This window comes from Pogoniulus pusillus, unplaced genomic scaffold (assembly GCF_015220805.1).
Source record: "Pogoniulus pusillus isolate bPogPus1 unplaced genomic scaffold, bPogPus1.pri scaffold_50_arrow_ctg1, whole genome shotgun sequence".
Taxonomy (NCBI): Eukaryota; Metazoa; Chordata; class Aves; order Piciformes; family Lybiidae; genus Pogoniulus; species Pogoniulus pusillus.
This window is the reverse complement of record NW_026974708.1, coordinates 974,620-1,044,719: the sequence shown is the minus strand read 5'-3', so window position 1 is coordinate 1,044,719 and position 70,100 is coordinate 974,620. Positions and strand designations below refer to the sequence as shown.

At 52.5% G+C, this 70,100-nt stretch overlaps 3 protein-coding genes and 1 non-coding gene across 4 annotated transcripts; 1 reads left to right on the top strand and 3 right to left on the bottom strand.

The window, feature by feature from the left end:
• Positions 1–1,694: 1,694 nt before the first annotated feature.
• Positions 1,695–2,447, bottom strand: LOC135174183 (olfactory receptor 14J1-like). Its single transcript, XM_064141411.1, has one exon. It carries the CDS (start codon positions 2,445–2,447, stop codon positions 1,695–1,697), a length of 753 nt encoding a protein of 250 aa, XP_063997481.1.
• Positions 2,448–35,423: 32,976 nt separating this feature from the next.
• On the bottom strand, positions 35,424–52,920 carry LOC135174191 (gastrula zinc finger protein XlCGF57.1-like). Its single transcript, XM_064141416.1, has 2 exons — positions 52,880–52,920; positions 35,424–37,514 (listed from the first exon to the last, which is right to left on the bottom strand). Exon 2 carries the CDS (start codon positions 37,511–37,513, stop codon positions 35,753–35,755), a length of 1,761 nt encoding a protein of 586 aa, XP_063997486.1. The 5' UTR covers position 37,514; positions 52,880–52,920; the 3' UTR covers positions 35,424–35,752.
• LOC135174182 (basic proline-rich protein-like) lies at positions 52,613–60,868 on the top strand. The gene is made up of 5 exons (XM_064141410.1): positions 52,613–53,069; positions 54,250–54,364; positions 56,947–57,385; positions 59,443–60,368; positions 60,616–60,868. The coding sequence occupies exons 1-5, from the start codon at positions 52,613–52,615 to the stop codon at positions 60,866–60,868; spliced, it is 2,190 nt and encodes a 729-aa protein (XP_063997480.1).
• Positions 60,763–60,953, bottom strand: LOC135174222 (U2 spliceosomal RNA). The gene has a single exon (XR_010301808.1). It is a non-coding gene; the product is annotated as a U2 spliceosomal RNA (small nuclear RNA).
• Positions 60,954–70,100: the final 9,147 nt, after the last annotated feature.

Sequence of the window (70,100 nt, the reverse complement as noted above, 5' to 3'; positions counted from 1 at the left end):
ACTACAATGGGGTCCAAGCTGAGCACGTTGTTTACCTGTGCACCCCTACTTATTGAATGTGGGCTGAGATTAAAGGTCCCTTTGGCTACTAGAATGACCAATCAGGTTGGCAGTCAGCCAAACCTTAGCATAATAGGCAGAAGGCTCTTGCCTGGACTCTCCCAAATATGGGGATCACATGGGCTTACCCCAGGGAGACACGAGGTGGGTGTGTGTGGGCTTACACAACCTGTTTACAACCAGGGGTCCTGGCAGAAAAACATGTCCAGGAAAGGCAAGGCATAAGCAAGCCTCTTTTGGGCCTACAGACCCTCCACAACAGTGATTACTTTGAAGTTAGCCATAAACCTGGAGTGAGCAGCCAGTACTTGGAAGGGTCACAAATTTCCTGAGCCACCATCTCATACTGTCCATGCCACCAAAGGCACAGACCAGTCTCCTCTCTCCTGCATCTCCCCGTCTTTGATCACTTCCATGAGCCCTGACTCTGCCCCACAGACCCCAATGTGAGTCCTCACCCCACGTGGCCATGCCACTGTACGAGGTAGTCATGGAGCTTTTCCTCTTCCATCACTTTCCATCCCAGCTCCCTCCAAGCTCTCCCACCATCTCTGCCCTCTATCCACTGCTAATGTCATCTCCCCAGCACAGCCCAATTTGGGCTGCCCCACAGCAGTGCCTACCACTGCAGAGTTCTCTGGGCACTCCCATCACAGCCACAGTCCTTCCAAAGTGCACAGGAGGTGCTGGGGATCAGACAGAGATAAGCTGCAAAGGTGAGAGGCATCCATGGCACAAGGGAAAATCATCCTGTGTCCCCTACTTTGCCTTCCAAGAGATTCTGAGAGGTATTCAGACCCTTTATGCCCATGTACCTAGGGCAGCACAAGAGGATCAGCCCTGGAGGTCTTCAGGCAGCTTCTGCTGCCACACCAACAGAACAGCCAGGCCAAGGCTTGTTGCAGGCCACACTGCCTGCTATCTCTGCCTGCTGCAGGACTGCAGTCAAGGCGTCACAGACCAATGTGGCCAAGCCCAGCTACGAGGGTCTCCAGACGATTCAATGTGAACTACGCAGAAGCCAGTTCTATTCATGTACCAGCCCAAATATACACACTCAGCCAGCAGAGCACAGGCCTACATTAGCAGAATTAGTCAGGGACAACCCAGCACACCTGCATGCATGCACACCTTGGTATTCTCGTTAGCAAAGTCCCCATTACCTATTCCTTCTGAGACAAGGTGGCCAGCTGCTTGTGAGAACCAAGGTCTGCTATTGCAAGGATCTGCCTGTTGTCATTTCTCTTTGCTCCATTCCCACAGCTCTCCTGCACCTGCACCCCACAACTCTTCTGCATTCTGCATTCCCACAAAAGCTGGAGCAGTTACAAAGATGTTTTCATTCCCCACTCCTTCCTGCCCTGCTGAGGGTGGATCTCAGACAAAATGCTGCAGGTTCACTGATTGTGGTTAGACACACAGAGAACGTGGCAGGTGGTGGACACAAAGTCTTTGGGTCACACAAGATGGGGGGACACTGAAGCAGGAGAGAAAGGGCAGTGGGATTTGTGCGCAGACCTGAGCATCCCAGATTGAAAAAGGTTAACAAAAGACAAAGAAGGAAAGACAGCAACAACCTCTCATGGCATCCATGGGCAGACATTTGAAGAGAAATGATGGAAGTCTCTCGCTGCTTAAAAATGTCCAAACAGTTTTCTCAGGGCATCCTTGAGCTCCTGGTTCCTCAGGCTGTAGATGAGAGGGTTCACTGCTGGAGGCACCACTGAGTACAGAACTGACACCACCAGATCCAGGGATGGGGAGGAGATGGAGGGGGGCTTCAGGTAGGCAAACATGCAAGTGCTGACAAACAGGGCAAGCACAGCCAGGTGAGGGAGGCAGGTGGCAAAGGCTTTGTGGCATCCCTGCTCAGAGGGCATCCTCAGCACTGCCCTGAAGATCTGCACATAGGACACCACAATGAACACAAAGCAGCCAAAGACTACACAGGCACTGGGCACCAGAAGCCAAACCTCCCTGAGGTAGGCTGTGGAGCAGGAGAGCTTGAGGATCTGAGGGATCTCACAGAAGAACTGGTGCACAGCATTGCCCTGGCAGAGGGGCAGGGAAAATGTATTGGCTGTGTGCAGCAGAGCATTGAGAAAGCCACTGGCCCAGGCAGCTGCTGCCATGTGGGCACAAGCTCTGCTGCCCAGGATGGTCTCATAGTGCAGGGGTCTGCAGATGGCAATGTAGCGGTCATAGGCCATGACTATGAGAAGACAAAACTCAGCATCAACAAGGAATATTAGGAAGAAGAGCTGGAGAACACATCCTGTGTAAGAGATGACCCTGGTGTCCCACATGGAATTGGCCATGGATTTGGGCACAGTGGTGGAGATGCAGCCCAGGTCAAGGAGGGCGAGGTTGAGGAGGAAGAAGTACATGGGGATGTGCAGGTGGTGGTGCCAGGCAATGGTGGCGATGATGAGGCTGTTGCCCAGGAGGGCAGCCAGGTAGATGTGATTCCCATACACAAGAAGGGTCGTAAGGAGGAGCCAGAAAACTACAGACCTGTCAGCCTGACCTCAGTGCCAGGCAAGGTCATGGAACAGGTAATCTTGGGTGCCATCACAAAGCACCTACAGGATGGCCAAGGGATCAGGCCCAGCCAGCATGGGTTTAGGAAGGGCAGGTCCTGCCTCACCAACCTGATCTCCTTTTATGATCAGGTTACCCGCCTGGTGAATGTGGGGAAGGCTGTGGATGGAGTCTACCTGGACTTCAGCAAAGCCTTTGACACTGTCTGCCACAAGAAGCTCCTGGCCAAGCTGGCAGCTCATGGTTTGGAGAGATTCACTCTGTGCTGGATCAAGAACTGGCTGGATGGCAGAGCTCAGAGAGTGGTGGTGAATGGTGCCACATCCAGTTGGCAGCTGGCACTGGTGGTGTTCTCCAGGGATCAGTGCTGGGCCCAGTCCTGTTCAATATCTTTATTGATGATCTGGACGAGGGGATTGAGTCCAGCATCAGTAAGTTTGCAGATGACACCAAGCTAGGAGCAGGTGTTGATCTGTTGGAAGGTAGGAGAGCCCTGCAGAGGGACCTGGCCAGGCTGGATGGGTGGGCAGAGGCCAATGGGATGAGATTTAACAAGGCCAAGTGCAGGGTTCTGCACTTTGGCCACAACAACCCCAAGCAGCGCTATAGGCTGGGGACTGAGTGGCTGGAGAGCAGCCAGGAGGAAAGGGACCTGGGGGTACTGATAGATAGTAAGCTGAAGATGAGCCAGCAGTGTGCCCAGGTGGCCAAGAGAGCCAATGGCACCCTGGCCTGCATCAGGAACAGTGTGGCCAGTAGGACAAGGGAGGTTATTCTTCCCCTGTACTCAGCACTGGTCAGGCCACACCTTGAGTACTGTGTCCAGTTCTGGGCCCCTCAATTCAAGAAAGATGTTGAGGTGCTGGAACATGTCCAGAGAAGGGCAACAAAGCTGGTGAGGGGCCTGGAGTACAAATCCTATGAGGAGAGGCTGAGGGAGCTGGGCCTGTTTAGCCTGGAGAAGAGGAGGCTCAGGGGGGACCTCATTACTGTCTACAACTACCTGAAGGGGCATTGTAGCCAGGTGGGGGGTGGCCTCTTCTCCCAGGCAACCAGCAATAGAACAAGGGGACACAGTCTCAAGTTGTACCAGGGTAGGTATAGGCTGGATATTAGGAAGAAGTTCTTCACAGAGAGAGTGATTGGCATTGGAATGGGCTGCCCAGGGAGGTGGTGGAGGCACCGTCCCTGGGGGTCTTCAAGAAAAGACTGGATGAGGCACTTAGTGCCATGGTCTGGTTGACTGGATAGGGCTGGGTGATAGGTTGGACTGGATGATCTTGGAGGTCTCTTCCAACCTGTTTGATTCTATGATTCTATGATTCTATGGCCAGGAAGAGGCAGAAGTGCAGCAGCTGCAGCTGCTGTGTGTCTGCAAATGGCAGCAGGAGGAAGTGGGTGATGGAGCTGCTGTTGGACATTGCCTGCCTCTGGGCATGGAGCACTGCTGGAAAAGGAGAAGACATCCACGAGTTAGGGCAGGCTGCTTTGTTCCTGTCCTCTGCTGGCTCCCAAGGAGTGCTGTTCAAAATCACTTCTCTCTCTCTGGGGGGGGTTCTTCACTCATCTTTTTGTGGGCTCAGGTTTGTATGCTGAGTGAGGCCACATTTGCTGAAGAGGTCACAGGTCCTCGTCTTTGCCACTGTTCTCAGCCTGCTTGAGAACCTTAAGAGATCAAATGTCTCTCTGTGTCCTAACACAGTCAGCAGAGCTGGGCTGCCCACGAGTGACCTGCTGCTCACCACACAGCTGCCCTGTGCCTGTTACACCTCCCTGTGCTGAAGGATGATCTCACTAACAATGTCCTTGAAGATGAACCTGGACTTTTGTGAGCCCAGAGGAGTCTGGGTTCAAAGTCTATTTCTCCAGCATCTCCTTTCTTTGCCTGCGCAGCAGAGCAGAGCGCTGCAGAGGGGTGGCCTGGCTCTCTGTTGCCTGGAGCAGGTTAATGCACTGTAACAGGTTCATCTGCTTGTTTCCTCCCAGCAAAGTGACACACACAAACCCTAGGTTGAGACAAAGAACTGAGATAAAGAATTTGATGCAGATGAGACACAATAATGCAGAATGGCCTGAGCCTATCTGCACACAAAGCACAGCAGGAAACAGAAGCAAGCAGCAGCCAGCAGCTAAGCCCCTACAGCCCTTCCCCTCATGCTGCCATCCACAAGGAAAAGTGAGCCAGCACCCAAACCCCAGAACACACAAGCAGCAACCTGGACAGGAAGCCTCTCACCCAGCTCAGCAGCAGAGGACCAACTCAAGGTATTTTAAGGACCCCTCTGGAGGCTTCGGTGCTGAGTTCATGAACCTCAGAGACTGAAAAGCTGAAGAAACATCTCCAGAATTCAAAGTCAGAGTCCAACTCTAAAGTTTCTTGGAGTGTTAATGGGTCCCATGGAGGGACACTGGAAAAGTGTCCCCAGTGCCTGCTTAGAGCAGCAGGAGGCAGTGGATGCAAGGGAAGCATCCCTGGAGGCACTGAAGCACCTGCAGGGGCTGGGCAGAGCAGAGAGCTGGAGGCAGAGCTGACAGGTCAGGACAGCAGCTAAAGGTGGCTCTGATGCTGAGCAAACCTGGAGGGGTTTCATGAATGCAAAGGGCCAAGCCCTGACCCCCAGCCCCTGGCAAAGGAGATCCTGTCCCTCACCTGTGCCTCTGGCCTCTGCTGGAGGCAGTGGGGAGTGAGGGTGAGCAGTGAGCAGGGCAGGACATTCTGTGACACTTTGTGGCCTCCCCAAGAAGGAGCAAGGAGGAAAACAACTGCAGAGCCTCAGCAGAAGCTTCTGCTGGCAGCATCTCTGTGTCAGACACAGCTTGTGCTGAGCAGATGCTGCAGAGTCTGTTCCTTGGCAGCAGCCTGGGGCAGGCTCTGCTGTGCTTTGCTTGCCCAGAGACAACTCCTGCTGGAGAGTGATTAAATGTTCCCCTGCAAAGCATTGTGAGCAGATGCTTCTCAGAACAAAAACCTCTCCAATGAGCTGCAGAGCTCTTGGCAAGCACCAGAGGCTAAGTTGTGGCTCAGCAGTGTTTTAATGAGCCCCATGGAGTGTTTGGGGCTCCTCAGGTGCTGCCAGCAGCCTGAACAAGCCTCTCCACAAGTGCCAATCAGAAGCAAACCCCAAAGTGCCTTGAAGCATTGATTGGCCCCACTGAGGGTCGTTACTGACAAAGCCTCCCAGGCACTCCTTAGAGCAGCTCATTGAGGCCATGAGTGCAGGAGACAAAGGCAGAGTGCAGGGCAGAAACCCTTGGGCTTGGTTTATGGAGCAGAAAGGCCAAGCCCTGACCACAGCCCTTGGAACAGCAGAGCCTGAAAGCCTCCAAAAAAAGTTTCTCCTCCCAGGCCTCGGTGGCAGAGACAACTGCCAGAGCCAAGGGGAGAGAGCTCTTGGTCCTGTTGGACTTTCAGCCTGGCCAGAGCCTTTGGCCATGCCTGCTGCAGCCTGTGCTGCACTGTCCCATGCCTGCAGCTCCTTCCCTTCAAACTGTTGACTCCCATCTTGCTTCCCCACCTGTAGATGGATTTCTTGCTGACAGAGGACATGATTTGATAAACATGAGCAACTCGTGCTGTGAAGAGTGTCCTTGAGCCCATCTCAGAGGCAGGAACTAAGGCGATGAAACAAACCCCCACATCCAGCTGCAAGGGGCCAGGATCTGCTGGCCACGGGAGGCTGACCCATAAATGTTTTCATTAAGCCTTACCCTATCTCTGCCTTACACATAGCCTTAAGCCTATCTGTGCCTTCTAAATGTAGCAATCTGTGCTAGTTTGAAGCAAGCTGGAATGTTTTGGTAACAGAACTACATAACGAGCAGTGAAATGAAAACAATTGATGTCAACTTCTCTCACAGTCTCGCTGAGAGCTCTGGGAAGAAGAAGTAAACATTCTCCATTTTGTCTCTCACTCTTGCTTTTGCCTTAGACCTGGTCACATCTCATTAACCCTGCTCCTACTAACCTTGCTCCCTAACCTCTTGGCTGCACCTCTCTTCTTCCTGAGAACTGGGGTAAGGTTGAGAGGGCCAGGGGAGGTGTTGGGGTGGTTTGAGAGCCCCTCCTGGGGACTCAGGTTTCTGGGAGGGGAGTTGTGCTTTTGTATTGTTTATCCTTTGTATATTTCTGTATATAATTGTATATAACTGTATATATTGTAAATAGCTGCTTGTAAATTCTGCTAGCTGTAAATAAATTGCTTCATCTATATTCCCAGGGTCCGTCTGAGTTAGCTGGGGCAAATTCAAAAGTGTGGGGGGGCGGGGTAACCCCCAAACCATCACACAATCTTAACTAAGCCAGCTGAATGTGCCTCTTCCAAGTTCGCAGGTAACTCACTGTATCACCGCCACAGAGCGCGACTGTAACCACACTGGTATGGCAGCGCGACTCTGGCCGCCTTCCCACCGACACCCACCCAACCCTCACCCTGACATTTCTACACCTTCACTGAGGTGTCTCTGCTCTCGGTGGCTATTCCTTGAGACCTCTGAGTGACCTTGTCCATATCAGGTCTGGCCTCTGAGTGACATTTCTTTGTCTTTGTTTCCAGTCTGAACTTTCCAAGCTGCACTTTATGAAGGTTTTGTTCTCCTCCCACTACCCAGAAGAGCTTCATCACCTCTGGCCCCACCCTTCAGCCATGTGCACACTACTGCTGCAGTGCCCTGAGCCTCCACTCCCCAGGCTGAAGCAGCTCAGGACCCTCAGCCTCTCCACAGAGATGTCAACCCTAAAATATTGCTCAGGATTGCTGTATGAAATGCAGACAGGCCTCAGGCCTGGGCTTGGAAATGGGAGCTTAGGGTAACACAACAGGCTTAAGGCCTGGGCTTTAATGTGACATTGGCCCCTTTTGAGGTCTGTTTATTTCATGCAGTAATCTCAACTCTTGCCACAGACATCTTTGGTGGGCCTTGTCCTAGTTCCTAAAGCAGAGCAGCACTCACCCCTGCACTCTGTTATAGCTGAACATAGAACTCAGGTGAATAAACTCATGGTTATTTGGTGTGGCAGTAGAGCCAAAGCTCCTCCCCAACCCTGCAGAGACAGGATGGAGTGAAATGAAGGTGGGATAGAGAGAGCCTTCCCTCAAGACATGTGCCCTGCCAGGCACAATAAGACACCGAGTCCATGCTGGGGCATGGCTCAGCAGAGGACAGGTCTTTGTGTGTTCCTGGTGCCCACTGCTATTGTCTGGGCTTTGGAAATGTTCTCCATGGTGATGCATGACAAAACAAGAACTGCTTGTGCATAGAAACAGGTCAGGTGTAGAGCAACGGAGCTCTTCCTCTCAGCTCTTCCCTCACCCCACACATGGACTAAGCAGCTGTAGCAGCTCAGGAGGATTCTCCAATAAAAAGGGATGAAAAGAGGAATTTTCACAATCAGCAAACAGTGCTGTGAGCATTTAATATGTTCCTGAAGTTCCCAGGAAGTTTCTTCCTTTTGTGAGGTCACATTGACTGCTTTTGCAGCTGTCCTTTGAAAATGCTGTTCTCAAGCTCCCTGTGACCATCCCTGTGGTGCAGATAATCCTCAAACTGAACTCCTGAACCTGTATAACCTTTGTGTCCTGCTATGTGGGAGGCAGAGTCTAAATAATAACAATAACAATAACAATAACAATAACAGTAACAGTAATAATAATGATGGCACAGGAGAACTTTAATATGTTTGAGAAAGATAAACAGCATCTGCAAAAGGAACTGGGAGAGGAAAGGGCACAAACACGGAACATGTGGGATCTGACAGCCATGCAGATTAGAGTCCACTGTGGCTTTAAGAGATCAAAGAGCAGCGACGACTCTCTGGCCCCACCCAGTGTCCAGCACAGGACAGCTACCCCCACACCGTGTTCCATAGGGAAATGTGTGAGCCTCACACGAAATCATCCCATTCAAAAACCGGGAGAAGCGCCTCAGGGGTGAGTGGAATGAGCTCCTCTGCAGCAAGCATAAAAGAAGCACAGGTAAGAGCCATCATTAAGAGAGAAACGTCCCCACACCAGAGCTCAGTTCAGTGAGCTGCTGGACAGATTTTCTCAGGACACTGAGGAACCTGAGGCTGAATGTTTGTGCCGAGTGTCTGCACATGGCAGAGGCAGAATTCTGCTGGGTTCTGAGGCAGCTGCAGGCTTTTGGGGTCCTGGGGTGCTCTTAAATGAAGGACCTGCCAGGAAGCAGACCATTATAGCTCAAGTAGCTTTTAGGGCAGGAGGTCTGCACCCCACAGAGAGAGGGAAACCCATCCTGATCTGGGTGAAAAATTGCCAGGCCCTTGCAGTGGGCTACAAAAAGCAGCATCCATACAAGCTGTGTGTGGTCAGGGGGAACACCCAGCACCTGGGAACGCTCCTGCAAGCCCTGACCATCTCAGACTGCTCACCAGGGCTCTGCTGGATGCTTGAAAGGTTCACACCCAATCCCTTCAGAAAAACTCCAAAAAGCAATTGCACCTAAGAATAAAACTCCACAGAATGTCCCCAACTGTCGGGGTACGGAGGCTGGCGAGAGGCGAGATCGGGGTACTGACGACTCGAGACAGCAGCTTCTAGGCATCTGTGCATCAGTACATCAGTACAGCTTTTTTAGGTTAGTGCAGTGTCTTATATAGTGCTCAGAGGAGGTGTTTCCAGCCAGCCTGGGGCTGGCAGAAGTGGACAGTACAGATTGGCCCCAAGTTATGTGTAAGGCAGAGATAGGTTACCTGTGGTAAACAACCTGTGAGTACCACCCGGGGGGCTGGCCAGGGTCAGCCCCCCTTGGGGCTGCGTCCGCCCCAGGGGCCGGCAGATTCCACCCCCTGACAGCTGTGCGTGGGTTGCTCATGGTTGCCAGCTTAGGCCCCTGGGAATCAGTAAGACCCAAGGACACTTCCCATCACAGGGCCTGATGTTTACATTTCATGCTCCGCTGCAGGAGAAAGCTTCCCACACCCAACCATGGAATGACCTGGACAGGAATGATCCGAGACAGAATTCCTCCTGGCAGAGACGTGGGTGCTCAGGTTTGGCAACTGCTCAGTCTCCAGGGGAGAGTAAAGGAAAACTCTGCATGGTCCTGGATCAGAACAAAGGCTCTCACCAGAGGCACCACAGCAGCTCCCACTCCACGTGGCCATAGGGAAGGTTTCCAGAGTGGCACCCAGAGGGAATCACAGGGTCACAGATGTTAGGGGTTGGAAGGGACCTCTGGAAATCAAGTTCAAGCCTCCTGCCAGAGCAAGACCAGAGAATCTAGCACAGGTCCCACAGGAACACATCCAGACAAGGCTGGAAAGTCTGCACAGAAGGAGACTCCACAACCTCTCTGGGCAGCCTATGCCAGGGCTCTGGGACCCTTACAGTCAAGTTCTTCCTCATGTTGAACTTCTTGTGCTGCAGTTTCCATCCATTGCCCTTGTCCTATCCCAGGGCACAAGTGAGCAGAGGCTGTCCCTGTCCCATCCTTCCTGAGCCCCAGCCCTGAGATATTTATAAACATTGATTAGATCCCTTCTCAGCCTTCTCTTCACCAGACCAAAACACCCCACGTCCCACAGCTTCTCCTCACAGGGCAGTGCTTCATCATCTTCATAGCCCTCCCTTGGACTCTCTCCAGCAGATCCCTGTCCCTCCTGAACTGAGGAGCCCAGAACTGGATACAGTATTCCAGGCGAGGTCTCACTAGGGCAGAGAATCATCATGGAGGGGTATTCTGCCGCCTACACCGATTTTGCCAGAGGGGAGAAATTATTTGGGGTGAGATAATATTCTATAAAAATATATATTTATTAAACTCAATATTCTGAACTCTGCCACCCCCAACCACTGTATATTAATGTTATAAAGATTCTACACGGTCATGAAAACATTCTAGGATAAATATCTATGGTAACTTATTAATAACCAGCAAACAGTTCAAACTATAAACAGAGAGAGGATTTTTCCCTGCAGCTTAATGCCACTTGGGGTCTATATGCTATTTGTCCAGCAGAGTGGGCTGGAAACTGATTCTGCCCTATGGCAGAGACAACAGATATTACAGAGGTATTAAAGCATTCACTTACAATTCTTATTCATTATCAGTCACCCTCCGGGGCTACGTCACAGCCTGTTACTGGTGTCCAAACTTCAGAGGAGTCTTTGCCTGTGGACTTTGAGGATGGAATCCTCATGGCTTGAGGGGAAAGGATGAATCTCCCCAGCTTGTGGGGAAATAGTCTCTGACCTTGTGCTGCTGTCTTCTTCTGGATGCTCTCTCCAGAGATGCGTAGACAGGATCTGAGGTGCAGGAGTTGGATGTCGTGCAGTCTCAGCATGGTTCTCACGTGGCTATCAGGCCAATCGCTTGCAGACAATTGGAGTCTGCTTCTTGGTAACTCGGCAGCAGTGGCGCTTACCAGGCAGTAACAGAGCAGCGGGCGTGCAAGATGTGCACGGCTGCTGGGAGTCTATGGGCTCCACATACATATAGGCAGGCTTAAGTGAGCTCTGCAACTAAGTGCACAGGCAGGGGAGCCTGAGCTATGCAGGTCTGAGTCCAAGTTGCAAGTGAGTCAGAGCTATGCAGGGAGTCTGAGCATGTTGTTTTCCTGTGTACCCCTATTTATTGAATGTGGGCCGAGGTTAATGGCCCCTTGGCCACAATATTTTCCAACAGGCTTTTGGCAGTCAGACAAAACACACCAAATTAGGAAGGATCCATAAGTCTAGTACCCCCAAACATGGGAAGAGCATAGGTGGGCCACACCATGAGCACAAGGGCTTACGCAACCTGTTTACAGACAGGGGTCCTGGCAGGGCAAGGCATAAATAAGCCTATTTTCAGACCTACAGGCCCTCCACGACAAGAAGAAGGGGAGGAAAACCTCCCTCAATCTGCTGCCCACACTCTCTGCCCCCTAGGATCCCATTGGCCTTCTTGGCCACCAGGGTACATTGCTGTGCCATGGATGCTGTCCACCAGCACTCCCAGGTCCTTCTCCACAGGGCTGCTCTCTAGCAGTCACCTCCCAGCCTGGACTGCTGCAGTTTATTGTTCCTCCCCATGTGCAAGACTCTGCACTGATCCCTGTTGAACCTCATCAGGTTCCTCTCTGCCCACCTCTCAGCTGTCCAAGTCTCAGTGAATGGCCTCACAGCCTCCAGATGTCTCAGCCAAGCCAAGTTTGGTATCCTCAGCAAACTTGCTGAGCAGCCTCTGTCTGTCTGTGCCCTCAGCAATGGCATTGATGAAGATGTTAAACAGAACCATCTGTTCAACCCACCCCCACTGATCCCTGGGGGACTCCTCTCGTGGCAGCTCTCCAGCTGCCCTTGGCACCACTGAGTACCACTCTGCACTCCATTGTGTAACCAGTTCCTAACCCATCTCACTGCCTGCTCTGCTGCTCGAGCCTGCTCTCAAGGATGTTGTAGGAGACAGTGTCAAAGCCTTGCTAAGGTCAAGGCAGACTACGTCCACTGCTCTGCCTGCAGCTTTCCATGCAGTTAGGGCATGCCACAGTGCTATCAGCTTAGCAAGGCCTGATTTCCTCATGCTAAATCCATTCTGACTACTCCTGATCACCTTCTTCTCTTCCAAGCATCTCGAAGTGACCTCCAGAATGAGCTGCTCCATCATTTTTCCAGGGATGGAGGTGAGGCTGACTGCTCTGGAGTTACCTGGAAGCTGTTTCCAGCTTTCTTGTCCAAGGAAAGGCTGTGGCTGTGCTGTTGGTGTTGTTGTGACATGGACTTGATGGCACCATTACTGAGATTCTCCTCCAAGTTGAGTTGTGTTATCCCAAATTGCTTTTCAAATTGTGGCAGGCCAAGAGCCTCCATCAGCTGCTTACGGTCACTGCCACTGTGACTGCATCCAGAGCTGAGGCTGAACACAGCTGAGAGCAAGACAGAGTCAGGTTGGGTCACAGGAAGGGTTCCCAAGGAGTTGGTGTCTTTGTCACTGATTCTTTCCCCTGAGGCAAACCTTCAGATATCAGCCACTGATTGCTTCCCAGTGCCCACAGAGAAGGCTGCCATGGGTGTCCTGGGCTGTGTCAAGGACTTCTTGTTAAGCAAATAAAAAACCTGGTTTGCTAAAATGTCAGCATCCATGGGACTGAATGCTCCTGCTGCTGCTCCTGGGATGCAGTCAGGGGTCTCCTTGAGCACTTTGGACAGGGGAGCTGTAGACCTGCAGCTCTGCCAACTGTCCTGGGCATGCCATCCCAGGCATGGGGAGCAGGTCAGTCTGGTTGCAAGGATGTAAACCTGTGCTGAGAGCTCTGCTGAGTGGAGCGAACATGATGGGCTCAGCAGCATTCTTAGGTGCCACACAGCCCTCCCTGTGATGTCACACACAGCCTACTCTATGACATCACACATCCCACTCTATGGCACACAGCTCTCTCCATGACATCACACCATCCTCTCCATGATCTCACACAACCTGCTCCATGGCCTCAAGCTAAGATGCCACACAACCCTGTCTATGACCTCACACAGCCCACTCCATATCACAGACCCTGCTCTATGTTGTCACAAAACTCTATCTATGACAGGCCAGAGGGACAGGAGAGCATCCAGAGGGACCTGGCCAAGCTGCAGAGCTGCATCCAGGTGAGCTTCATGAGGTTCAAAAGGAGCAAGTGCAGGGTCATGCACCTGGGCCACAACAATTCTCCCTGACAATACAGCCTGGGGCAGGAAGTGACAGGAAGCAGGCCTGAGGAAAAGGACTTGAGGGTGCTGAGGGACAAGAAGCTGAGGGACATGAGCAGGCAGTGTGAGTCTGCAGCACAGAAGGCCAACAGCAGCCTGGGCTGCACCAAAAGGTGCATTGGCAGTAGATCCAGAGAGGAGATTCTGCCACTTTGCTCTGGTGAGACCTCACCTGCAGTACTGTATCTGGGTCTGGAGCCCTCAACACAGCAAGGACATGGACCTGATGGAGAGGGTCTAGAGGAGGCCACAAAAGTGATTGAGGGGTTGAAGCAGCTCTGTTAAGAGGACAGGCTGAGGGAGCTGAGATTGTTCAGCCTGGAGAAGAGTAGGCCCTGGGGAGACCAAATAGCAACATTCCAGGACCTGAAGGGGGCCACAAGAAGGCTGGAGAGAGACTGTGTGCAGGGACAGGCCAAGGACAATGGCTGTAAACTGGATCAGAGCAGATTGAGATTGGATGTTAGGAACAGGCTCTTCAGTATGAGGGTGGTGCAACACTGGCACAGGCTGCTCAGGAAGGTGGTTGGGGACCCATTCTTGGAGATAATCAGGCTGAGGATGGACAGGGCTGTGGGCAACCTGATCTAGTGGAGGATGCACTGTGTGCAGTTCTGGAGCCCCCAGCACAAGGACATGGAACTGCTGGAGCCAGTCCAGAGGAGGCTACCAAGATGATCAGAGGGCTGGAGAAGCTCTGCTATAAGGACAGGTTGAGAGAGTTTGGGCTCTGCAGTCTGGAAATGAGAAGGCTTCCAGGAGATCTTCCAGGATCTGAAGTGGGCTACATGAGGGCTGGGGAGGGACTATTGACAAGGTCCTGCAATGACAGGATGAGGAAGAATGGGTTTGAACTGGCAGAGGGGAGTATCTTGGAGGGCCTATAGGCCCAAAATAGGCTTATACCTGTTTAACTACTAAAAAGGACACAGTAGATCTGGTGCCATAAAGTCTGGCCTGCTGTACAGGGTTAACCTTCAGGGGGAGTAACCTTGAACCTGACCTTAGATGGTCTTGATCCCTCCCTAGGAGTGGGTCTGAACACTAACAGGTGATGGTTTGTTGGTGGAGCGCTATGGGTAAAATGACTCTTTGTTCACCAATATGGTTAGATGGTCATAATCCACTTTAGTTCTGTAATACAGTGACTTATATGCATTCTAGCAAGAGGCCTGCTCCACCAAGATTGGTTACAGTCAGAGGGTACAGGGTTACTTGTAAGGCATCAATAGGTCAGCATACCATAACAATCTGAGGGTCAGCCTCTGGGGGCTGGCTAAATCCTGCCCACCTGCAGCTGCACGTGGGAGGAAGCCACCCTATGCCTGCTATCTGGCTCCCAGGATGGACTCAAGGACATTGTCAGCAGAGTTGCTCATGTTTATCATTTCTGTGTCCTCTGCTAACAAGAATACTCCAACAATGGTTAGCCCACTCTCCCTTCCTGACTAAAGATCCATGAAAGCAGGGGGACTTCCTGTTTCTTGCTCTCTGTGCTCCCTGCCTCCCTGCTTACCAGCAGGTAAGCATCCTGTTCCTGGTTCTCCTTGTTTTACTGTGTGGCCAACACCCACGAGGCAGACAAAGCCATCACCATCACAATTGGGTTGTATTTACACAGTTTGTATTTGTTTTCTCTTCCCTATACCTTTGTAAATTCCCTACCTGTCCCAGGTTAGGGCAGATCCCTCCCCCGGGGAGAAATAAACTCACCACAGCACGGATTTTTTTTTTTTAAAGTCAGGGAAAGATGAAATTGTTTTTCTTATAGTGTAAGTATAACAGTGTAAAGAGAGGTAATAACTAGAGAAGGAAGAAAAAAAGAACAATACAATAACCTTAAGGGAGATGGGGGAGGGGTCAAGTGGCGGCGAAGCATCAGAAGCAGCAGCAGCCAAAACAGCAGCTGGGGAAGATAGGCAGGTGCAGCTGAAGCAGCAGAAGCCAGCAGAAGAAGGGGGAGAACAAGCTGTGCTTCTAGACATTAAGCTCTTGATGCTCCAATGAAATTATATTAATTTATCTATTGTTGCCATTATGTGGCCTATCCCTGGAGTGTTCATCTCTCCCCTATGTCTGAGCTAGAGAATCAGCTCAAACAGCCACAATCCACCCCTTTAATATAATTTACCATTGCAGCATCAAGTCATTCTATGTAACTAGGGATAACAGCAGTATCGTAGATGGTCGTTGTCCAGGCTTCAAGCATCTTTCTTCAATTTCTGGTCATTCATCTTCTCATTTCTGTCTGTGTCAGGCATTGGCTAGCTCAATGGTTCTCTAGAACAGTCAGATGTTTTCTTCGATGAATGGAATGGAGCAGGACTCTTGGCACTCACAGGGTTCATGCTCATGGAGAGTGGGCTCTTCATGGCTTTTGGGCACCACAATCATCTGCAAAAGAACTCATAACATCTCTACATTCTCTCTGCCAATGTCAAGTTCTTTTGTGGCACACATTGTATTTCACCATTCTTCTGCATAACCCAATATGTATGACCAGGTCCTTCAGCAGAAACCACCCCTCGGACAGGTGTAGCCTGCCCCAACAGGGAGGTTGCCCAACAAATTCTTTTCATGAATTACAGGAACCTGTCACCTGCTACCTTTTGTAACACCTCTGAATGAGCTGGATCAGCTCGGTTGGTAGAACCTCTACTGTTCACTACCAAAGTGGCTTGGGCTAGATGTTTCTCACAGTTCTTTAAGGTTCCTCCCCCCATTGCCTTTAAAGTTGTTTTTAGCAAGCCATTGTAACATTTAATTTTGCCTGAGGCAGGTGCATATTAGGGGATGTGATAGATCCACTCAATGCCGTGCTCTTTGGCCCAAGATTTTATGAGGTTATTTTTAAATGAGTGCCATTATCTGATTCAAGTCTCTCTGGAGCGCCATGTCGCCACAGGATTTGTCTTTCCAAGCCCAAAATGATGTTAGATGCAGTAGCATGGGAAACTGGATAGGTTTCCAGCCATCCGGTGCTTGTTTCTACCATAGTCAGCACATGCTGCTTTCCAGTCTGAGAACGAGGTAGAGAGATGTAATCAATCTGCCACGCTTCACCGTATTTGTACTTTGCTCATCACTCACCATACCACAAGGGCTTCAGACGCTTGGCTTGTTTAACAGCAGCACAGATATCACAGTCATGTATAACTTGTGTTATAGCGTCCATGGAGATGTTGATTGCTCTATCCCATGCCCATTGGTAGGTAGCATCTCTGCCTTGATGTCCTGAGGAATCATGGGCCCACCAGGCTAAGAACAGTTCACCTCGGTGTTCCCAATCTAAATCCAAATCACAATTCACATCAGTTTGAAACACCTTGGCAGCCAAGTCTGCCTGATGGGTGCGCTGATGTTCCTCAGTAGCTTTACTCTTGGGCATGTGAGTGTCTGTGTTATACTCTTACAGGGATTTTCTCTAGACAGGCAGCAATGTCCTGCCATAAATCAGCAGCCCAAATTGGCTTTCCTTTCCATTGCCAATTATTTCTTTTCCAGTCCTTTAGCTAACCCCATAAGGCATTAGCCACCATCCACGAATCAGTATAGAGGTAAAGCGTGGGCCAGTTCTCACGTTCAGCCACATCAAGAGCAAGCTGGATAGCTTTTACCTCTGCAAACTGGCTTGACTCACCTTCTCCAGCTTTTGCTTCAGCCACTGCTCGCACAGGGCTCCAAACTGCAGCTCTCCGTTTTCGCTTGTTTCCAACAGGGCGACAGGAATCATCAGTAAATAGAGCATAGTTCCTTTCTTCTTCAGACAAATCACTGTAAGGAGGAGCTTCCTCAGCCCAATTTACTCGCTCCTCTGGAGGATTTATACAGTTTGTGCCTTCTGGCCAGTTGGTGATCATCTCCACTATGCCAGGTCGTTCAAGACTCCCCATGCGTGCTCGCTGTGTTATGAGAGCCACCAACTTAGACCAGGTAATATCAGTTGCGTGACGTGGCGATGACCTTTCCCTTAAACATCCAGTTCAAAACTGCTAATCTGGGAGTCAAAAGAAGCTGAGAGTCTGTTCCTATTACTTCTGAAGCAGCTTTTACACCTTCATAAGCAGCAAGGATCTCTTTCTCTGTTGGTGTATAGTTTACTTCTGACCCTCTATACCCTCTACTCCAGAAACCAAGTAGTCAACCACGTGTTCCTCCTGGGGCTCTCTGCCATAGGCACCAGGTTGGACCATTATCACTCGCAGCCGTATACAGAATGTTCTTAATGTCTGGATCAGTTCGGACAGGCCCCAAACCCATTGCATGAACTACTTCCTGCTTTATCTGATCAAAGGCTGCTTGTTGTTCAGGTCCTCACTGAAAGTTGTTCTTCTTTTGAGTTACATCATACAAAGGTTTTACAATTTGGTGGTATCCAGGGTTGTGCAGCCTCCAAAATCCAACTCTTCCCAAGAAAGACAATGTGTCCTTCTTATTCATGGGATTTGCCATGGTGGAAACTTTATCTATCACATCCATTGGAATGTGGCAGCAACCATCTTGCCAACGAATTCCCAGGAACTGAATCTCTCTAGCAGGTCCTTTCACCTTGTCTCACTTTATGGCAAAACCTGCCAATTATTTTGTTACCTTTCTCAAAAACTTCTTGTGCTGTGTTCCCTCAGACAATGATGTCATCAATGAACTGCGGATGCTCTGGAGCTCCACCTTTCTCCAATGCATCATGGATCACTGCATGACAGATCATTGAGCTGTGCTTCCACCCCTGGGGCAAACGATTAAATGTGTACTGAATTCCCTTCCAAGTGAAAGCAAATTGAGGCTTGCATTCCTCTGCTATTGGGATAGAGAAGAAGGCATTAGCAACATCTATGGTTGCATACCATTTGGCCTCCTTGGATTCCAGCTCATACTGGAGTTCTAACATGTCTGGCACAGCAGAACTCATGGGTGGAGTCACTTCATTTAGGCCACGGAAATCAACTGTTAGTCGCCATTCTCCATTTGCCTTTCGCACAGGCCATATGGGACTGTTGAAAATTGAATGGGTTTTTTTAATGACGTCCTGGCACTCCAGATGATGAATCAGATCATGTATGGTCACCAAAGAGTCATGGTTTGTTCTATATTGCCTGTGGTGTACATTTTGAGTGGCAGCTGGCAACTTCACATCCTCTGTATTATGCTGTCCAACAACTGCATACTCATCTGAGACCTCAGGCCTAGCAGACAACTTCAGTCTATCTCCAACAGCTTCTACAGTTGCTATTCCAAAGGTCCACTTAAAACCCTTGGGATCCATAAAGCATCCTTCTCTCAGAAAGTCAATTCCCAAGATGCAAGGTGCATTTGGACCCGTTACAATGGCATGCCTGCGCCAGTCACTCCCAGTCAAATTCATCTCTGCCTCTAACCTTGTCAATTCTTGAGAGCCTCCTGTAATTCCAGAAATAGTAACAGACTCCATTCCTTTACAGTTTGAAGGCATCAATGTGCATTGTGCACCCATGTCCACTAGAGCCCTGTATTTCTGAATTTTCAAGGTACCAGGCCATCTAACATACACATTCCAGTATATCCTATTATCTTCCTGGTCCCTGGCCTCCGCCTGGTAAGAGTCAGAGCCCCCCTAATGTTGGCCATTACAAGTGCAATTGGCACAGTGTTTAATGGTGTTAGCTGAATCATTGCCAGAACTATCTGAGTCATGTGGGGAAACTGAGGCGACTACTCTTTTAGGCTTCTCACTCTGTAACTCTCTCACTCTTTTTAGGAGAAGTGAGGTAGGTTTTCCATCCCATTTATCCATGTTTTCACCAAAGAGACCCACGTGGCTGTTGTCTATTTTTGAGTTAGTTTGAATTGGTCTTCTAGGAGGACGCCTATCTCTGATGGCTGAGACATGTACCCACTCTGATGGCAAAGAAGAAAGGTCACTGTCCTTTGCCAACTGGGATATGGAGGTTTTAAATTCCTCCTTGAGTTGTTTCATGCCATCTTTTTTCTCTTCAGCCGTAGTATTTATGGCTGTGTCGTGGAGGGCCTGTAGGCCTGAAAAGAGGCTTATTTATGCCTTGTACTGCCAGGACCCCTGGTTCTAAACACGTGTAAACCCCCACACACCCAGCTCATGTCTCCTTGGGGTAAGCCCATGTGATCCCCATATTTTGGAAAGTCTAGGCAAGTAGCTTCTGCCTATTATGGTAAGGTTTGGCTGACTGCCAGCCTGATTGGTCATTCTAGTGGCCAAAGAGGCCATTAATCTCGGCCCACATTCAATAAATAGGGGTGCACAGGTAAACAACGTGCTCTGGCCCTCACTTGCAGCCCAGCTGCTCAGATGCTACCTTGCTAGCTCAGCCGCTCAGACTCCCACGCTCGGACTCCACTGCATAGCTCCAACACTCAGAGGCCCAGACCTCATGCTTTGACCTATTTGCAGCTCACCTGTCTGCATACCTTTCTTGCAGAGCTCATGTAAGCCTGCCTATATATATATATGAGGAGCCTATAGTCTCCTAAGCCAGCTGTGCACATTTGCACGCCATTGTGTTATCAGGACTAGATCCTGCATTGCCTGCATTTGCCTACAGAGCACAGTCTCCCAGCAGCAGTACACATCCTGCATGCCCGCTGTCTGTCATTGCCTGGTAAGTGCCGTTGCCACTAAGATAACCAGGAAGTAGACTCTGGATTGTCTGCACACACATGGACTGCTAGCCGCATGAAGAACCATGCCAGAGACAGCATGATATTCTCCTGCTCCTGAGATCCTGCCAGCTGAGAATTCCTGGACAGAGGTATCTGGAGGAAGCCAGCAGCACCAAAGGCAGAGATGGCATCTTCACCAAGGAGAACAAGGTCAGAAACCTATTTCCTCAGAAGATGGGAAGATTTATCCTTTCCCCTCAAGCCGGAAAGATTCCAGCCTCCAAGTCCACAGGCAGAGACCCTGGAGAATTGGACATTAGACATAGGCTGTGACGTAGCCTGGAGGGTGATTAATAATTAATAAGAGTTGTGAGTAAAAGCTTTAATACCTCTGTAAATATCTGTTACCTCTGCCATAGAGCAGAATCAGTTTCAGCCTGCTCTGCTGGGCAAATAGCATAGAGACCCCAAATGGCATTAAGCCACGGGGAAAACTCCTCTCTCTGTTTATAGTTTGAATGTTTCCTAGTTAATTAACCAGTTTCTGTACATATTTTATCCTAGATTGTTTTCATAACTGTGTATCAAATATTAATACTAATATACAGTGGTTGGGGGTGGTGAGAGTTCAGAATATTGAGATTAATAAATATATATTTTTATAAAAAATTATCTCGCCCCAATTAGTTTCTCCCCTACACCAAAACCGGCATAGGTATTGAGAATCTCCCCTCCGTGACAGGCTGACACCATGGCATTAAACCTAAGGCTATCCTCCATTTGCCTCATCTGATCAGCAAATCCACCCACAGTCAGAGGAGTTGTTTCATCATCTTCCCCCCCCCCCCCCGCCTGTTTGTTCCTGCATCTCTCTCGTCTCCAAACTACAACCAGACCTACAATAGCAGCCAAAAACATCAAGTTCAAACATATTAGGCAGGCCACTGGGTAACTCAGCTCTTCCAAATAACTCCTAGTCTCTGACACCAGTGTAACATACGGCAGATCCTCAGTGACATTCCTAAACCCTAAAACATTCCTAACAACATCTCCAACCTTCCTTAGCATAGCTTTTACCGAGTCCCAGACCATCTTAGCAAAGAATGAACACACCTGGCAATACACCATAGTGGTAAGACACTGATGAACTAATAACGTCAGAATTGAGGCAATAATAGGCCAGAATATATCAAACAAATTCATTTTTTCCTGACATCCTTATTTTGATTATCAATCAAAAGAAAAAAAAACAAACCAAGATCGTGCCCCACATTTAGAAAAGTGCCAAAATTAATGTCCCAGGTTAGGACAAATCCCTCCCCCGGGGAGAAATAAACTCACCACAACACAGATTTTTTTTTTTTTTTGAAAGTCAGGGAAAAATCATAGAATCATAGAATCAGCCAGGTTGGAAGAGACCTCCAAGATCATCCAGTCCAACCTATCACCCAGCCCTAACCAATCAACTAGACCATGGCACTAAGTGCCTCATCCAGTCTTTTCTTGAAGACCCCCAGGGACGGTGTCTCCACCACCTCCCTGGGCAGCCCATTCCAGTGGGAAATCACTCTCTCTGTGAAGAACTTCTTCCTAATATCCAGCCTATACCTACCCTGGCACAACTTGAGACTGTGTAAGAATAACAATGTAAAGAGAGATAATAACTAGAGAAGAAAGAAAAAAAGAACAATACAATAACCTTAAGGGAGATGGGGGAGGGGTCAAGAGGCGGCAAAGCAGCAGAAGCAGCAGCAGCCAAAACAGCAGCTGGGGAAGATAGGCTCCAATGAAATTATATTAATTTATATATTGTTGCCATTATATGGCCTATCCCTGAGAGTGTTCATCTCTCCCCTATGTCTGAGCTAGAAAATCAGCTCAAATGGCCACACTATCTCAGATACCTTTTTAATTTATTGTGAAACTTTTCTTTTTAACTTACAAATCGAGTGAGATTCATTTATTTGGGTGTGCTTACGTTTTCCTCTCTCTCCATCTAATTCCTTTCTTTTGGGAAAGAAGGGGAAGAGGGAAGGGCACTCTATAAATTGTTATTGGTTCTATTAAATTTATTTGAGTCTCTGGAAATTTAAATTAGAACCGAGACAATTAATTTGGTGTCTCAGCATGGGGCTGGGTAGAAAAGAATTACTTTAAACAAGATTTGGAAGTTAAAAATGGATGTTTTGAGAGTTTTAATAATTCAAGCTTCTGGATGGCTATTTTGGTCATGGATTTCAAAGTTCATAAGTTACCATCTTTTCTGGATAATGATTGATATGTTTTGGGAATATTCTAAGAAGTTGCCTATGCAGGTCTATGTGCATTTTCTGAATTCTGTTGGAAATCTAACCATTTTTGGGAATGCTTCTGAAACATGGAACAACTCTGAGAATGTGTGCTGGGACACAGAAGGTCCAGATATTTTTGGGGGAAAATGGTACTTCCTAGCAGATTTTGCATTGTGTTTAAATGTGATTCAGGGAGGTTTTATTGCATTTTTAGCCTGGACCATGTGCAAGCCACATTTGTCCACAGCCATTAGGACTTTTGGGAAAGACATAAGCAGAGGGAGTGGTGGTCCACCCAGTACTTGCCGCTGTGGGATGCCATTGCAGAGGCTTGCAGACCGGCCCTGGCTCGCCAATCGTGAGCAGCCTGGTGGGCCATGATTTGGTGGTCCCTGCCTCGAGTGCAGGTCCACCCCAGGCTCTGCCCCAAGCTCTGCCCCAAACTCCACCCAAGGTCTCACCCAGAGCTCTGCCCCAGACTCAACCTCCACAGACAATCAGCTCTCATACTATTGCCCTTGCCCCTGTGATAACCCCCAGGATGAAATTACTAAAGATGAGCCCTTTCCCAGACACAGATCTAGTGGCAGGAACCTCTGCAGGAACCAGCACCCCCCAGCAACATGCACCAGATGGGAATGGATCTGAAAGAGAAATGGTACTGACCAGCTCAATGCCCAGGAAGGAGATCAGGCAGGCAAGGCAGGAGTATGCAAGAGCCTATGGGCAATCTTAGCCTGGCTCTTGAGCTGCTGGGATGGAGGAGCAGAAACTGTGGACTTAGATCAGAGGGAAGCTAAGCTGTTGGGGTCCTTGTCACGGGATGAGGGTGTGGATAAAGAGCTAAAGAGCTGAGGATGCTCGATGGCACCCACACACTTTGGGCCAGACTCCTCACAGCTGTGAGACAGATACCCCTCCAAGGATGACATGATCTTCCATCCCCTTAAGTGGGCTAATATGGAACAGGGGATCACGTGCCTGAGGCAAATGGCTATGCAAGAGATAATCTGTAGAGATTGCCAACTGCCTCTGGACCCTGATGATGTCCATATGAAGCTGTCTCTCTTAGAGAAATTGACCCAGTGTGCCCCTTCCACATACGCACACACACTGGGAGGGCTGCTGTTGGGCAGAGACACAAACAATCTTCCAGCTGTCTGGGAATTTGTTAATGACCTGAGGCAGTTTGAAGACAGTGTCTCCAGAAAGGCCTTGATACCAGCTGTGGAAACCGTTACCCAAGAGATGAGTGAGCTTAAGGCCTCTGTCTCTGAACTGCAGAAGGCAGAGGTTGATTACTCTTCATCTTCTGAATGGGTACAGGTCTCAGCTGTTAGAAACACACACCGCCGTACCCCCCCTCCTCCTTGTAGGAGACCTGTCCAAGGCAGACAGGGGACACCCAGGGGTGCACTGTGGAGAACACTGTGTGAACATGGGGAAAACATGGACAGATGGCATGGCCAGCCCAGCTCAGCTCTATGGCCAGAGTGAGGGAACTGCAGGGTGCAAATACAGGGAATAACTCTTCCAGAAGAGGGGCTACCCCAGTGTCCCACAGGCAACCCTCTCACCCAAGGGGTGGTCCAGCCAGGCAGAGAACAGGGACAATAGAGTATATTGGGATGTGTTTGTGAAATGGCCTGGCATTTCTGAAGCAGAGGAGTACCGAGCTTTGGTAGACACTGGTGCCCAATGCACTCTGATGCCCTCCAGCCATAGGGGGACAGAAACCATTACCATCTCAGGAGTCACAGCAGGGTCACGAGAGTTGACTGTGCTGCAGGCTGAGATAAGCCTCACCGGGAATGTGTGGGAGAAGCACACCACAGTAACTGGCCCTGATGCACCTTGCACCCTGGAGATTGACTTTCTGCAGGAAGGGTACTTTAAAGACCTGAAAGGGAACAAGTGGGCATTTGGCACAGCAGCTGTAGAGACTGCAAAGAGCAGCTGTCTGTCATGCCTGGCCTGTCAGATGACCCTTCTGTGGTTGGTACCTACAAAGTGGAGGATGCCAAGTTACTCACTGTTTCTCGTGTAGTCCACCATAGGCAATACCGCACCAACAGAGACTCCCTGCTATCCATACAGCAGCTGATTCACTGCCTGGAGCAGCAGCTTGTCATCAGCAAGAGCCACTCACCCTTCAACAGCCCCATATGGCCTGTGCAGAAGGAGAGTGGGGAATGGAGACTGACTGTGGACTTCCGAGGCCTGAACGAAGTGACTCCTCCAATCAGCGCAGCCGTGCCTGATATGTTGGAGCTGCAGTATGAACTGGAAACGAAGGAGGCCAAATGGTATGCAACAATTGACATTGCTAATGCCTTCTTCTCCATCCCCATTGTAGAGGAATGTAGGCCACAGTTTGCCTTCACCTGGAGAGGAGTCCAGTACCACTGGAACAGACTGCCTCAAGGGTGAAAGCACAGCCCTACAATCTGCCACAGCATCATCCGGACTGCACTGGAGAAGGGTGGAGCTCCTGAACAGCTGCAATTCATTGATGACATCATTGTATGGGGTCAGACAGAAGAGGAGGTCTTTGAGAAGTGTGAGAAGATCATTAATACCCTGTTGGATGCTGGTTGTGCCATTAAGAGGAGGAAAGTGAAAGGGCCTGCCAGAGAAATTCAGTTTCTGGAAGTTCAATGGCAGGATGGCCGACACCACATCCCTATGGATGTGGTGAATAAAGTGGTCACTATGGTGGAACCGCTAACCAGAAGCAGACACAATCCTTCCTGGGGTCTGTGGGCTTTTGGAAGATGCACATTCCTGGGTACAGTCAAATTATGAAACCCCTCTTTGACGTCACAAGAAAGAGAAAGAACTTTGAGTGGGGACCTGAGCAGCAGGTGGCATTCGACCAGATCAAACAAGAGGTGGTCCATGCCATGGCCTTGGGACCAGTTTGGACCGGCCCAGAGATTAAGAACATTCTCTACACAGCAGCTGGTGAGAATGGTCCTAGCTGGAGCCTATGGCAGAAAGCTCCTGATGAAACACAAGGCGCCCACTCAGGTTCTGGAGCAAGGCATACAAAGGCTTAGAGGCCAATTATATCCCCACAGAGAAGGAAATCCTAGCTGCCTATGAGGGAGTTAGAGCTACCTCTGAGGTGACTGGGACGGAGTCACCACTACTTTTAGCTCCAAGGCTTCCAGTCCTGACTTGGATGTTTAAAGGGAAAGGTTCAACTCTGCACCATGCCACAGATGCCACTTGGAGTAAGTGGATGGCTCTGATAACTCAGAGGGCTCAAATGGGAAGCCTCAAGCACCCAGTCATTGTGGAAGTCATCACCAACTGGCCAGAGGGCACTGACTTCAGAAAGCCAGCAGAAGAGAAGGCAGTGACCCGTGCAGAGGAAGCCCCCCCATACAGTGACCTTCCTGAGTGCATGAAGCCTTTGTGGTACAGGGGACGGTGGTCAAAGTACAAGTATGGGGAGGCCTGGCAGATGGATTACATCACTCTGCCTCGGTCTCACAGTGGCAAACAGTATGTGTTAACCATGGTGCCTCTGAGTGGCTGGAAACCTACCCAGTACCTCATGCTACTGCCCGTAACACCATTCTGGGTCTGCAGAGCCACATCCTGTGGAGACCTGGTACCCCAGAGGGAATTGAGTCAGACAATGGGACCCATTTCAAGAACAAACTTGTAAGCAACTGGGCAAAAGAGAATGGGATAGAATGGGTTTAGCACATCCCATACTACTCACAAGCTGCAGGAAAGATTGAGTGTCACAATGGCCTTCTGAAAACCACCCTGAAAGCTATGGGAGGTGGAACTTTTAAACACTGGGAGAAACACCTAGCACAAGCTACCTGGCTGGTGCACAGCAGGGGATCATTCAACAGAGCTGGTCCTGCTCAGTCTGCCCTACTGCCCATAGTTGAGGGAGATGGAGTTCCTGTGGTCTGTGAAAGGAATCTACTGGGGAAAACTGTGTGGGTTGCTCCTGCTTCTGGGGGCAAACCTATCAAAGGAGTGGTATTTGCAGAGGGTCCTGGTCACACATACTGGGTAATGCTGGAAACTGGTACTATTGAGTGTGTTCCACAGAGAAACCTCACTCTAGCTGAGAAGGTCTAAATCTCAAAGCTGGTTCCATGTAATCTTTTATCATAGTTGTATAATAGTTGTGTAATAATTGTATGATAGTTTATAAGTTGTTTTTCTAGTTACACCCTCACATTACAACACATCCAACAGAATCCACACCACACAAGCAGTGATCCAGAGTTCTACATCATCAGAACAAGGTGTCCAACAGAACCCTGCACCTGTTTTCCTGATGCCCTACAGCAAAAGACTGTTCCTGATATTTCCTTCCAGAGGGAAGGAATGTACAGGGTTAACCCTGCCAGGGGAGTAACCTTGAACCTGACCTTAGGTGGTCTTGACCCCTCCCCAGGAGTGCGTCTGAACACTAACAAGTGATGGTTAGCCCACTCTCCCTTCCTGTCTAAAGATCCATAAAAGCAGGGGGACTTCCTGTTTCACTCTCTCTCTGCGCTCCCTGACTCCCTGCTTACCAGCATCACCATCCTGTGCCTCGTTCCCCTTGTTTTACCACATGGCCATTACCCACGAGACAGACAAAGCCATGACCATCACAATCGGGTTGTATTTACCCAGTTTGTATTTGTTTTCCCTTCCCTATACCTTTGTAACTTCCCTACCTCAGAGCCCTTTTTAATTTATTGTGAAACTTTTCTTTTTAACTTCCAAATCAGAGTGAGATTTATTTATTTGGGTGTGCTTACCTTTTCCTCTCTCTCCATCTAATTCCTTTCTTTTGGGAAAGAAGGGGGAAGAGGGAAGGGCACTCTTTAAATTGTCATTTGGTTCTATCAAATTTTTTGAGTCTCTGGGAATTTAAATTAGAACCAAAACACCTACCCAGGGCCCGGGTTGTGTAATGCAGTTGTGTAAGCCCACACGTTTAGCTTATGGCCTACTGGGTTCAAGGCCAATGCTCTTCTTCTTCTGGGGGAGCCACACCTGTGGACACTGCCTAATATGGTATGGTTTGGCTAACTGCCATCCTGATTGGCTATTCTGTGTCCAAAGGGCAATTAATCTCAGCCCACATTGATAAAAGGAGATGTGCAGGTGAACAACCTGCTTTTGCTTCAGTGCTTGCTATTTGCCTGTATTGCCTGCCTTTACGGAGCTCAGTCTCCCCTGCAGTTGTGCACCCTATTGCACACCTGCTGCCTTATAACTGCCTGCTAAACTCCACTGCCCCGAGTTACCAGGAGCAGGCCCTGGATTGTCTGCACGCGATTGGTCTGTGTGGTCAGCGTGACATCATGCTGAGATTGCATGACATCATGCTGAGATTGCATGACATCGTGCTGAGATTGCATGACATCCTGCCTCTGCACCTGAAGGTCCTGCTTAAAATTCCTGGACATATACACAGATCGTCCAGAAGAAGCCAGGAAAACAAGGTCAGAGATCATCTGCATCCTTACCCTGAAGCTGAGAAGATTCAAGCCTCAGCATCCAACAAAACAGAATCCCCTGAAAGCATTTGGGCACTGTCTGGACTGTGGCTAGCCCATAAGGGTAATAATAATAATAATCATCTTTGAGCAAATGCTCAATGCCTCTTTGTAATTCTCTATTGTCTTCTGCCAAAAGCAGAAAGAGCTTGGGCCCATCTACTGGGCAAACAGTGTATTGAGCCCAGGCAACATACTGACCATGAGGATTCTCTCTTTGTTTGAGTGTTTGCTAGATAACAATAGTTCTGTTTGGTGTTATTCCTAGAATGTCTTCCATAACTCTGTCAATGGACAAATACTAATATTAAAATTCAGTGGTTGGGAGTGGCAAGAGTTCAGAATATTGAAATTAACAAATTATTTATTTTCATAGAATATCATCTCGCACCAATTCATTTTCCCTCTGCAACAGGGAGATTGAAACTGGATGTTAGGAAGAAGTTCTTTGCAGTGAGGGTGGTGAGACACTGGCACAGGCTGCCCAGGGAGCTTGTGGATGCTCTCTCCCTGGAGATGTTCAAGGCCAGGTTGGATGAGGCCTTGAGTGACCTGTTCTAGTGGCAGGTGTCTCTGCCTGTGGCAGGGGAGTTGGAACTGGATGAGCTTTGAGATCCCTTCCAGCCTAACCCATTCTATGAGTCTATCCTATGTCCCTGCTGACTGCAGAGGGGGTTGGACTGGATGACCTTCGGAGGTCCCATCCAGTCTAGACCAGTCTGTGCTTCTCTGATGCCAACCAGCCCAATCTCTGATGTCACACAGCCCTCTCTATGCTCTCATACCCCCTGCTCTACATTGTCACACAGTGTGTGCTGTGCTGGCACACAATCTGCTTTGTGATGACTCTCAGCTCTCTCTGTGCTGTCACACAGCCCTCTCCACCAGCAGCTTTCCCTCAGCTGCCTTCTCCCAGCCCCACACAGGGCACCACTTGCGGGTACCACTTGGGGGTTTCCCGCTCTAGGCCCAGCTGATATCCAGGCTGAACAATGCAAACTCCCTCACACAAGGTGCTGAAGGGAGGGCACCTGCTACAGGCAGGCAAATGCCACTGGCTGGGTGCAAGCTCCCAAATGATCAATCTTTGCCTGCTTTCAGCTCCACTCCCACATCCTGCTGGCCCTTACCTGCTGTCTGTTCACTCTTCACACTCTGCCCATGCTCTGCAGGTGGTTCCAGGCTCCTGTTTCCAGGCTTTGCAGCAGGCTGAGCAGTTCTGCTGCCACATTCTCCCACGTTCACCCCTCTGATCCCAGGGTCTCTTTGCAGTTTTGCTCACCTCCAGTTCCTGACTCCCACAGCTGCACCTCCTGTGCTTTGTGCCTCCTTCCCAAGGCAATCATCGCAATCAGCTGTGGCTCAGCTCTGTGCTCTGGCCAGGAGGCTTCACATGCACTGCAGCATGGCAGCCCTGGAAGGCAAACCAAAACCCCCACACCTGTAGGTTCTGACCTGCAAACCAGTGCTGGGGGTTGAACCAGGAGAGATTTTTGCCTGACTCTTCCATGATGTTTCTGCATTAACTTCTCAGTCTCAACCAACTGCTGCTGTGATGGATCCTGTGGCTCTGCAGCTCGTTGCAGGCTGCTGGCAAAGGCTCCTTGCAGATGCATCCTAACCAGTTCCCCTCTGCTGCCATCCTTCCTGCTTGCTGGTGGAGCACCTGGGTAAAATGACTCTTTGTTCATCAATATGATTAAATGGTCATTCTCCAACTTTATTTCCGTGTACAGTGAGTTAGATGCTTTCTTGCAAGAGGCGTGCACAACTAAGACTGGGTACATGTGGAGGCTACAGGGTTACATGTATGACATGGATAGGCTGATTTAACCATAACAATCTGAGGGTCAGCCCCTGGGGCTGGCTAACTCTGCTGACATGCAGCTGGCACTCCATCCCCTGCAGCTGCATGTGGCAGGTGCTACCCAGCACCTGGTATCTTAATTCCCAAGACAGGCCCAAGTACACTTCCCAGCACCGGTTGCTCATGTTTATCAATTCATGTCCTTTACTAGCAAGAAATTCACCCACACCTGATGGTCATGAAAGGTAGCAGAGCCCTTTTGCAAAAGTCTCATTTGTACACAGGGTCGTGGTTCACATGGAGGCCTTCTATCGAAAAATCAAAACATTGCTTTCTATCTGCCTGCATGGCGACAGCTGTTGTCTCAGCAGCTGTACACCCTCTGGGAAGATCTCTCCCCTAGGGAGGCATGTTTTGGAATAAAGACCTTGGTTCCCATCACCCGATGAACACCTGTTGGGGGCTGACCCCTGGGTGGTTCTACAGGTTGTTTTTGGTAAGAATTATCCAATTGTACGAATTGATTATAACTTTGTACCAATCTGTAAAGTTCACATAAAACTGCCTGAATTGGCTGAAACACACCTCTTTTGGACACTATAAAAATGCTGCATTTGCCTTAATTGAGCAGCCCTTATACCCCCCTTGATACCCTGCTTGCACACGCATCGACACTTGCTTGGCATTCACACCGCAGCACCGAAGTTACAGCCAGCTTGGGACAGCATGGCAGCGCCCTCATTCTCGTCAGCCTCGGAAGCCAGCATCCAGCTCAGCCTGGACCCGTGGAGGCTCAGACAACACGCCTTAAATTCACAATACTTTCAGACTTCTTTGAACTGCATTTGGACAGTAAGTAACTGATAAACTTAATTTAGAAACTGAATAATCTCTCAAGACTCCAATGAACTCTCTTAAAATCGCAGACTCTCTTCATTTTAGCCATTCTGTATTTTAAATTTGCAACTGCGAACCAAGAACTTCCGTGGGATAGTGACAAAGTTTGGGGAACGGATTTCTAGTGTTTTAGTAATAAATCATTTAAACGTTTTATAAATCGGCCTCACATGTTATTCCCCGAAATCCCCCTAAACTCTGTTCTACAACACTGCTGCTACATTTTAGCAGGCTGCAGGCCAGCTGGAAGTCTGTGGGGCTACTGGTGGGCTGCTGGAAAGTACCAGGTCTGGTGGAGGCCATCAGGGCACTGATTGGCCAGTGGAAGGCATCAGGGCCAGTGGAGGACCAGTGGGGATCCTGTAGGAAGCATTGGGCCTGCTGGCAGGAATCAGATCCTCAGCGAGCTGGTGGAAAGCCTGATGGAAGCTCTGGGCCTGCTGCAGCTCTACAGGGAAACTTGTGGGCACCAAGCAGCAGGCTTGCACTGCAAGCAGTGGGCACAGGGGCTGGCAGCAGGGCACTGGTGGGGACTGGAAGGCCTGTGAGAGCTCTTCTGGGAGGCAGCAGGGCCAGAAGTGGGCTGGTAGAATGTCCAAGGGAATCTCCAGCAGGGTCAGCAGGAGGCTGTGCAAAGGCAAATGGATGCCTGCCAGCAGGCCCAGGGATTCCTTAAGGAATTCCCTTTGCTCACCACTTCCCCTGCTGCATCCCAGTGGCTCCAGGACATCTCTGGGCCTTTCCAGGAGCCCCTCAGTGACACTGGAGGGTTCCAGCCAGCGGCTTCCAACCTGAGTTGCACCTGCCTGCCAACTGCCCTGCAGCATCCCAGGTGGCCCAGAACTTCTCCAGAGATCTCCTCTAGCCCAGCACTGCTCCAGATGGATTTCACCAGCCCAAGGCCCTCTGCTGGGAATTCTACAAGCTCAAAACTCTTCCTAATGCACCGCAGAGGCCTCTGAGGAACTTTCAGCAACCCAACATTTCCTCAGAAAACTTCCACTGTGCCCATGGCTTCCATCAGGCTTCCACAAGCTCAGCAGTGGATCTGACTCCTATCAGCAGGTCTCAAGCTCCACACAGGACTTCCATGAGTTCACCAATGGCCATGATGGATTCCAGCAGGCCCAGAGATTCTTCTTTCCTTTCCATTGGACCTGGGGAGGTGAGAAAGAAGTGCCCAAGAACCCCAAGAAGGACACCCTTCCAAGCCCCTTTGCTCACCCCATGGCCACCCCAGAGAGACCTGTCCCCACACAGCTCACCTCTGCTTCTGCCTGAACCAGGCAGGGCCTGGCAAACACAGGCAATGGCTCCAGAACAGGTACCCACAGCTGCTGATGGCAGCCCCCAAAGCACCACCCTGCACCATCTGAAGCTAAAGGGCTCCAGATAGTGCTGACCTTGAAAATACCTGTGGTGCTAGTCCAGGCATGAGCCAGACTGGCCCAGGCTCTGCCAGTATCCAAACAGAAGCAGCAATGGCCAAGAGGTCACCATCCATGGCTGACATCAAAATCCACCTCCACGGAACATCATCCTGCATGACCTGGCCACCAGCACAAGCCACTCAGCAGCCTGCCAGGTGCCTCAGTGCCTGCTAGCAGGGCAGTGGCTTCCAAAAAGCCTTCCATTAGCCACCACTGGCCCTGCTGCATTCCAGTAGGCTTCAGACTTCCCACAGGACTTCCACTGCACCAGCAGTGGCCCTCTAAAATTTCAGCTCTCCCAGGGCTTCTATCAGACCCATAGCTCACTACAGGATTCCCATTGGTTTATCAGTGGCCACAATACCTTCCAACAGCAATTCTACTGCCCCATGAGTGCCCTGCAGTCATTGCAGTGATCCTGCTGCAGCAGACTCGAAGCTTAACTACTCTTTAGCTCCTCAACTTGCTGCCTCAGGAGAGAAGGTTCTTTTAACTCTTGGCACTCCTCAGTGTCGTGGAGGGGTATTCTGCGGCCTACGCCTATTTTGGCAGAGGGGAGAAATTAACTGGGGCAAGATAATGTTATATAAAAATATATATTTATTAAACTCAATATTCTGAACTCTGCCACCCCCAATCACTGTATATTAATATTAAAATGTTCTTATATGGTTATGAAAACATTCTAGGATAAAATACACACAGTAACTTATTAATTAACTAACAAACATTCAAACTATAAACAGAGAGAGGAGTTTTCCCCCATGGCAAATACCGTTTGGGGTCTATACACTACTTGTCCAGCAGAGTGAGCTGGAAACTGATTCTGCTCTATGGCAGAGGCAACAGATACTTATAGAGGCATCAAAACAATTACTCACAATTCTTATTAATTATCAGTCACCCTCTGGGGCTATGTCACACCCTATGCCAGTGTCCAAACTTCAAGGGATCTTTGCCCGTGGACTTTGAGGCTGGAATCCTCCTGGCTTGAGGGTAAAGGATGAATCTTCCCAGTTTCTGGGGAAATTATGATCTCTGACCTCGTTCTCCTGGCAATGGATGCAATCTCTGCCTTTGTGCTGCTGGCTTCTTTTGGATGCTTTGTCCAGGGATACGTAGGCAGGCAGGATCTCAGGTGCAGGAGGAGGATATCATGCAGGCTGAGCACAGTTCTCACGCTGCTAGCAGGCTGATAGCATGTGCAGACAATTCAGACTCTGCTTCCTGGTAACTTGGTGGCCAGTGGCACTTACCAGGCAATGATATGCAGCAGGCATGCAGGATGTGTGCTGGGAGTCTGAGCTCTGTAGGTAAAGGCAGGCAATACAGAATCTGGTCCTGATAACACAGTGGTGTGCAAGTGTGCACAGCTGGCTGGAGACTACAGGCTCCATATGTATATACAGGCAGGCTTAAATGAAGTCTGTAACTAAGGTATGCAGGCAGGCAGCTGCAAGTGGGCCAGAGCATGAGGATCTGAGCCTCTGACCATCGGAGCTATGCAATGGAGTCCAAGCATAGGGGGCTGAGCTGCAAGTGAGGCTCTGAGTGTGAGCAATGGTGTCTGAGCAGGAGTCTGGACTTCAGCAAGGCCTTTGACACTGTCTGGACTTCAGCAAGGCCTTTGACACTGTCCCCCACAGCAAACTGCTGGCTAAGCTGTCAGCCCGTGGCTTGGATGGTAACACTCTGTGCTGGGTTAGGAACTGGCTGGAGGGCCGGACCCAGAGAGTGGTGGTGAATGGTGCCACATCCAGCTGGCGGCCAGTCACTAGTGGTGTCCCTCAGGGATCAGTGCTGGGCCCCATCCTCTTTAACATCTTCATAGATGATGTGGATGAGGGCATCGAGTCAGTCATCAGCAAGTTTGCAGATGACACTAAGCTGGGGGCAGATGTGACTGAGTTGGAGGGCAGTAGGGCTCTGCAGCGGGACCTTGACCGCCTGCACAGATGGGCAGAGTCCAAGGGGATGGTGTTCAATAGCTCCAAGTGCAGGGTGCTGCACTTTGGCCACAACAACCCCATGGAGAGATACAGGCTGGGGTCGGAGCGGCTGGAGAGCAGCCAGACAGAGAGGGATCTGGGGGTGCTGATTGATACCCACCTGAACATGAGCCAGCAGTGTGCCCAGGTGGCCAAGAGAGCCAGTGGCATCCTGGCCTGCATCAGGAATGGTGTGGCCAGCAGGAGTAGGGAGGTCATTCTGCCCCTGTACTCTGCACTGGTCAGACCACACCTCGAGTACTGCGTTCAGTTCTGGGCCCCCCAGTTTAGGAAGGACATTGAGATGCTCGAGCGTGTCCAGAGAAGGGCGACGAGGCTGGTGAGAGGCCTTGAGCACAAGCCCTATGAGGAGAGGCTGAGGGAGCTGGGATTGTTTAGCCTGGAGAAGAGGAGGCTCAGGGGTGACCTTATTGCTGTCTACAACTACCTGAAGGGTGGTTGTGGCCAGGGGGAGGTTGCTCTCTTCTCTCAGGTGGCCAGCTCCAGAACGAGAGGACACAGCCTCAGGCTGCGCCAGGGGAAATTTCGGCTCGAGGTGAGGAGAAAGTTCTTCACTGAGAGAGTCATTGGGCACTGGAATGGGCTGCCCGGGGAGGTGGTGGAGTCGCCGTCCCTGGGGCAGTTCAAGGCAAGGTTGGATGTGGCACTTGGTGCCATGGTCTAGCCTTGGGCACTGTGGTAAAGGGTTGGACTTGATGATCTGTGAGGTCTCTTCCAACCTTGGTGATACTGTGATACTGTGATACTGTGAGTCTGAACCACTGGGGTCTGAGCACGTTGTTTACCTGTGCACCCCTATTTACTGAATGTGGGCTGAGATTAATGGCCCCTTGGCCATTAGAATGACCAATCAGGTTGGCAGTCAGCCAAACCGTCCCATAATAGGCAAATGCCACTTGCCTGGACTTTCCCAAATATGGGGATCACATGGACTTACACCAGGGAGACACAAGCTGCGTGTGTGGGGGCTTACACAACCTGTTTACAACCAGGGGTCCTGGCAGAAAAACATGTCCAGGCAGGGAAAGGCATAAATAAGCCTCTTTTCAGGCCTACAGGCCCTCCACGACACTCAGGCACCTAGAAGCTCCTGAACACTCAAAGAAATCTCCTCTCACCTCTGGCTGGTGGAAAGCCTCAGAGAAGCCACAGATCACCAGGAATCCAGCAGGAACACTGCTGAACTAGGGAGAAGGCCTTTGCAAGCCTCAGACCTGATGGAAAGCAGCAGAGCTCCTTACCAGAAACCTGATAGAGCCCTTCCAGGTGTTTCCAAAGACTTCCCTGAGATGTCCCCTACACTCTACAAAGAGCCCCAAAGTCAAGCCTAGAACCCTCCTGATCCCCCCCAAACATCTAACATCACCTGGCACCCCTCAAAAGAAGTCTCTGAGATGCCCCTGAGACTACTCTCAGCAAGAGAATCTCAAGACTCTTCTGAGAACGTCACTTCGACCTCCCCAGTATGGGCACAGGGCTCCGGCCCCATCCCTAGAGAACAAATGCCCCCAACATTTGGGCACTGTGGGCAGCAGTGGCTAAAATAAAAGCAAAAAGACAGGATTTGGGTCACTTTGGGCTTTTATTGACACAACTGGGCACCGGGCAGAGGGCGTTTTACCCCAGGGAGACACAAAGAATAGGGGAAGAACCAGACAAATCCCTGCACAGCTGAGCCCAGCTCCAATGGCATCTCCAGCTGTGCTGACTCAGCACTGTAATTATTCTCACCAGCACTAATTGGTGCTCAGAAGAGCAGGTGTTTGTTCCTGCTGGAGCCCTCAACCTCTGAGAAATGCAGGTGAAAAAGTGGCAACCTTGGTTCAATCTGCTGGAAAGGCCTTCTTGGGTGGGGGGAGGGACACAATTACCCCAACAGACCTGGAGTGAGTCTATTTGTGCTTCCCCTGCAGCGTGGGTTGGTCACCAGTGTGGGTACAGCGGTGGGAAGTGAGACTGCCTCTGCGGGTAAAGCTCTTGCCACAGTCAGAGCAGGTGAAGGGCTTCTCGCCGGTGTGGACACGACGGTGCTGGGTGAGGGCAGAGGTATGGGTGAAGCTCTTGCCACAGTCAGCACAGCTGTAGGGTTTCTCACCAGTGTGGATGAGTCTGTGCTGGATGAAACTTGAGCTCGTGGTGAAGTTCTTGCCGCACTCTGCACAGGGGAACAGCTTCTCTCCAGTATGGATGCGGCGGTGGATGGTGAGGCTGTGGCTGGTTTTGAAGCTCTTGCCACAGTCCCTGCAGCTGAAGGACTTCTCAATGGTGTGCACGCTGCGGTGCTGGGTCAGAGTGAACTTCCAAGTGAAACTCTTACCACAGTCAGCACAGCTGAAAGGCCTCTCTCCAGTGTGAATTCGGTGGTGGATAATGAGGTGTGAGCGCACTGTGAAGCTCTTGCCACAGTCAGCACAGCTGAAGGGCTTCTCACCGGTGTGGGTTCGGCAGTGGACAATGAACTGTGAGCGCGCTGTGAAGCTCTTGCCACAGTCAGCACAGCTGAAGGGCTTCTCACCGGTATGTGTTCGGCGGTGGACAACGAGCTGTGAGCGCACTGTGAAGTTCTTGCCGCAGTCAGCACAGCTGAAGGGCTTCTCACCAGTGTGGGTTCGATAGTGGACAATGAGGCTGGAGCGCACTGTGAAGGTCTTGCCACAGACAGCACAGCTGAAAGGCTTCTCGCCCGTGTGGATTTGGCGGTGGGCAATGAGCTGCGAACGCTGTGTGAAGCTCTTGTCACAGTCAGCACAGCTGAAGGGTTTCTCGCCAGTGTGGATTCGGCGGTGGACAATGAGCTGTGAGCGCACTGCAAAGTTCTTGCCACAGTCAGCACAGCTGAAGGGCCTCTCGCCGGTGTGGATTCGGCGGTGGGCAACAAGGCTGCAGTGCTGTGTGAAGTTCTTGCCACAGTCAGCACAGCTGAAGGGCTTCTCACCAGTGTGGGTTCGGCGGTGGACAGTGAGCTGTGAGCTCTGCGTGAAGCTCTTGCCACAGTCAACACAGCTGCAGGGCTTCTCTCCAGTGTGGGTTCGGTGGTGGATAACGAGCTCTGAGCGCCGTGTGAAGCTTTTGCCACAGTCAACGCAGCTGAAGGGCTTCTCTCCAGTGTGGGCTCGGTGGTGGGCAATGAGGTTAGAGCGCACCGTGAAGCTCTTGCCACAGACAGCACAGCTGAAGGGCTTCTCTCCAGTGTGGGTTCGGTGGTGGACAACGAGCTGTGAGCGCTGTGTGAAGCTTTTGCCACAGACAGCACAACTGAAGGGTTTCTCTCCAGTGTGGGTTCGGTGGTGGATAATGAGTTGTGAGTGCCTTGTGAAGCTCTTGCCACAGTCAGCACAGCTGAAGGGCTTCTCACTGGTATGGGCTCGGCAGTGGTCAATGAGCTGTGAGCACTGTGTGAATCTCTGCCCACATTCAGGGCACTGAAGCAGCTGCTTGACTGGCACAGAGCTGGCTAACGTGAATTCATCCCCCTCAAATTCCTCCTCCTCATACTCAACATCACCAGAGTCATCAGTCCCCTCATCGTTGTCATCCTCTGTCTTGAAATCTTTCTCCTCTTCTTTCTTCAGACTGCACTTTGCCTGCTCCATCTTACTCTCTGGGTGCTGCATCTCCTCCCAGATCTCATCTGGGTCCTTCTGTGAGGCCATGCTAGTAGATGAAGAGGTCACTGCTCTTAGGGAAAATGGAAGCACCTGACCCCAGCTGCTCAATCTCTGACATCCTGCCTGGGTCAATACAGCCTCTGACACCTCCCAACGATCAACATGAAGCTGAGTTGTGCTAGTTTGAATCTAGCTAGAATGTTTTGGTGAGAACTAGATTACAGCCTGTGAAAGAGAAACAATCGTGATGTCTACTTCACTCATAGGCTGAGAGGTATACAAACAAGAATCCAAACATAGATAGGGAAGATGCTCTCTGCCTGGGCTGTGGGCTGCATGTCTCTAACCTAAACTGCCATCTCTCTGATTAATCCACCTGCTTCCTAACCCCCCTTGGCCGATCCTCCATTCTTCCTCGGGCACAAGATGTCTGGGGTAAGGTAGAGAGGGGTGGGAGAAAGTGGAAGGGTGGCTGAAAGCCCCTCCTGAGGACTCAGGTTTCTGGGAGGGCTGTTGTGTTTTCTGTATTGTAGATATCTGCTTGTATATTGTGCTAAATATAAAGTTTCATTCAATTTCCAGAGCTGGCTGAGTCTAGTCTTGGTAATTTCTCAAGTGTGGGAGAGCAGGTAATACTCAAACCATCACATCATTTATTCTGGCACCAAATGTGGGTCAAATTAAATTTGATTGACTGTTAATTAACTCTGGGAATCAGAATTAAGCTAATGAAGCTATTTTACTTAGTGGGGCTTTTGTGTGGCACATTTTCTGTTTCTTCATCTACTGCTGGGTGAGAGTTCAAATTGGTTACCTTTTGTTTAATCTAATTTGAAAAAAAAATACGGTAATGTTTTTTGATTATGGAGACTACATTCTTGGATATGTCAGCTGTAACATTGCAGGGCTTTTTACCAGAAACAATTCAGGAAATGACACATCTACTGCTTTATCAGCAGCTTTAATGAGAGTAATTTTACCTAAGACCCAGTTACCTAACCCTTGCTCTGAATTTTATTCACATGAGACTGTGGCATTTCTGTTATGTGTAATCTTAGGTCCTATAATTTTGAATAACAATTTTGACATTACGTAAGAGAAATATGCATGTGGTGCCTTTAAGAAGCCAAAAGTGTCCCAGAGAAGCAGCATTCCAAATGTAAACAATTGTAGCTCAGAAGGAGAACAAGGGGGGGACACCACTGCACCTCCTCCCATAGATTGTGTCTCAGTTGTTGACAAAAACGTGAATAACATGGCACATAGCCCAGGAACAGAGATAACTGCTCAGGCCAAAGATGTTCCTTCAGCTAATTTGATTCCTCAGGCAGCAGAAACCCCTATCCCTAAGCCAGATTCAAACTCACAGACCTCAGGTCAGACCCCCAGTAATTCAGACCCGCTAGAGGGGTCATCAAAGTCCATTTCATCTTAAAATATTTTGCCTCCAGCCAAAGCCTGGGCAAAGATGGAACATTTGACAAGGAGTGATTCAAAAGAGGACTATGGGGAGAGACCTCTGGTGCACAAGAGGAGGAAGAGGAGAAGTACAGACTTAGAGATTTGGCCAACATACTTAGATTTGTGAGATTGGCTGCCAAGAAAAGAGGATGGTTCTGAGGAGTTTGAGTGCTCTTAGGGTCTGTTTCTAGGCCAGTGACAACCAGAACAACAAAAGAAGGATGACATCCAGGATTCCAATGATCCCCTCAGAGAGGTCAGGGAAGTTAGAAAGGGAATCAGGAGAGCCAATTCTAAGCTGACTGATGAAATGCCATAGCATTGGTGCCAATACCCTGCAGGTAGGAAACATGTCTGCCAAGCAGCTAGGACCACTTACAAAGGACAATGAAGCAGACAAATACCTGGCAAGTCCTCTTGGAAAGGTTAGCTTGTGGACATGCCTCCCATTGGCTGTGGCTATGAGATATCCTTCCCAAGATGATCTGCCATGGGCAGCCAAAAAGTGGAACACCATTGAGCAGGGAATTAAGCTTCTGAAGGAGTTTGCTGTGAAGGAAGTGCTCTATGGAGATCATGGCACTCATGAGCCTGATGACATTCCTCTTGGAACAGGTCTCATGAAGAAGCTTATTAAGCTTGCTCCTTCATCCTATGCTAACATCTTGGCTAGCAGGTTTCCATCAAGAAGTGAAAATGGAAGGTCTCCCACTGTTGGTGAATTCACTGACCAGCTCAAGCAGGTAGAGGACAGCTTGGCACATTCTGCCATTGTCTCTGCCATACAAACTATGACTACAGAGATAAAGGGGATGAAAGATGGCATTGAGAACAGCTTTAAGAAAAGCATGAAAAAACCGAAAGAGGAACTTTAAACCTCCATTGCCAATCTGGTAAGAGAAACCATCCCTGCATCATCAGAATGGGTGCATGTTTCTGCCATCAGGAAGAGATGCCCACCTCCTGCAAGGAAATTCCAGCCCAGGAGGAGACAAATCCCACCCAGACATCAGCAATCATGTGCGTCACTGTGGATAATTCTGCGTGACACATACGGTGAGAACATGAACAAGTGGGATGGTCAACCTACTTCAGCTCTTTCAAAGAGAGTCAGGGAACTGCAGAGTGGCAGAAACAGAGGCAACAATGCCAGAAAAGTAGCTGTCACTTCTTCAGCTCCCGAGAGCAAATGCAATTATTCCAACAATTGCAACTTCTCTCACAACACCACCAATTATTGTGTACACCCCACATGCCATGTTCAGCATTAGGGGTACCCTGCCTCCAGCCAGAAGGAGAAAAGGGATAGTGGAGAGAACCGAATCTATTGGAATGTATTCATTAGGTGGCCTGGCAGTTCAAAAGTTGGGCAATACAGGGCTTTAGTTGACACAGGTGCTCAGTGTACTTTGTTGCCATCCAATTGCAAAGGGACCGAATCTATCACTATTTCTGGAATCACTGGTGGATCTCAAGAGTTAACTAAAATACAGGCTGAGATCAGTTTAACTGGTAAAGAGTGGAAGACACATACTATTGTAACTGGTCCTGATGTGCCTTGCATTTTGGGAATTGACTTTTTGAGACAAGATTGTTTCAAGGATCCTAAGGGTCACAAATGGGCTTTTGGAATAGCATCTGTAGAGATTGAGGATGGTAAATTGAAATTGTCCATTAGACCTGAACTTTCTGATGAATCTGCAGTTGGGGGACATCATGACATAAAGGATCTGGAAGAGCCAATTGCTACTCAAACTGCGCACCACAGGCAGTACAGAACTAACCGTGACTCTTTGTTGCCCATTCATCAGCTGATTCGTCAACTGGAGAGTCAGGCTGTCATCGAGAAAGCTCATTCACCTTTCAACAGTCCCATCTGGCCTGTGCGTAAATCCAATGGAGACTGGAGACTGACAGTTGATTTTCGTGCCCTCAACGAGGTGACGCCACCCATGAGTGCAGCTGTGCCGGACATGCTGGAACTCCAGTAGAAGCTGGAATCGAAGGAGGCTAAATGGTATGCAACCATAGACATTGCTAATGCTTTCTTCTCTATTGCCATAGCGAAGGAGTGCAGGCCTCAGTTTGCATTCACCTGGAGAGGAATCCAGTACCAGTTCAACCGTTTGCCTCAGGGGTGGAAACACAGCTCAACGATGTGTCAGTCATCCACAATGCACTGGAGAAAGGTAAAGCTCCAGAGCACATCCAGTACATCGACGACATCATTGTGTGGGGCCAAACTGCTGAGGAAGTCTTCGAGAAAGGTATCAAAATCATTGACATTCTGTTGCAAGCAGGTTTTGCCATTAAGAGAGACAAGGTCAAAGGACCTACCAAAGAAATTCAGTTTCTGGGAGTGCGGTGGCAGGATGGTCGCCGTCACATTCCTCAGGATGTGATCAACAAAGTCTCCACCATGGCAGTTCCCACCAATAAGAAGGACACTCTATCTTTCCTGGGTGCAGTGAGATTTTGGAGACTACACGTTCCTGGTTTCAGTCAGATTGTCAAACCTCTGCACAATGTGACTCGTAAGAGAAACAATTTCGAGTGGGGACCTGAACAACAAGCAGCCTTTGATCAGATCAAACGAGAAGTAGTCCATGCAGTGGGCTTGGGACCTGTGTGATCTGGTCCGGACATTAAGAACATTCTGTACACAGCTGACAGCGACAATGGTCCAACTTGGAGCCTTTGGCAGAACTATGCATTTTTCACAGATGGTTCCTGTCATCTTGCTGGGAACAAATACAGATGGAAGAAAGCAGTCCAGAGTCCTATCAGGAGAGTTATCAAAGCAAGAGATGGAGAAGGAGAATCCAGTCAGTTCGCTGAGGTAAAAGCTATCTAACTTGATGTGACCGAACTCATGGATGGTAGCCAATGCTCTATGGGGTTGGCTAAAGGACTGGAAGAAGCATGGTTGGCAGAGGAAAGGAAAGCCTATTTGGTGTGCTGATCTATGGCAGGACATTGATGCACGGCTGGAGAGAACTCCAGTGAAGGTGCAGCACGTAGACGCACACATGCCCAAGAGCAGAGCCACTGAGGAACACCAACACAACCAGCAGGCAGACCAAGCTGCTAAGATCTCTCAAATTGATACAAACTCTGATCTTGACCTTGCTTGCAAACACCGAGGTGAACTGTTTTTAGCTCGGTGGGCCCATGATTCATCTGGACATCAAGGCAGAGATGGAACATACCGATGGGCTCGCGATAGGTCAATTGACTTGTCCATGGATGCTATCACCCAAGTCATCCATGACTGTGACATTTGTGCTGCTATTAAGCAGGATAAGCGAATCAAGCCCTTATGGTATGGTGAGAGATGGTCAAAGTACAAGTATGGTGAAGCCTAGCAGATTGACTACATCACTTTACCTTGATCTCGCTCTGGCAAGCAGTATGTGCTAACGATGGTAGAGGCCAGCACCGGATGGCTGGAAACCTATCCAGTTCCACATGCAACTGCACGTAACACCATTCTTGGCTTGGAGAGACAGATCATGTGGAGACATGGAACTCCGGAGAGAATCGAGTCAGACAATGGCACTCATTTCAAGAAGAATCTTGTGAAAAACTGGGCCAAAGAGCACAGTATTGAATGGATCTATCACATACCCTACTATGCACCAGCCTCAGGGAAGATTGAGCGCTACAACGGTTTGCTGAAAACCACCCTAAAAGCCATGGGGGGTGGAACTCTGCAAAACTGGGACAAACATTTAGCACAAGCTACCTGGTTGGTAAATAGTAGAGGTTCAGTAAACAGAGCAGGACCTGCACAATCAGACTTGGTCCAAACTGTAGACGGTGATAAAGTTCCTGTTGTAGGTGAAAAGAATCTGTTAGGGAAAACTGTTTGGGTATTTTCTCCTTCGGGCGAAGGGAAACCTGTCCGAGGGGTGGTGTCTGCTGAAGGTCCTGGTCATACCTACTGGGTAATGCAGCAGAACGGTGAAATCCAGTGTGTGCCACAGAGAAATCTAACCTTAGCTGAGAGAGTCTAAATTCAGAGAGTATAATACAAGCTGTTAGGAGTTTTCTGTTCTAGGTGCCATTGGCATCCAATGAAAGAATCTATGAGGGAATCTACAGTATGTGAGCACAAACCCAAAGTCACCTGGGAGTCCCTGTTCTCATCTAATCTGTGAGGAGACAAACTGTTTGATGTTTTCTGAGCTTTTGAATCATCTTCATCTGAAATAGCCAGAACAAAGTGTGAACTGAACTTGTCATATTCATTGGTGTAAATGTTGGTTTAGATCAGATAGTTCTCAGCACTACTCTGAGAGAAATAGACAGGGGTGGATTGTGCTATTTTGAAGCTTGCTGGAATGTTTTGGTGAGAAGAACTAGACTACAGGTTGTGAAAAGGAAACAATGGTGATGTCTAATTCCCTCATAGGCTTGATGATACATATAAGAACAAGAATCCAAACATAGATAGGGGAGACGCTCTGTGTTCAGGTTGTGGGTTGCATTTCTCTCTCTAAACTCACCTTCAGTCTCTTTGATTAATCCACCTGCTTCCTAACCCCCCTGGCCAACCTTCCAATCTTCCTTGGGCATAAGGCAACATCTGGGGTAAGGTAGAGAGGGGTGGGAGAAGCTGGAAGGGTGGCTGAAAGCCCTGCCTGGGGACTCAGGTTTCCAGGAGGGCTGTTGTGTTTCTGTATTACCTTTTACCTTGTGTATTTCTGTAGAACTGTATAGATTGTAAATATCTGCTTGTATATTGTGCTAAGCTGTAAATATAAAGCTTCATTCAATTTCCAGAGCCAGCTAAGTCTAGTCTGGGTGACTTCCAAAGTGTGGGAGGGCAGGTAACACCCAAACCATCATATGAGGCAAAGAATTGAGAGTGGCCCTCATACTTCTGCTTCTTGCCATGGTGTGGGGGCAGATCTGTAACACCTGTGCTGAGATCCCAAGTGCTGGGGCGGCTGAGACACCCTGGTCCTTACAGAGTGCTCCCAGCCCCCTGTTTTCCAGCCCTGTGCTGTTGGCGGGTAGGTTCCTGCCCAGGCTTTGCCCTTTGATCTCTCCTAGCTCAGACAAGAGGCAGCAGCGCTGATCCAGGAAGACCAAACAAACTCCAACTCTCTCCCGCCCACACTGCACATTCCAGCCCCAAACATAACCTCCTTCCACACAACTGACCCCTGCCTTGGGGTCCCCAGACTCCTACAGCAGAGGATGTCCCTCAGAGCCCCAATGGCAGGGAAATGTGGTGGGTAGGAGGCTCAGTGGGGAGTTGGGATGTACCACACAGATCAACAAAAGCCTAGGGCCTGCTGTTGTCCCCCACTGTGGGTTCTTTACCTGCTGGGCTCTACCAAGGGGCAGCTCTGCAAACTCTGCTCTTCCTCAACACAGAGGGACAGGACTGACCTGCAAGGGATGGCTCAGCACTGTCCAGGACCATGCAGCAGAGCTGGGTCTTGGCGCAAGCACTTCCCAAGCCCAGCATCATGGGCACAGCAGCTAGAGAGAGCTGCTGAAAATATGAGTCTGCACTTCAGCTCTCCTCTCCAGGCCCAGCACACAACCCCCAGCAGACAGCTACAGGGCAGCACCACAGGAGACCTACCTCCAGCCAGCCTTGTACAGGCCTCAGCTGCAGGCTCCTCCCACTGCCTGCCCAGGGCTCTGCTGGCTGCAGCTGCATTTGCCAGGAGGTCTGGCCCCAGGTATCCTCCCTGGCCCTGCTCACAGACCGCACCCCATCCACTCTGTGTTCAGCTCTGCCCTGCAGACAACTCCTGCCAGCAGGGCCCAACTCAGGGTCAGCTCTGTTCTGACCACTCCTCAACAGAAGGTCAAAGAAACCCTGAGAACACACAGGAAGGGATGTTCCTGCTCTCTGCAGATGCAGGAAAGGGGGAAGGGACTTGGTCAGCTTCTTGCAAATCCTCTTCAGCCTTCACTGTGATGCTGGAGGAGTCTCTGACCCCTGGCCAAACCTGACACCTCCAGCACCATGCACACACAGGCAGCCTAAAGAGACTCATTCCAGAGGGTTTGGTTTCCTCCTCTCACTGCCCATTTCTGGCAGCTTTCTCTTAGCAGCTCTCCTGGAGCTGTCATTCCACAGCCCCAAGAGAAAATGAGGTTTGCTGTGAGGGCACAGTGCCCATGCTCTGTGGGCAAGCTCCCAGCTGACACATGCAGAGGTGCAGGACAATTCACTGCTTTCATCTCCTGAAATGCTGCCAGATTCTGTTTGTTCAAAATCTTTGAGGGTGCCATGGACAGAAGCACTGAGTGCAGCCTCAGCAAGTTTGCTGATCACACCAAGCTGTGTAGTGCAGCAGACAGGCTGGAGGGCAGGGATCCATGCAGAGGCACCTGGACAGGCTGCAGAGGTGGGCACAACCAAGTGCAAGGTCCTGCATCTGGGTCGAGGCAATGTCAAGCACAAATCCAGGCTGGGTAGTGCCAGGCTGGAGAGCAGCCCTGAGGAGAGGGATTTGGAGGGGCTGGTGGAGGAGAGGCTCAACACGAGCCAGCAGTGTGCACTTGCAGCCCAGAAAGCCAACCAGAGCCTGGGCTGCACCAGAAGTGTGGCTAGCAGGGCCAGGGAGGTGATTTCCCCCACTCTGCTCTGCTGAGACCCCACCTGGAGTACTGCATCAAGCTCTGGAGCCCCCATTACAAGAGGGATGTGTAGATGCTGGAGCGTGTCCAGAGAAGGGCCACGAGGATCAATGGGCTGGAGCAGCTCTGCAGTGAGGACAGAATGAAAGAGTTGGGGCCATTCAGTCTGGAGAAGAGGAGGCTCCCAGGTGACCTTCTTATGACCTTCCAGGATCTGAAGTGGGCTACAAAAAAGCTGGGGAGGGACTTTACAGGCTCTCAGGCAATGACAGGACTGGGGAGAATGAAGCAAAGCTGGAGGTGGGGAGAGTCAGAGTGGATGTGAGGAGAAAGTTGTTGAGCATGAGAGTGGTGGAATGGGTTGCCCAGGGAGGTGGTAGCCTGGAGGTATCATATCATAGTATCATAGTATCATCAGGGTTTGAAGAGACCTCACAGATCATCAAGTCCAACCCTTTACCACAGAGCTCAAGGCTAGACCATGGCACCAAGTGCCACGTCCAACCTTGCCCTGAACAGCCCCAGGGACTGCGACTCCACCACCTCCCCAGGCAGCCCATTCCAGTGTCCAATGACTCTCTCAGGGAAGAACTTTCTCCTCACCTCCAGCCTAAATCTCCCCTGGCACAGCCTGAGGCTGTGTCCTCTGGTTCTGGCGCTGGCCACCTGAGAGAAGAGAGCAACCTCCCCCTGGCCACAACCACCCCTCAGGTAGTTGTAGACAACAATAAGGTCACCCCTGAGCCTCCTCTTCTCCAGGCTAAACAATCCCAGCTCCCTCAGCCTCTCCTCATAGGGCCTGTGCTCAAGGCCTCTCACCAGCCTCGTTGCCCTTCTCTGGACACGCTCAAGCATCTCAACGTCTCTTTTAAACTGGGGAGCCCAGAACTGAACACAATACTCAAGGTGTGGTCTAACCAGTGCAGAGTACAGGGGCAGAATGACCTCCCTGCTCCTGCTGACCACACCATTCCTGATGCAGGCCAGGATGCCACTGGCTCTCTTGGCCACCTGGGCACACTGCTGGCTCATGTTCAGGCGGGTATCAATCAGCACCCCCAGATCCCTCTCTGTCTGGCTGCTCTCCAGCCACTCTGACCCTAGCCTGTATCTCTCCATGGGGTTGTTGTAGCCAAAGTGCAGCACCCTGCACTTGGAGCTATTGAACCCCATCCCATTGGACTCTGCCCATCTGTACAGGCGGTCAAGGTCCTGCTGCAGAGCCCTTCTGTCCTCCAACCCAGCCACATCTGCCCCCAGCTTAGTGTCATCTGCAAACTTGCTGATGACTGACTCCATGCCCTCATCCAGATCATCTATGAAGATGTTAAAGAGGATGGGGCCCAGCACAGATCCCTGAGGGACACCACTAGTGACTGGCCGCCAGCTGGATGTGGCACCATTCACCACCACTCTCTGGGTCCGGCCCTCCAGCCAGTTCCTAATCCAGCACAAGGTGTTGCCATCCAAGCCATGGGCTGATAGCTTAGCCAGGTGTTTAAGGCCAGGCTGGATGAGGTTGTGGGCAGCCTGCTCTAGGGTAGGGTGTCCCTGCCCATGGCAGGGGAGTTGGAACTGGCTGGTCCTTGTGGTCTTTTCCAACCCTGACTGATTCTGTGATCTCATGCACATACATTTTTCAGCTGGGCTTTGATCCTGTGGCCTTTTTTTGGGGGAGTGTCATGGAGGGTAGCAAAGCTCCCTAGCAGGTTCCCATGTTGTGCGTACCAGTGTCCTACTTTAAAGGCCAAAGCATCGTAAAACCCAAAACAATCTTCCAGTCCCATGAGAAGTTGCCTCCCTAGTGAAGATAAGAGGTAAACATTGGCCATTGTTTTTCCAACTGTCGACCTTGGTTCTCATGCATGCTGACCACCTGTGGTGGGCCAAACTTGGGGTGGTCTCAGAAGTTGTTTTTGGTAAAAATTGTCCAATTATATGGGTTAATTAGAATTTGTGCCAATCTGTAAGAACAACGTAAAATTAGTCTGAATTGGTGGGTTACACCTCTTTAGAAACATTATAAAACAGTGTGCGTGCATGGATCAGCGCCTTTTGCCTGCGTGTCTGCTCGCTTGCCTGCCCGCCTGCTGCTCCTGCCCCGGTGACTTCTCACTCCTGATCGGCCCTGCCTGACGCAGGGGCCACAGAGGCCAGAGGCCTGCTTCAGCCCGATCCTGACAAAGGAAGGGACACCGCCCATAACTTCAAATCCAGCTGAACTGAATTGCTTAACAGTGAGTAAACCAAAGAAAAGCCTCTTTTACCTAAAGACTGAGTAACTTCAGAAGACTCAAAAGAACTCTAAAGATCACAGACTCTTTCTCTTTATTTGCCATTTTCTGAAATGTTACTCTGCAACCTCATATCAAAGAATTCAGGTGGGTGATATAGTTTCGGCAGGGGGATCTCCGTGTTTGAGCAATAAATCACTTGATCTTTTCTGCACCAGGAGGCTGCTGCAACACCACAGGTTGCCCAGGGAGGGAACTGAGGTCCCATCCCTGGACATATTCAAGGTGAGCTCTGGGCAGCCTCATCTAGTGCAGGATGTCCCTGCTGAATGCAGGGGCTTGGACTGGATGAGCTTTGGAGATCACTTCCAACCCAAACCATTCTATGATTCCATGCTTCTAAATGCAGCCTCCAGGGAGAGGAAAAGGAAGAGGAGGAAACACAGGAGGTGGAGGAGGACAATGAAGAGGCCAAGGCCAAGGAGGAGGAGAAGAAGAATGCTTAAAAAGGTTTCAAACTGCCTGGAAAAACAATCCAGATCCCTTCCAAGTTGATCAGAAACTCTGGCAAATGCTTGGGCAGCTCTTACAAGCTCTTAGCAGGGAACTCTGCAGGCAGTTTCTGGGCTCAGTGATGTCTTTGGCACTCTGCACAAAGGCTTCAAGAGCTTTGCAGCAGCCTTCAACATGCCCAGCACAGCTCTGTGCCCACAGAATGCCAGGCTGGAAGGGACCCCAAGGACCATCTGCTCCAACCTTTCCAGATGACACTGCACTTGCCATCAGCTGGGCCAGGCCCTGTCAAGATGAGTTTTAAAGCTGCCCAGGGTAAGGGAATCCACCACTGCCCTTGGGAAGCTGATTCCAGTGCCTGACTGTGAGGGAAAAACTTTTCCTTCTGGAGTGCAGGGCTCCAGTTCAGCTCACTTCCTGCAGCAGCTACTTCAGAGCTGCCTCTTGAGCATCACAAATTCTGAGGCACAGCTGCAGGAGAGTTGCTTTGACCTGCAAGTCATATTTTACATTGAGGGCAGGGCACAAGCTCCAATCCAGCCCTCCCAGCTCCAACCCAGCTTTACAACATTGCTTATTTACAGTTTCACTCCACTGAAGTTCTGCTAAGTGCCCAGATCCAAGCATTCACAGAATGGTTTGGGCTGGAAGGGACTCCAAAGCTCAGCCAGCTCCAGGCCCCTGCCATGGCCAGGGACACCTTCTACCAGACCAGGTTGCTCAAGACCTCATCCAACCCAGCCCTTAACACCTCCAGGGTGTTAAGCCACTCTGGAGCACACCAACAACTTTCTCAAGCTGTCACAGAGAGGTGATACAAAGCCCAAAACAGGGGGGCCTGCTTCTGATTCACCACCAGTACCTCTCCTACAAAGACAGGCTGAGAGAGCTGCAGCTGTTCAGCTTGCAGAAAAGCAGCTCTCAGCTCTCCTTGGAGCCTTCAGCTCAATTTCTGAAGGGCACCTACAGTCATGCTGGGCAGGGACTGTGCAAGAACTGTGCAGAAGGGCCTGCAGGGATAGGACATGAGGTACTGGATTCAAACTGGAGCAGGGCAGAGTTAGGCTGGACATCAGGAGGAAGGTCTGCACAAGGAGGCTGCTGAGACTGCAACAGGCTGCCCAGGGACCTGCTGAAGGCTCCATCCCTGCAGACATTCCAGATCACAGCTGATGTGCTCCTGGGCAACCTGCTTTAGCTGCAGCTGGCCTTGCTCACTGCCACAGGGTGCACAAGATGACCTCTGAGGGTCCCTTCCAACATGATGCCATCTGGGCAGGTCTTGCACCTGACACAAACTGCAGGATGAAGCCCTGCAAGAGCCTGCCCAGGGCACTGCTGGACTCCCTCACCCTGCAGCTGGTCAACAGCTCTGCAGCTCTGATGCTGAGGGCCAGGGCTCAGTGCTCACCTGGCAGTGCTGAACCCAGCAGCTGCACTCTGCCAGCTTAAAGGCTTTGTCCAACCCAAACTATGCTCTCATTCTAGCAACTCCAACAAGCAGCAGCAAGCTCCACAACCTTGATGCTTCACACAGCAAAAAGCCCAACTCCAGAGCTGCAGCCTAAGGCAGATGACAGTTTTTATTGCTAGGGATTCCTGTTCTATCAGCTTGGGGAAAGCTAAACCCTTTCAGCTCTCCATTTCTGCCTGGAAGAGCAGACAGAGGCTCCTCAACACCTTGCAAAGCAGTTCAAGACAAACTCTCCACACCAGGCTGAAAACCATTGGCAGTGCAAAAGGAACTGTTAGGAGGAACTGCACAGAACACACCAACAGCAGCTGAAATACACAAGTCCAGAGTCTGCCTTGACCACCGCTCTCCAACAGACCTCCTCAGGCCAAAGCTTTCCAGCCATAGTCCACTTCAGCCACAGTTCTCCAAACACCTCCTCAGGCCAAAGCTTTCCAGCCATAGTCCACCTCAGCCACAGTTCTCCAAAACCCTCCTTAGGCCAAAGGTCTCCAAAATCTCCCTCCAAACCAGGCCAAACCCTAGGCCTCCATGCCCCCTCCCCACCTTATCGCTCTGCTTCACCTGTACCAAACCTGATGCAGCAAAAAATGAGCTCAGCCAAGGACAAAGTCAGCTGGAAACCTTCTGCACATAGCAGAGGTGAGACCCACATCATGAAGGGACAGAGTCAGGGAGAAGAAAAAGGCAAAACTGAGAGTGCAGCCAGTTTGCAGGGGCAGTGGATGCAGGATTGAGGGAATGAAATAACACAGATGACACTTCCTGGTCCACCTCCTGCACTGTCTGGCCTCAGAAAGACTGCACTTGATGGTTTCAGACATCTCAGTTCTTAAACTCGTAACAATTTCTTCAAAAGTAGCTTCACCTGGAAGAAAAGGACCTGAAAGGGGCTGCAAGAAAACTGGGCAGGGACTTTGGACAAGGGCCTCTCCAAAGGGATAGGATAAGGGAAGACCCAGACTGGACACTAGGAAGAAATTCCCCACAGTGAGGCTGGGGAGACACTGGAGCAGGCTGCCCAAGGAGGCTGTGAATTCCCCTCTCTGGACGTGTTCAAGGCCAGGCTAGATGAGGCCTTCAGCAAGCTGGGCTGGTGGGAGGTGTCCCTGCACATTGCAGAGAGTTGGAGCTGGATGAGCTTTAAGGTCTCTTCCAAGCCAAACCATTCCAGGAATGTATCCAAAGTGGACAAACTGCATAATTCAAGCTGAGCAACAGCAAAAGAGTCAAGAAGGAGCAGAGTGGGGCAGTGGAAGGCAGAGAAGAGCTCAACTTCAGCTGCTGTCCAGAGGGCACAGCTCTTCACAACTCCTGAAGGCCTTTAAAAGCTCATGAAGTTTCAAAACTCCTCAAACTTCCTCAATACACCTAAAGATGCATTCAACTCTCTCAACGGCACTACAAAGACTTTCCTGGTTCTGTGTTTACCAAACTCTTCAAATATGCCTGAAAATCACCAAAACAGCTCAGAACACTCTGCAGAAGTTGTTAAAACCTTTTTGCAACTCTTCTTTGCAACTCCTTCTGTAGAGACTTTAATGACTTTCTAGGTGTCCTTAAGCCTTCCACGCACTTGAGAAAGGCTGAGAGGCTTAAAGCTGCACTAAAAACCATCAACATCTCTTCAAATCTCTTGAAGACCTCTAAAACCTCATCACAAACCTTTCAAACCTCACACAAGTTCCTCAAACTACCTAAAGACTACCTCAAAAGTCACCCAATTCCTTCAGAGCAGAGCCACAGTTCTTGACATTTCATTCCAATCTCTTCAACAACTCTCAACAAGCCACAGTAATACTGAAGAGACTCTCCAGGTTTACTGATGTGTTTGGCACTCTTCAAACACACTTAAAAAGTTTTGAATTCACCCTAGAAGCCATCAACATATCTTTAAAATTCTTAACCCCTTATAAACTGATTTTTTTTCCTAAAAGCCTTAGAACTTCATAAAATCACCTAAAGATGCTTTAAAGTCTCCTAAGGCTTGAAGGTTTTAAGAAGTTTTATGGCATTCAAACTGCTTTTGGGAAAAAAAACCACTTAAAAATTATCAAAATTATCTTCAAACATCACTTAAAAGGCCTGAAAATGACCACGACCACAACAGCTGCAAAAGGCATTTTAAAAAGCCTGAAACTGGACAAAGGAGCTTCAAAAATCATTAAAACTGCCTGGAAATATTTTAAATATCTTGGAAAAATCATTTAAAAGGCTTGAAAATAATGAAAATGTTTTTTAAAATTTTTAAAGAAGTACAAAATTAAAAAATCTTTCAAACATTTTAAAGGCCTCAAAATAATTAAAATCTCTTTCAAAAAAAAATCAGAAAAAAGGCCTGAAAATGCTCAGAAGAGCTTCAGAAGTCATTGAAAGCGACCAGAAGGAATCAAAATCTCTTCTAAAACCTCACTCCAGTCCCTGCCCAACTCCTGCAAACTGACTGTGCAGAGCTCTCAGGCAGCTTCTGCCTCTGCCACTCTTCAGCAGCCTTCACAAACCCCTCCCAAGCCTCACAGCTGCCTGCCAAATCCTCAGCAGCTGCTTCCACCGCCTGCAGCCGCCTCAAAACTCAGCAGAAGCCCTTCAGAGCCCCTGGCATTCCCCACACCCCCTCACCAGGCACCCAAACCTCTCGCCAAGAGCCTCACGCACACCTGCAGCACTTTTTGGCTCCTCAGCCCCGCACAGAATCCGCAACACAAAGCACCAAAATCTCTCCCCAGCTCCTCACAGCCTCTGACAAACTCTTCGCAGCTCTCCAAAGCCTCCTCAGAGCTCTCTGCACAACCTCCCTCAGGAGAGACTCTCAGCAGCTGGGACCCAGCCCCGACCCTGCCCCGCACCGCAGCCAGGATGGCGCCGACCCCCCGCAACTACAGCTCCCGGCGTGCCCCAGCCCCGCTCAGCGCAGCCCGACCCAGCCAGCCCCAGCCCCGCTCCGCTCCCGCCGCACTCAGCGCTCCGCAGCCCCCTCAGCCCCTCCGCCTCCGCTCCCACTGCTCTCAGCACTTTCAGTACCCCCAGGCCCCGCAGCCCCTCCCAATTCCACTCTCGGCTCCCCAGGCCCCGCAGCGCCTCCCGGCCCCGCAGCTCTCTCCCCGCAGCGCTGCCCGCGCACACCTCAGGCGCTGCTCTATCGCTCCGCGGCCGCTCCCAGCAGCAGCCAAAATGGCGCTCAGGCAGCTGCGGGCGGAGACTCCCTCGGCCCTGGGGGCGGGGCCGCCCCTCCGCCGGCTCCCATTGGCTGTGCTGCCAGCTGGGGGCGGGGCTGCCTTGCCGCTCCTGCGCCCCCTTGCGCTCGGTTGCGGAGGTGCGGGAGGGAGCCCTGGGCCGAGGCTGCTGCCCTGGGCTGGGCTGAGGGGGGAGGCTGTGGGGCGCTGTGGGGCTGGGATTGGGATCCCCTGGGGCTCAGGGCTACAATCACGATGCTTTGGGGCACGTGGGGGAAAGCCTGTGGCTGGGATTGGAATCCACTGGGGCTGGGGGGGGCTGAGGGGGTCTGGGGCTCTGCAGCATTGGGGCTCTGATGGTGCCTGGCTGAGCCGGGCACGCCGGGCAGCTGTGCTGGTTTGGAGCTAGCTGGGATGCTCTGGGGAGGTCACAGGCTGTGAAACAATCGCGAGGCCTGCTCCACTCCCAGGCTTGCAGATATGCATAAGAACAAGAATCCAAACGCAGATAACGCAGTCGCTGCCTGGGCTTTGGGCAGAACTTCTCTCTCCAACCCAACCTGATGTCTCTGTGACTAATCCACCTGCTTCTGAACCCCCCTGGCCAACCTCCAGCCTTCCTTGGGCACAAGGCAGTGTCTGGGGTAAGGTAGAGAGGGGCGGTTTAAGGGGGAAGGGCAGCTGGGATCCCGTCCTGGGGACTCAGGTTTCTGGGAGGGCTGCTGTGCTCCTGTGTTACCTTTCACCTTGAGTGTTTCTGCACAGAACTGCACAGGTTGCAGGTCTCTGCCTGTGCATTCTGCTGCGCTGCAGAGGTGAAGCTTCCTTCCAGTTCCAGAGCCGCTGAGTCCAGTCTGGGTGAATTCTAAAGTGTGGGGGCAGGCAACACCCAAACCATCACAGCAGGGCAGGGCCACTCAGGCACCACAGGCCCCGGAGCTGTCCCCAGCTGTGCCCACAGCCAACAGCACCTGCAGCAGGTGCCAGGGCTCCCCTTCCAGCCAGGACAGCAAAAGCCTCCAGGACAAAGGGAGAAACTGAGGCAGAAGCTGGCAGCAAACACACCCTGGGGGGGCTGGGAGGGCGTTCTGAGCAGCTTGGGGGGGGCTGTGGGTCTGGGGGGTTCTGACACCTCCTGAACCTCTCAGCTCTGCAGAAGGCCCAACATGAGGAGCAGGCACTGTGGGGCCAGGCCCAGGGGCTGAGCCAGGAGCACCCCTGGCTGCTGGCCCAGCACTGCCAGTTGCAGGCACTGGCACTGGGAGGGGCTAAAGCCCTGAACCCCCAAACAGCCTCCCCTGACCCCCTGTGCCCCCCCAGGCAGCCCACGCTGGACCCTGGCACAAGGAGGAGAAGCCAAAGTCCAGCCCAAAATGGCCCCAGGAAAAGTACAACAGCAGACTGAGGCCTCCAAGTGCCTCCCTGGCACCCTCAGGTACCCCCTGGCACCCCAAAGGAACCAAAAATGTCCCCCAACACCCAGGAGGCAGCAAAGGACCCCCTTGCCCCCAAGGGACCCAGAACTAGGGGGACTCTGGAGGCATTCTGGGGGCAGGGCCCATGGCAGTGCCAGTTTGGACCCTTCCTGCCTAGGGGCACAGACAGTGCAGGGGGCAGCAACATTCTGGGCCCCTCCTGCTCTGCCCTCTCCACACCTGGGGACTCCTCCATTGCCCCTATCTGGGGACCCCATTCCCTGGGGGTACTCCCCCACTCCCTGGCCTCCTTTCAGCAGCCTCCTTTGTCCCCAAGTGGGGACTCCTGCCCATGAGCCCCCACCCCAGACCAACCCCTGGGCTAGAGACGAGGCCAGGCCAGGGTCCGAGGTGCCCTGCGGCCAGGCCAGGCTGAGTCCAGCACCAAGCCACTGCTGGACCCTGCGGGGAGAGAGGAGAGAAGGCAAAGAGAGGGCAGAGAGCAACCAGCAGAGAGCTCAGCACCACCCCAGGCTCCAGCAGCCTGCAGCAGGGCTCCCATCCAGGCTGCCAAGGTGCTGGGCACCCACTGGGCTGGGCTGGGGGTGCCACCACTGCCAGCTGGCAGTGCCCAGCTCCAGGCAGCCATGCAGCTCCAGAGCAGGAATTCTCCTGTCCCAGGCACTTGGATTCTTGCTTCCTAGAGCCAGAAGGCACCAAACTGGTGGCTGCAGCCCAGAGGGACAGGGGCAGCCTGGGCTGCACCCACAGCAGCGTGGGCAGAGCTGCAGAGAGGGGATCCTGCCCCTCTGCCCTGCCCTGGGCAGACCTCATCTGCAGGGCTGGGGCAGACATGGGGGCCCCAGCACGAGGCACACAGGGACCTGCTGGAGAGGCTCCAGAGGAGGCCACAAAGGTGCTCAGGGGCTGCAGAAGCTCTGCTGTGGGCACAGGCTGAGGGGGCTGGGGGTGGTCAGCCTGGAGAGGAGAAGGCTGCAGGCAGAGCTCAGAGCAGCTGCCAGGGCCTGCAGGGGCTGCAGGAAGGCTGCAGAGGGACTGCTCCCAAGGGCTGCAGTGCTGGGCCAGGGCAAGGAGAGCAGAGCAGGTGGACATTGGATGTGAGCAGCAAGTTCTGCACCAGGAGGCTGCTGCAGCACTGCCACAGCCTGCCCAGGGAGGGGCCTGAGGCCCAGCCCTGCACACAGCCCAGGGCAGGCTGCACAGGGCCTGAGCACCCTGCTCTGCTGGCAGTGCCCCTGGGCCTCTGCCACCTGTGCCTTGGCCTCTGCAGCCCTGCCCCGATGGCAGCAGGGAGCTCCTGCACCTGCGGGCTGAGCCCAACCCCCACATTAGTCCCCCCCAGGACTACTGGCAGAGGGCTGGGGGTGCCCACCCTGAGCAGGATGGCAAAGGAGCACAGAATGAAGCAGGCTGGAAAAGGCCTCCAGGATCATCGAGTCCAACCTCACCGAACCCTTCTGATTGGCTAACCCCTGGCACTAAGTGACTCATGCAGCCTGCTCTGGGACCCCTCCAGGCACAGCGACTCCACCACCCCCTGGGCAGCCCATTCCAGTGCCAATCACTCTCTCTGCCAACAACTTCCTCCTGACATCCAGCCTGACCCTGCCCTGGCACAGCTTCAGGCTGTGTCCCCTTGCTCTGCCCCTGGCTGCCTGGCAGCAGAGCCCAACCCCACCTGGCTACAGCCTCCCTGCAGGCAGCTGCAGGCAGTAATGAGCTCTGCCCTCAGCCTCCTCTGCTGCAGGCTGCACACCCCCAGCTTCCTCAGCCTCTCCTCACAGGGCTGTGCTCCAGGACCCTCCCCAGCCTTGCTGCCCTGCTCTGGGCACCATCCAGCACCTCAACATCTCTCTTGAACTGAGGGGCCCAGAACTGGACACAGCACTCCAGGTGTGGCAAACGCAGCCTGAAAAGAGGCCTCAGTAACAGCTGGGACCAGAGCTGCCACCCCCCATGGCCACCCCTCACCACAAACACCCTGCAAGAAATCACCCCACAAGCCCTGAGGGCACATGGGAAGCCCAGAAGTCACTTTGGGGATCCAGGGAGATCATCTTGGGGTCCCTGGGAGCAATTTTGAGGTGCCAGGAAACTAAAGGATCTTAGGAAAGCATTTTGGGGTCCCAAGCTGTTACCTGAGGCTGCTTCAGGACCATTTTAGGGTCCTGGGCTCCACCAGGGCATCCTGAAGGAACATTTGGAGTGCCAGGACCCAATCTGAGCCCCCCCCCCCGAGCCATTCTGGAGTCCAGTGGAACATTTTGTGGCTCCAGTGGAGCAGTTTTAGGTCTATTTTAGCTCCCACTAATAAAGTCTCCTGGAGTTCAACAGCCCACACTTGGTGGAAAGGACTCCCCAAAACTGAAAGGGTCTCCCAAAACCAGGGGGTCCTACTCGGGGGGCAAGCTGGAATCTCCTGCACAGGGGGCAAGGGACAGCCTGCAGTGAGAGGGTCCCCAGACACAGGCAGGGGGCTGGGGGCACCCTGCAGTGAGAGGGTCCCCAGACACAGGCAGGGGGCTGGGGGCACTCGAGGCAGTGCTGGCAGCACAGGGCTGGGCACACCACACCCCCACAGCACGGCTCTGGCGGGCACAGAGGGCTCCGATGCCACCGCCCCCAGCACAGCCAAACCGCCCCACAGCTGCCACCGGCCCCAGGCGCTCCCAAGCTCGGGCTCGCCACGGCCACAGCACCCACGCCTGACACCCCCACCAAAGCCAGCCCACGGGCCGCCCCAGGCTCCCCCCCCAGCCCGGCCCTCAGCCCAGCGCTGCCCTGCAGCACCGCAGCCGCCCGGCCCCTGCCGCCACCAAGCCTCCAAGCCCCCAGGGCTCGCCGCGGACACGAAGCCCCCACGGCAGCCTCTGCCGCAAGCCAGCCCCACGCTCACCGCCACCTCTCCTGCCCACACCAGCCCCCACGGCGCCGCTCCCACCTCAGCTCTGCCGCCAGCCCAGCAGGCAGCAGAGGGGCCAGGGGGTGATGTGTTTGACACTTCAAACATGCTTAAAGAGGTTTACAGCTGCCCTAAAAATCATCAACATCGCTGCACAACTCCTAAGGGCCCCAAAACATCACTAAACTATTTTCAAAACAACTCTCAGAAGTTCCTAAACCCACCTAAAGCTGCATTAAAACCTCTTCTAAGTACTGGAGAGATGTTCAGCAGTTCTGGCTTTTCCAAACGCTTCAAATAGGCCTGAGAAATCAACAAAATGTCTTAAAAAGCTCTCCAGAAGTCACTCAAATCACTTGGAAACTTCAGGAGGCTTAAAGCTGCCTTAAAAACCATCAACACCTGTTTAGAACTTTTAAGGACACAGCAAAACTTCTGAGCTTTCTGGCCCTCAAATCTCTGGCATCCAGAGAAGGGCAACAAGCTGGTGAGAGGCCTGGAGCACAGCCCTGTAAGGAGAGGCTGAGGGATCTGGGGGTGTGCAGCCTGCAGCAGAGGAGGCTGAGGGCAGAGCTCATTGCTGTCTGCAGCTCCCTGAAGGGAGGTTGTAGCCAGGTGGGGTTGGGCTCTGCTGCCAGGCAGCCAGCAACAGAACAAGGGGACAAGGTGTGAAGTTGTGTCAGGGGAGGTCTAGGCTGGATGTCAGGAGGAAGTTGTTGGCAGAGAGTGTGATTGGCACTGGAATGGGCTGCCCAGGGAGGTGGTGGAGTCACCGTGCCTGGAGGTGTTGAAGCCAAGCCTGGATGGGGCACTTAGTGCCACGGTCTGGTTGCTAGGACGGGGCTGGGTGCTAGGTTGGCCTGGAGGAGCTTGGAGCTCTCTTCCAACCTGCTTGGTTCTATTCTACAACTCATTTTGTAGAGACTTTCATCAGGTTCTGAGCTGCTTTAAGCCTTTCACACCCTTGACAAAGGCTTCAATAGGCTTCAAACTGCATTAAAACCATCAGCATCTCTTTCAACTCCTTAAAGGCACCCTAAAAAAACATCCAAACCTCCTACAAGTTCCTAAAACCACCCCAAGAGGCATTAAAACTCCTTTAACAGAGTGCTGGAGAAGTTTTCAGGAGGTTTTCTGTTCTCAGAACTCTTCAAATATGCCTGAAAAGTCACCAAAATGTCTTCAAACCTCCTCTAAACAGCTTCAAAAGTCAACAAATCCCTTCAGGGCAGCTGGGGTTCTGGTGGGGGCTGTGGGGTTGGGATTGGGATTCCTTGGGGCACTTAGGGGGAAACCTGTGGCTGGGACTGGAATCCACTGAGGCTGGGGCGGGGTCTGGGGGTCTATAGCATTTGGGCTTTGATGAGGCCTGGCTGACCCAGGCATGCTGGGCAGGGCAGGGCCCCCTGGGTACTAGAGACCCCTGAGGTGTCTCCATCTGTGTGATGTGTCCCCAACAGGGACACCCACAGAGCGATGGGCAGAGCCCTGCACCCAAGGGCAGGCAGAGGCAACCACTTGCCAAGTGTGGGCACCTCTGCCCAGCAAGGCCCTGCAGCCCCTGGGGCTGCAGCAGCAGGAGGTGCCCATTTGTGTCTCTCAGGCCTTCCTCCTGCCTGCTCTCAGCAGCTTCAGCTCCACTTTGCACACACAAAGCCCCTGGAGGCCAGCCTGGGGCTTGCTGCTGCTGCCTCTGCAGCCTGCAGAGCTCTGCCCCTGCCAGCCACAGCCTGCCCTGTCCTGCTGGGGCCCAGCCTGTGCCCAGCTGCCTGCCTTGGGCCTCTGCACCCTGCCACGATGGCAGCAGGGAGCTCCTGCACCTGCCAGCAGCTGCAGTGCTGACCCCAAGCCCCACATCAGACCCTCCAGCACGAGCTCTGGGCAAAGGCAGCCTGAAAAGGGCCTGCAGAGACAGCTGGGACCAGAGCTGCCACCCCCATGGCCACCCCTCACCCAAAACCAACCAAGAGAACACCAATGGAGACATTTGGACATCCCAGGGGTCATTTGGGGATCCAAGGGGATCATTGTGGGGGCCCTGGGGAGAATTTTGAGATGCCAGGAGGGAAACTAAAGAGTCCCTTGAGGCCAGCAGGCAGCAGAGGGGCCAGGGCCAGGCACACAGCGCCAGGGCAGCCCCCGCAGCCCACCCGTGGGCTCCGCTCGCTCACACAGCAGCGGCCACAGGGCGCCTGCAGCTGCCCCGAGCAGCGACAGCGAGCGGCAGAGCGGCACCAGGAGCCCCCCACACGCCCACCCCTCACCGGCCCCACCCGCGCCCACACAGCCGCACACAGCCCTCCCACGGCACCGCACACCCCCACCCTGCACACCTCTGCCGGCCCCACCCGCACCCCACCCGCACAGCTCCCACACCGCCCCCAGCGCCACACACCCACACAGCTCCCCACGGCCTGCCCGCGGCCCCACGCAGCTCCCCACACTCACACCCCCCACACCCGCACACAGCCTCTCACAGCCCCAGCGCTGCCCACTCCCACCCTCACGCCCCTCACCCACACCACAGCCACACACAGCCTGCCCCACACCCACCCACTGCTGCCGCACAAACCTGCACCCACCCAGCGCACCCACACGCACCCCACGCACCCCAACCCCACGCACCTGGCCCCGGAGCCCCACACGCCCCTCCCGGACCCAGCACACGACCCTCGGCCCCCGGGGGCTCCGCTCCCCCTCAGCCCCACCGCTGCCCTCTCCCCACCTGACACACGCGGGGGGCGCAGAGCGGAGGCCGAGGCAGAGCTCCGCGCACAGGACGGTGCCGAGCGCCGGCCCCGGCAGGCTCCTGCCGGCCTGGGGAGCTCAGAGCCTGCGGCGGAGGCCCCGGAACGGACTCCGCGGGCGGGAGCGGAGCGCGGGACGGAGCGGAAGTCCCGCCCCCAGCCGGGCAGCCGCAGCCAATCAGCGCCGCAGAAGGAGCAGGGCCCCGCCCCGCCATGGCTCCTGCCCGCGGGCAGCAGCAGTGGCCGCGCACACTGCGCCCAGCTCTGCCCTCACCTCTGCGCCGCAGCTGCGCAGCCAGAGGCCGTTTCTGCCCTGCTCCGCTGCTCTGCTCCCCTCGTTCTGCCCTCGCTCAGGTTCCTCTCACCTCTGCTGCTGCTCTGCGCTGCGGGGAGCAGAGGCTGAGCTGCTGTGCGCAGCCTCCCTGCGCCCTGCGCCGCCTCTGGCTCGGTGCTTCTCTGCTCTCTGCCTGCCCAAAGCATCGCTGCTCGGAGCGCGCCCTGGGGAGAGGCAACCTGCGAGAGACAGCCTGTGCCGAGCAGGCTCCGCGGGGCTCGGGGCGCTGGCGGAGCTGTCTGAGCCCTGCTGTGCTCTGCGTCCCAGCAGCGACAGTTCCTCTGTGCCTGTGGGGAGCAGCAGAGAGGCCAAGCCCCGAGCGCAGCCCCTGCGCAGGCAGATCCTGCCCCTGACGGGCGGGCCGAGGCGCCTCAGCTGCTTCACGTCTGTCGTTAACCACCAAAGGTCCCCGTGCGGGGGTGCACCGTGCCTGGAGGCACTGCAATACCAGGACGATGCGCGGAGCGGAGGGAGCAAGCTCCGGATCCAACTCCCACGGCCAAAAATCCGTTTAATATAAAGTCCTCTCATCGAGGACGTATCAGATATTAAACTGATAAGAACAGATACTACACTTGATCTTAGCCAAAAGGCCGAGAAGCGATAACCCCAAACCTCCCCACACACCCACCCGTGCTCCGCGGGGCTCCCCTAGCTCACGGACACCTCCCTGCCCACACCAGCTGCCTCCCCACTCCGCTCCCCGCCCCTCCCGCCCGGTCTCGGTTCTCCGCGCGGACACCCAGCGCCGCTCAAGCCCCCCCGAAGGCTCCCTGAGCCTGTGTCCCGGCAAGCCTCGCGCTCCTCATTACCATGCCCCCGCCCACTCTCTGCATTCGCCCCGCCCCAGTCCTGCCTTCCGGCCAGGGCCATCGTCCGCCTCGCCCCGGGCCTCGCAAGCCCCGCCCCTCTCTCAGCCCACCCTTCCTCATTGGCGGGGCTCGGCGCGGCCTCCTGGCGTCCCATTCGCTGCCTTCTCCCCTCATTAGCATCACTCCGCCCCCTGGTACCCATCGCGCTCCCCTCTGGGTCACGTGGGTTGCGCTGGTCACGCCCACCCTGCGGCTTCCATCGCTGCCTCATTAGCATAATCCCCACCCACCTCCCCGCCACGCCCCCTCCCTTGCTCCGCCCCCTGCTCCCCGCCGCTGCTGCCGCCGCTGACGACAGGGAAACGGCTCCGGCTGGCCCTGCTCGGAGCCCTCTGCCTCTGCCTGCCTCGGGGAGGAGAGAATCTGAGCGCACAAAACCAGGCAAGGGGCACGGACAGGGAGGGAGACTTCGGCTCCAGCTGATCTGCGCAAGGAGCCCCACACCGGCAGAGAGTTCTGGGGCAGGGGTGGGTATCTCAGCGCCGGGCACAGAGGGCATCGCTCCGCCGACCCTGCACGGCTCTTAAACACCTCCAGGGTCGCTGACTCCACCACCCCCCGGGCAGCTCACTCCAGTGCCTGACCGCTCTCGCTGCGAAAAAATGTCCCCTCATGTCCAGTCCAAACCTACCCAGCGGCAGCCTGAGGCCCTTCCCTCTGGTTCTGTCGCTGCCTGTGCGCAGAGACCAGCAGCAGCCTCCCCGCAGCCTCCTTTCAGGTAGCTGTGGGCAGTGATGAGCTCTGCCCTCAGCCTCCTGTTTCACACTAACCCTCCCCAGCTCCTCCAGTCGCTCTTCATCGCAGTGATTGCCCAGGCCCTTCCCAGCTTCCTTGCCCTCCTCTGCACCCACTCCAGCACCTCCACATCTCTCTTGGACTGAGCTGCCCCAAACTGAACACAGCACTCGAGCTGTGGCCTCACCAGAGCCGAGTCCAAGGCGACAATCCCCTCCCTGCTCCTGCTGGACACAGCATTTCTGGCCCCAGCCAGGCTGCTTTTGGCGTTCCTTGCCCCCTGGGCACTGCTGCCTCCTGCTCAGTTGTTTGCCTATTACATGCCCAGGTCCCTTTCTGCAGGCAGCTTTCAGCTTCCCCAAGCCTGTAGTGTTGCTTGGGGTCGTTGTGGCCGAGTGCAGGACCTGGCATTTGGCCTTGTTGAGGCTCATCCCATTGACACTGGCCACGAATCCAACCTACCCAAGTCCCTCTGCAGAGCCTCCTCAGCCTCCTGCAGATCAACTCTGCCACCTCCCTTGGTGCCATCTGCAGACTCGCTGCTGGCACACTCTGTGTCTGCTCCCAGGGCATCAATGAAGATGTCAAACAGAAGTGGTCCCAATGCTGACCCTGGGGCACACCACTTGTGCCTGGCTGCAGCTGGATTTAGCTCCACTGACCACCACCCTTGGGGCCCTTTTGCCCAGCAGAGCTTTGCCCAGCAGAGCTGTGCCTGTCCAAGCCATCAGCAGCAGTTTGGCCCCGAGAGCTCTGTGGGGAGCAGTGCCAAAGGCTTTTCCACACTCTGGGTGGGCAATACCCACAGCCTTTCCCTCACCCCACAGTCATCTTGTGCTTGGCCAGGTTGGTCAGGCAGGACCTGCCCTCCACAAACCCCTGCTGCCTGGGCCTGCTCCCTTGGTTGTTCCCTCTGTGGTGTGCAATGGTGCTTGAGGTGTCCTGCTCCATGGCTTCCCTGGCACCCAGGGCACACTCACAGGCTCACAGTTTCCTCCTTTCCTCCAGGCAGTCTCACATTTGCTACCCTCCAGACCATTGGCACCTCCCCACGAGCCAGGACTGCAGGTGAATGAGGGAGAGCAGCTTGGCCAGCACAGCTGCCAGCTCCTGCAGCACCCTTGGCTGCAGCCCGTCAGGCCCCTGGGACTTGTGTGGGTCTAAGTGGCTTAGCAGATCCCTGACCACTGCCTCACTGTGGTGACCTCGCTCTGATTCCCCTCCCTGGCTCCTGGTTCCTGGGGCTAGTGTCCAGGGAGCTGCTGGACCCAGAGCTAAAGGCTGAGGCACAGTAGGCACTGAGCAGCTCAGCCTCCTCCTCCTCCTCAGTCACTGCTGCCCTCTGCAGCCAGCACAGGATGGAGACTTCCCAAGTCCTGCTTTGGTTGGAGATGAATTCATAGACACATTTCTTACTGCCCTCAATGGCTGTAGCTGGGCTGAGCTCCTGCTGGGCCTTGGCTCTCCTCATCTTCTCCCTGCACAGCTTCACTGCAGGTTGATAGCCCTCACCAGAGGCCTGTCCCCTCTGCTCCTCAGCTCCAGCCACAGGTCCCCTTCCAGCCAGGCCGAAGCCTGCCCTGCCCGCTCACTTCTTGGCACCCAGGGACAGCTGCTCCTGAGCCTCTCAAACTTCCCTCTGTGAGTGTCCAGTGCAGCCTCCCTGGACTCCTCTAGCCTTCAGGGTGGCCTCCCAAGGGACTTTGTCCATCACTCTCCTGAACAGGCTGAAGTTTGCCCTCTGGAAGCCCAAGGTGGCAGCTTCACCTCTCCTTGCTTCCCCAAGGAGAGAGAACTCAACCATCTCAGGATCACTGAGCCCCAGACTCTCTCCAGCCATTACATCCCCAAGTTCTTCCCTGTTCACAAGAAGCAGGTCCAGGAGGGTCCCTGCCCTGCTTGGCTCCCTCAGCAGTTGTGTCAGGAAGTTCTCCTCCACACACTCCAGGATCCTCTGGGACTGTTCTCTCCCTGCACTGTTGTATTTCCAGCAGACACCAGGGCAGTTGAAGTCTCCATGAGAGCAAGAGGCAGCCACTGTGAGACCTCTCAGCTGCTTATAAAAGTGTCATCAACCTCTGCACCCTGCCTGGGGGCCCAGGACAGATTCCCACCACCACATCACTCTGCCTGCCCACAAGGACTCAACCCTGTCACCACCTTCCTTAATTCCTATAGTTTCCTGTGTCACTCACACCCCCTCTGCATCCACCACCACTGCACTGCCTCTGCATCCACCACCACTGCACTGCCTCTGCATCCACCACCACTGCACTGCCTCTGCATCCACCACCACTGCACCGCCTCTGCTTCCACCACCACTGCACCCCCTCTGCTTCCACCACCACTGCACCCCCTCTGCTTCCACCACCACTGCACTGCCTCTGCATCCACCACCACTGCACTGCCTCTGCATCCACCACCACTGCACTGCCTCTGCTTCCACCACCACTGCACCCCCTCTGCTTCCACCACCACTGCACCCCTCTGCTTCCACCACCACTGCACCCCCTCTGCTTCCACCACCACTGCACCCCCTCTGCTTCCACCACCACTCCACCCCCTCTGCTTCCTTGCCTATTCCTTCTGAAAAGTTGGTACCCATCGACTGTAGCACTCCAGCTGTGGGAGTCATCCCACCAGGTTCCCATGATGGCTGCTACATCAGAGCTTTCCTGTAGCACAGTGGCCTCCAGCTCCTCCTGGTCCTTACCCATGCTGCATGCATTGGTGTGTACACAGTTCAGGGATGGAGCTGAGTGCAGTTTTCAGCCTTGCAGGGAGGTTATCCCAGATGCCAATGCACTGCTCCTCAAGTGTTGGGCTACCCCACCCAGGGTTCTCAGTGGCAAGGCCATCTATGTCCCCATCCCCCACCCAGACTAACTTAAAGCCTTGTCAGTGAGCCCAGCCAACTCATCTGCAAGGATACTTCTCCCCTCGTGGGACAGATGAGCTCCATCTGTCACCACTAGACCTGGTGCTGAGAACACCTTCCTGTGGTCAAACCCCCAAAGTTCTGTTGGTGGCACCAACCTCTAAGCCATGCATTCCTCACATGGATTCTTTCCCTTCCTTCAGAATCCCTTCCTGTCACTGGAGGGGCTGAGAACACCTCTCGTGCTCCTGAGCCCTCAGCTGATCTCCCCAAAGCCCTGAAGTCTTTGTCAGTTGTTTCTGTACTCCTCTCCACTGCCCCAGCACTCCCAGTCTGTGTGACCAGCAGTGGGCAACTGCCTGATGGCTGCACCAGACTGGGAAGTCTCTTACAAATGCCCCCAAGCCGTACCCCAAGCAAGCAGCAGACCTCCCTGGGGGATGGATCTGACCTGCAAATCAGGCCCTCAGTTCCCCTGAGAAGGAAATCTCTTCCCACTGCCACCTTTCTTTTCCTCCTGCTCACACCAGTGCTAAGTCGTGGCACTGGCTGCAGGTGCTGGGGAGCTGTGTGCCTGAGTGCTCATCCACAGCCTCATCCCTCTGGCCCTGGCACAGGGGCCTCATACCTGTTGTGTATGAGCTGGGAAGGGTGGGGGCATTGGCAGGGGACTTGCCTGCCTCTCCTGCCTTGCCAGAGAGGGACCTGCTGCCATTCCTCCTCTTCTCTTATATCCCTTTCTCTCTCCAGGTGACAAGAGGGCATGGCATGCCCTGGTTCTTGTGCCACCCACACCTGCTGCCCTGGCTCAGGGATGGGTGCCCCTGACTCTTCATCAGGCTCCACCACTCCAGCTCCTTTTCAGCTCCCCTGATATTCCTAAGTCTTTTGACATCATCTTGAGGCTTTTCCACCTCTGCTTGCAGCTGTGCTGCTGAGCAGAACACTTCCCTGCTCACACCTTGCACAGTTCCCTGCTACAAGAGAGAGGCAGAGGTGTTCCCTGCAGCTCACGGTGTGCGACAGGGCCTGCTCCTGGGGGCACCCTGCCTGGGAGCACCCTGCCTGGGGTGCCACCTCCACTTTGTCTGGCATCAGGACTATGTTCTTCTCCTGGGGGGTGGAGACCATTCTCCTTTGACACCTCTCCTGCATGTGCTTCTGGCTGGTCCCTCAGAGCAGGCCTCGCTCTCCTCTCTAGGCTGGGGCTGGTCCCTCAGGGCAGGCCTCACTCTCCTCCCTAGGCTGGGCTGGGGCTGGTCCCTCAGAGCAGGCCTCGCTCTCCTCTCTAGGCTGGGGCTGGTCCCTCAGAGCAGGCCTCACTCTCCTCTCTAGACTGGGGCTGGTCCCTCAGGGCAGGCCTCACTCTCCTCCCTAGGCTGGGGCTGGTCCCTCAGGGCAGGCCTCACTCTCCTCTCTAGGCTGGGGCTGGTCCCTCAGAGCAGGCCTCGCTCTCCTCTCTAGGCTGGGGCTGGGGTTGGTCCCTCAGGGCAGGCCTCGCTCTCCTCTCTAGGCTGGGGCTGGTCCCTCAGGGCAGGCCTCACTCTCCTCTCTAGGCTGGGGCTGGTCCCTCAGAGCAGGCCTCGCTCTCCTCTCTAGGCTGGGGCTGGTCCCTCAGGGCAGGCCTCGCTCTCCTCTCTAGGCTGGGGCTGGTCCCTCAGGGCAGGCCTCGCTCTCCTCCCTAGGCTGGGGCTGGTCCCTCAGGGCAGGCCTCGCTCTCCTCTCTAGGCTGGGGCTGGTCCCTCAGGGCAGGCCTCGCTCTCCTCTCTAGGCTGGGGCTGGTCCCTCAGAGCAGGCCTCGCTCTCCTCTCTAGGCTGGGGCTGGTCCCTCAGGGCAGGCCTCACTCTCCTCCCTAGGCTGGGCTGGGGCTGGTCCCTCAGAGCAGGCCTCGCTCTCCTCTCTAGGCTGGGGCTGGTCCCTCAGGGCAGGCCTCGCTCTCCTCCTGTGGCCGCTGGAGCTGATTTCCAGCTCAGAAGCTAACAAGGGCTGGGAGCAGAGACCCTTCGCAGTGGCAGCTCTGAGTGCAGAGGTGAACACCCCAGGGCCAGGCCATGCCATGGCCACAGTGGATTGGAGCATCAGGAGCTTTATGTCTGGACCTTCCCCTTCCTGCTGCTGCTGTGCTGCTGCTCCCTTCCCCCGCCGCTCCTTCGGCTGCTGCTGCCTTTGCTGCTCCGCCGCCGCCGGAGCCTTCCCCGCCTGCCCTGGGGCCGCTCCTGCTCTGCCGCAGTTCCTTCTCCTGCCCTGCTCCGTTCGCGCTGCCACAAACACAATTTCCTTTCCGACTCCAATTCGCCTTCGCTCTCCCGGCGCAGGATGCGCCCTGCCCCGGGGCACTTCCCAGGCTGAGCCTCGCCGCGGCTCCTCCGCGCTCCAGTCCGCCCCCGGCACGGCCCTGCTGTGCCTCCCTCCCCAGCGCACAGCTTCGCCGCTGCCCCGCGGCGCCTGCCGCCCCCTGCCCCCTTCTGGCCCCTTCGCTGGGGAGAGCCTGGCGGAGCTGCCCTCGGTGCGGGTGCTGTGGCTGGAGGAAGCGCTGAGCCGAGGGCGTCCCTGCAGGAATGGTCTCCAGTTCCTGTCAGCCGACCTCTGAAAGCAGTTTTTAGTTTTCGGTCGCTTCCTCTTCCTCCTGTCCTCTGCTTGCTGCTGGTTCTCCATATTCGCACCCTGACTTCTCAGCAGAGGCTTTTGTGAGCTGCAGACGCTTGGAGGAGTTGGCAATGAATCGCGTAAGGACTTTCACGCCCTCAGTGCACAGCTCTGCGCCACTCACTCTGTTGCTGTCTCTGTTCTGCTTTCTGTGCCTCCCTTACCGGCAGATTTAGAGCCTGTTGGAGCTTTTGTCAGAGCTTTTCCCACCACATCTCAGGTGCTTTTAATATTGGTGTCATAAATAACAGGCACAAACTTGCGTTCATGCAAGTTAAGGCTTTAATAGAGTTGCAGGAATCAAGCACTGTACAGGCCTGGGTGCGTGGGGAGGCTCTGCTCTGCCCTAACGCACACCTTTTGTTTTCAGTGTCCCCTTTTTATATCCTATTCTATTACAGATTCATTACTTATTCTAAGAAAAGGTTGGGGTTTGCTTATCAGTTCTAAGAATGGGAGGTGTCTCTTCCACGCATGTCTCTTTACTCGGTGGTCCCTCTGGTGGTCTTCAGGGATGAAGTAAGAGGTCTTCCTCAAGTGTCCGCTCCTTGAACTCCAAACTTGTCCTCTGTTTGCTCATGCCAAAGGCTGTCTCTTCCACCTGCCTCACTCCTCCACCAAGCTTTCTAGCTTCTAATTATTTATTGCTGTTATCTTAAGCCAAGTGTATGCTTCTGTGATGGCTGTGCAAGGAGGAGTGCAGCTCCATTCAAACCCCCCCTTCCTCCCTGTCCTGGGCCTCCTGCCATGAATTGATCGGATCAGATATATATTTCTCACAATCCCCCATTTGCTTTTTGATCAGATTGATTTGTGTCTTAGCTTCAAATCGGGCAATTACTTGCTCTAGAGAGTTTAACTCTCCATCTTTCCTCCTTTCTTTTGTCGCCTCAATAATCATTATAGGTTGGGGTTTGGTTCTCTCTTCTGGGTTATGGGGTACAATGGTTACTTGCATCCCTTGCACAGCCATCGTGATCAGTCTTACAAAACATGGAATGAGACAGGGTACAATTAATACCACAATCAACACTCCCCCTCCCACCAAAGCCAATTTAGTAAACCAATCGCATACTCCCAGGTTATTCCACCAGTTCCCTAAGTTTATCCCATTCCAGGTTTGTACCGGAACGTGAGCAATTTTCTTCATCTCTTTTACCAGTTGGTTAACAGCATTTCCTTCATCATCTATTTCCAGGCAGCAGTTGGTTAGGTTGAATTTCCCACACACACCCCCTTCATGAGCTAGTAAATAGTCTAATGCTAATCCATTTTGATATATTTACAATTATTTCTACTACTGCTTGCAGTCTAATTATCCTATTAAGTATATATATTGGGGTTCCATAACCCCAAGATCCATCTTCTGCCCATGTTGCAGGATTATAATAGGCAATGATTCTTTCGGGAGACCACTTGTTGTCTTTCCAGTTTCCTATTTGGAGACCCCTCCTGGCCCTTCTTAACTCATCAGTCTCAGTATACAGCTGTACACCTAATCTTTCTCCCTTGGAGATAGGTAACAAGAAGAAGCTGGGTCTGATTGTTCCCAATACACATGATCCTACCCAATTTTTGGGTAAGTGAACATAGGTTACTCTCCCACATATCCAATAAAATCCACCCAGGGCTGACCACCCATTTCCAAATTCCCTATAAATTGACCAGCAGCTCCTTCCAATTTTACTGGTTTGTAGGACCCACTGCTGCTTTCTGTTACCTCTCTCCACTTTCCAGGTGTTAGAATCAGAGATGTTCACTTCCATTGATTCTCAGGGCCATCGATCTCCTTGATTGGTACCTCCACAGACAGAAAATTGGTTACATTCAATGATTTTGCAATATTCTCAGCCAAATTTACAAAAAGGTTTTTAGCAACTGTTGGAATTTCATACTTAACTCCTGATTCTATTTCATGATAAAATGAATGAAATACCAAAGGTTGTGATTTTCCCTATGATACTGGCAGCATTGGCCAGGATCTTCTGGGCAAATCTATTTTTCTTGCCCACTATAATAACATCTCCACCCCATATTCCCACAATTTGAAGAACCATCATTGTCAATAGCCTGGCAAGCAGCAAAAGTGACCCACAGGGGTTGGCTGTGGTCGGTGGCCCTTTGGCTTTTTCCTAACAATTTTCCTTTCCCATCATTTGCCCTTATTTCTACCCACCATAGATAGGCTCCTTCCTTTGGATCATAACAAGCGATTTTCCCCTTCTCCTTACATCTGGCATATTCTGTTTGGTTGTGATAACAGGAATCGAACTTCTGTCCTTTACACTCATAAATTGTATGGTATACCAATGTTTGAGACACAGTTTTGCCCCTCAGAGTTGCAGCAATGCAGCCACTGCAGTTCTGGGCTTGTCCCAGGGCCAAGAGGCTTAACCCAGATATGCGCAGAAGAGGTCCAGTCAGGGCCATGTTACTCAGCGGTCACAGCCCAGAGGGGTTGCAGCCCTCGGCAGACCTTCTTCAGCCGCAGCACTGGTTCCCACTCCGGTCTTGCCCTCTTTTGATTTCCTTGGGTGCCTCTCACTGCCCTTTTTTTTTTTCTTTTTTTTTTTTTTCTTTTTTTTTTTTTTTAATATGTGTCTCAAATTAAATTAAAAAT

Bases quoted from the DNA above. Each gene is read 5' to 3' on its own strand.
- LOC135174183 (XM_064141411.1), bottom strand. From the start codon at position 2,447: ATGTACTTCTTCCTCCTCAACCTCGCCCTCCTTGACCTGGGCTGCATC.
- LOC135174191 (XM_064141416.1), bottom strand. From the start codon at position 37,513: ATGGCCTCACAGAAGGACCCAGATGAGATCTGGGAGGAGATGCAGCAC.
- LOC135174182 (XM_064141410.1), top strand. From the start codon at position 52,613: ATGGCGCCGACCCCCCGCAACTACAGCTCCCGGCGTGCCCCAGCCCCG. The intron at 53,070-54,249 runs GTGCGGGAGGGA...GTGCCCCCCCAG, and splicing joins CCTTGCGCTCGGTTGCGGAG to GCAGCCCACGCTGGACCCTG. The intron at 60,369-60,615 runs GTTCCTCTCACC...TCTGCGTCCCAG, and splicing joins CTCGTTCTGCCCTCGCTCAG to CAGCGACAGTTCCTCTGTGC.